The sequence below is a fragment of the Phragmites australis genome, chromosome 2 (genome assembly GCF_958298935.1).
Source record: "Phragmites australis chromosome 2, lpPhrAust1.1, whole genome shotgun sequence".
Classification (NCBI taxonomy): domain Eukaryota; kingdom Viridiplantae; phylum Streptophyta; class Magnoliopsida; order Poales; family Poaceae; genus Phragmites; species Phragmites australis.
Genome location: NC_084922.1, coordinates 20266804 through 20338892, shown reverse-complemented (window position 1 = coordinate 20338892; position 72089 = coordinate 20266804). Strand labels below are relative to the sequence as shown.

General features: G+C 42.8%; 1 protein-coding gene and 1 pseudogene across 3 annotated transcripts; both read left to right on the top strand.

The window, feature by feature from the left end:
- Positions 1-24172: 24172 nt before the first annotated feature.
- LOC133902508 (chaperone protein dnaJ 15) lies at positions 24173-40351 on the top strand. Of its 3 annotated transcripts, none has more exons than XM_062344124.1 (12): positions 24173-24353; positions 24447-24592; positions 26145-26268; positions 27940-28022; positions 28109-28220; positions 28344-28448; positions 28533-28583; positions 38334-38423; positions 38513-38621; positions 38694-38842; positions 38938-38991; positions 39857-40351. In XM_062344124.1, exons 2-12 carry the CDS (start codon positions 24462-24464, stop codon positions 40073-40075), a joined length of 1227 nt encoding a protein of 408 aa, XP_062200108.1. In that variant the 5' UTR covers positions 24173-24353; positions 24447-24461; the 3' UTR covers positions 40076-40351. The 3 variants fall into 3 exon arrangements, with proteins under 3 accessions (XP_062200108.1, XP_062200114.1, XP_062200121.1); XM_062344130.1 differs by having other exon boundaries at positions 24173-24358; XM_062344137.1 differs by having other exon boundaries at positions 24173-24363.
- A 1744-nt stretch (positions 40352-42095) lies between these two features.
- LOC133903541 (AP-3 complex subunit delta-like) lies at positions 42096-46012 on the top strand (annotated as a pseudogene).
- Positions 46013-72089: the final 26077 nt, after the last annotated feature.

Below are 72089 nucleotides of genomic sequence, written 5' to 3'. Positions count from 1 at the left end.
CCCAGCGTTTCGAAGACCAAAGGGCATCCGGACATAGCAGTATACTCTGAACGGGGTAATAAAGCTAGTCTTGTTTTCATCCTCCGTTGCCATCTACACCTGGTGGTATCCAGAGTAGGCGTCGAGGAAGCTTAGCATTTCGCAACCAGCTGGTCAATGAGGGGGAGAGGGTACAGATCCCAAGGGCATACTTTGTTTAATGACGTGAAATCGATGCACATACGCCATTTTCCGCTATGTTTTTTGACCAGGGCAGTGTTGGAAACCCAATCGGAGTGGATAACCTCCCAGATAACACCGGCTTTCAGCAGCTTCTGGACTTCTTCTTTTGCGGCTTCTTCCTACTCTGGGGAGAGCTTGCGAAGCCCCTAGAGTACGGGCCTTGCCTTCGGGTTGACCTGGAGCGAGTGCTCGATGATGCTGCGGTTGACTCCTGGGAGGTCCTGTGAGGACCATGCAAAGATGTCGAGGTTACTCCGTAAGACGGCCAGAAGTTGGGTTTCTTGCCTGGAGGTGAGGTCTGCCCCTATTTGGATGGTCCGGTTGGATTGGTCCTGGTGTATGGGGACTAGCTTTATGTCCCCTTCTGGCTGTGGCCTTGGGGGGCAACAGTGCCCGGGGTGCGCCAACTGAGGATCTTTCGAGCCTTCCCCTGTCATAGTGTGGATATGGCAACTGGGGAGCAGAGCGGGGTGCCCATAATCGATGCATCTAGCTAGGTCTTGGTCGCCGTGGATGGTTATTAGCCCCTAGGGTCCGGGTATTTTCACGCAGAGGTAATTGTGATGGGGTATAGCTCCGAATCTGTTAAGGGTCCCCCGTCCTAAGATGTCATAGTAGGCGTATGGTACGTCCATGACATTGAAGGTGATAACCTTGGATCATGATGCAGAGCCCTCGCCGAAGATGACCGGGAGTTCTATCTGTCCTAATGCGTTGAAGGGGTTTCCATTGAATCCCTGGAGGGGTCTGCTACTTGGTGAGAGTCGGCTTCGCGGAATTCAGAGCTGGTCGAAGGCATGCATGAACAGGAGGTCCGCCGAGATGTCGCCCTCTTTGGGACCCGGCGATAAGGACCTCCTCGAAACTCCTTTTTGTTGGGGGAGCCGGGGCGTGTGACGATCCAACCTACGAGTGTGGTCCCTCGGTGGTGGTATGAGAAGCTTCGCCAACTTGTGAGCGCCTCCGGCGGAGCTTTTCTTCCTCTGCCCGCGCATATTCCTCAAACTTGCTCATGAGGATTTCTACCGTGTGTATTGGTCGCCAGTTTAGTCGATCATACAGGGGGCCTTCAGCCAGGCCCTGGGTTGCAGCATCAATGACCGTAGAGTCTGATATGCCCCTAATCTGGGCTTTGGTTTGGGAGAACCTTCGGAAGTAGTCTCGGAGGGTTTCATCTGGCCCCTGCCTGATAGTGAACAGGCTGCCAGAGGTTACTAGTTTGATGAAGGTGCCCTGGAAGTTGCTGCGGAAAAGGTCTCGGAGTTGGGACCAGGTGTGAATGGTGCCGGGATCCAGCGCCCAGAACCAGCGTATGGCCACCCCTTCTAGGGCGAGGTGGAATCATTTAGCCATGGTGGCCGGCCCGCCCCTGCTGGCCTCTATAGCTAGGGCGTAGGATCGAGCGAACTCGTCGGGGTCTGAATTGCCTTTAAACTTAGGTAACTTCGGGGTTTGAAAACCCTCCGGGAAGGGTATGGCCTGCAGGTCGGCCCGCAGGGGAGAGTCGTGGTCCTGCAGGGGATCCTCACAACGCCAGCCCCAGGGCTCTGGGGATCGAATGAGTCGCGTCCTTGCACCGAGGGGCTCACCTGTTCGTAGAGCTTGGGTCAAAAACGTGCCAGCCATCCCGGGAGCGGTGGCGAAGGTCTGTAGCTCCTCCATCTGTGCCAGGAGTGCCACCAAGCGTGATTGCTGCTTGGGTAGAGCGGTGTTTCTAGTGGTAGCGCTGGTCGTAGCCCCTAGGGGCTTAGCTGGGGCCTCGCCTTGCCGCTGCTGGGTCCTCGGGGTAGAGAACCCTTCGGTGCCGTCCGCAACTGTAGTTGTGGTTGGGTCGGTGGTGGACATAAGGTCCCCGTTCCCCCGACTAGGGGCCAGTCGTTGGTGTCGGTCGTGTATAGCTAGCTGGACTGCCGTGAAGGCGTGACTGGGGGGTCGGCCACCGCCGATGCGGCCTTGGTGGTCTTTTTTTGGGTGGCATCCTACCTCACTTAGCACTTATGTGTTCGGCTCCCCACGGACGGTGCAATGTTGGGGTAAGAGTTCGTCTTGCCCCAGCAAATACGGCGAGAGTTTCTTCTAAGGAGGAGGCTCAAGCTTGGAGACGAAGTTTGAGAGGAAGGAATACCACGAGTATATTGATGGTAGAAAAATGGATCGATCAGGGAGGAGAATCATAGGTTTGTTGTGATTTGTGTTCTGTGTTCGTCCCCTGCCCAGAGGACCATGGCCTCCTATTTATAGGGCCATGTGTGGCTTGGCGTGCAAGTTATTATAATGTACAAATATCCAAGATCCGATCAAATTACTGAGCCTTATCCTGGAAGACTACCTTCTATCCTATCTGGAGATAAATATCCACCGTGGTAATTATCGTGGTGCCTGCCCCCTGAAGGGGGTGAGCTGGTTGCCAATTACGGCCCGACGCCGCATCGCCAGGGGTGTCAGGATAGGTACCATTGTGCTGGGGTGTCAGAGCGGTGTCCACTAGCCTAGGCATTAAATGTCGGTCACTTCCTCGCAAGCAAGGTACGACTGGTCCTTGCTTTTTGGTAGATCTTTCCTGAGGACTGATGTGTCACTCAGTAACCTCCGGGAAGCCAACCCGGGCAGCCCGAGGCCGAAGCCTCAGGGATCGGACCTTTGGAAGGCAGAGCTCCAAAAGGCTGAGGCTTCGGAAGGGGGAGGCTTTGGGAGACCGAAGCCTCGGAGACCGAACCTTCGGGAGGCTGAGCTCCGGAAGGCCGGGGCTTCAGAAGACGGGAACAGCCTAAACCTTTGGGAGGCTGAGCTAATTAAACCAAGGGGCCGTAGGGGGCTCTTAATAATGACCCCCAACACCGATCTTCTAAAAGGTAATGTGATAAGTCAATTTGGGGGAGTTTTCATTTGATGATCCAAAGGCTCCGACTAGAACAGATTGAGAACCCTTGCAACCAATCCATGGTTATCAACTGTGCCACAAGCAGTTGACCTTGCCATGAAGGCTTTACTGCAAGTGAATCAAGAACACAAGCAAGAATATGGTAGATGCAATCTGAATATTGCTAATTACCAATGAAGAACTCGAGTTGGGGTTCAACAAACCGATATTTGGCAAAATTGTCTAAAATAGAATAATCTAAGAAAAATCCAAGTCTAAACTATGATGCTACTGAATATATATAAGAGAGATATGAGGAGGTCGACCTAGGGTTGTGCAGGCGTGGGAAGGGCGCACACAACTAGGACTTGGACTCCGACACGCTTATAAGACCTGACAAGGCTCAAAATGATGATGCATAACCTTATTTCATTGACTCTAATTAATTCCTAAGGAATATAAGGGTGAGAATAGATCCATCGGAAAGGGCTTGTCATAAGCTTTCCAGCAAGTCTAAGAACACCTCAATTGGACTCCGTATGCAAAATTTATACCCATTTTATCGATGTGCTGTCCACAAACTTGAAACCAAATTTGAAGTCCGACTTGAGAATGACTTAAGTCCGAATAGACTTGGCCTTCGAGGGTTACATCTAGATGATGTTGTGGTGCTTCTTCTGGTGCTTCCCATATTCCTAAGCAACTAAACATCACAAGAACTTAATAGCATCACATTCTTTACCAATAGAGCTTGAACAGTGAGCAGTGAGGAACGAATTCACCTAGTGGTTTAATTGTCTCACACATGCTCTTGTAATTGGTCGTTGTATGAGTATTAGTATTGTAAATATCCGAAGGAGTGATGTTCTCATCTTCCTCCCCCTCTTGAATTGGAGTCGTCCTCGACTTAAGCTCATCTTCTTCTCCCTTGTATGGCTTCAAATCTAAAATGTCAAATGTGGGACTAACCCCAAAATTTACATGTAGATCCAATTTGAATGCATTATTTTTTATCTTCTCAATTATCTTAAATGGTCCATCAGCTCTAGGCATTAACTTTGATTTTCGTAAATCTGGAAGCCTATCCTTTTTCAAATACAGCCAAACTAAATCACCCGGTTCAAATTTTATTTTTTTCCTATCTTTACTTCCAGCAACCCTATACTTTTTATTCATATGTTCTATATTCTCTTTATTTGATTCATGCAACTTAAGAATAAATTTAACATGCTTCTTAGTATCCAAATTAAGTTTTTTAGAAGTGGGCAAAGGTAGTAAATCAATATGAGCACGGGGATAAAAACCATACACTACCTGAAACAGACTTACCTTGGTGGTGGAGTATACCGACTTATTCTAAGCAAATTCAATATGTAAACACTACTCCCACATCCTCAAGTTCTTCTTAAAATAGCATACAGTTGACGACCTCTATTTGTACATCAGTTTGTGGATGATACGTAGTAGAAAACATTAGCTTCATCCTCAATTTATTCCAAAGTGATCTCCAAAAGTGGCTCAAAAACTTCTCACCATGATCTGAGACCATAGTATTAGGCACTCCATGTAGGCGAACGATTTTCCTGAAAAACAAATCAGCTATATTTGTAGCATCATCGCTCTTGTGATAAGGTATAAAATGTGCTATTTTTTAAAATTGATCAACAACTACAAATATGCTATCCCTCCCCCTCTTTATTCTAGGCAACCCTAAAACAAAATCCATAGAAATATCCTCCCATATGACACTAGGAACAGGATGAGGCATGTGAAGACATGGATTTAAATAGAACTTAGCTATTTTACAAGTAGTGCGGCGGGACTTGTAGCGCTTGATGTCACGTCTCATATTTGGCCAAAAAGAAGTGGGCAACCAGCACAACTTCATTTTTATTTGATCCAAAATGTACCATCAAACCTCCTCTATGAGTCTGCTGCAACAACAAAAGATGAACAGAGCTAGCTGGAATGCATAGCTTGTAAGCACGATAGAGCAAACCATCCTTTAGCACATATTCATTTCATTTCCCCCTTTCTTTACAATGTTCAAGCACTTCTTTAAAATCCAAATCAATAGCATATAAGTCCTTACCTTTCTTATAATGCCTAGAAAGCATGGTATAAAGCCTAGAAAGCATGGTATAATACCTAGAAAGTATGGTATAACACCTAGAAAGCAATGTCCTCTAAACTAAAAATATTATGCTTAAGTTGAGATAACATGGTATAACGCCTAAAAAGCCCATCAACACTCACATTGTCCTTACCTTTCTTATACTTTATGGCATATGAAAACGACTCAATAAGTTTTACCCACTTTGCATGTCATTTATTCAACTTAGTTTGACTTCTAATGTGTTTTAGCGATTTATGATTAAAATGTATAACAAATCCATTGGGTCATAGATAATGTTGCCAAGTTTGAAGCACATGAACTAAAGAATACAATTCATTATCACAGGTAGAAATATGCAACTTAAAAGTCTTACCAAAATCTGAGAGTTGGAGCAATGGAGTATGGGTGAGCTTTTCTTTCAACAACCGGAATGCCTTTTCTTATGCAGGTCCTCATTTAAAAGCCATTCCTTTATTTGTCCCCCACAAGACCAGGAAAGCTTTTCACATGTGTGACAATCACAAGAGTTGGTCAGCTCTTTATGGCTTTGATCATTTACTTCACCCACCTCTATTCCCTGTGGAGTAACAATATAACTAAGAAAAGAGTCTCGATTCGTGTAAAAGGTGCATTTTTTGAGGTTACCAAACAAACGTGCATCTATCAGAGCCTTAAAAACAGCATGTAAATGATCAAAGTGTAGTTCATGTGACCTCTATAAATCAAGATATCATCAAAACAAACCACCACAAATTTTCTAATAAAAGCACATAAAACTTCAACAACCTAATGAAAATACTAGGTGCATTAGTTAACTCAAAAGGCATTACTTACCACTCAAACAAGCCAAACTTAGTTTTAAATGCAGTCTTGCATTCATCTCCAAGTTTCATTCTAATCTGGTGGTATTCACTTTGAAGCCAATTTTAGTGAAAATTATATAACCACTCAACTCTTCAAGCATGTCTTCTAGCCTAGGGATAGGATAATGATATTTTATGGTAATATTATTGATGGATCTATAATCAACACACATACACCAACTATCATCCTTCATAGGAACCAAAATAAAGGGAACAACACAAGGACTAAGGCTTTCTTGAATGTACCCATTGTCCAAAAGGTCTTGAATTTATCACTGAATTTCCTTAGTCTCCTCTGAATTGGTCCTATATGCAACTCAGTTTAGCAAAGTCGCTCCCAAAATCAAATCAATTTGATATGTGATCCCTCGAATAGCTGGTAATCTCGGGGGTATCTCGACTAGAAATATATCCATATACTCTTAGAAAAGGTTAGCAGTAGCAGGAGGCAAAGACCTAGATATATCCTCAATTGAAAATAAAGCATTCAAACTCCCATGATCATCCTAGCAAAAGTGAGCATGCTTGCATGGGTACTACAATGAAATCAGCACAATCATAGTATGAACCAATAGAAAAATGCACCCTAATTGTTTGTATTACCTTCACCTTATCGTTTTTGTTGAACCATTGAATGTGGTATGAATGAAATCTGAACTTACCAAGCTTCTTGATCAAATCTGAACTTACCAAGTTGTTGCAACTCCCTCCATCAATAATGATACGAACACGATAGTCCTTGACTATGAGAAACATCTGTAATAAATTAAGGCATTGTAGCTGTTCTACTTGCTCTATTTGAGTGTTTAGCACGTGTTGTACAATTAGGGTCCTATAATTCTCTATGGCAGCAACACCCAATACTTCCTCACTAGCGCTATCTATCTCATGTTCATCCTCATCAGCTTCATGGTTAGTTGCAAGAATATAATCATCGTCAATATCACTAGTACTTATATAACCCTCGTCTTCTATTGCAATGTATGCTCATAGACTTGGGCAATCCTTCATGACGTGGCACATTCCCTTGCAACGACGGCAAACAATACCAGACATACGGCCCATCGAAGCAACCGAAGAACTCTTGGCTGGAGCCTACACACTAGTAGGTTTGCTTACGTCGAATGCATTTGATGGTGTGGAGGTGCTGCTAAACGTACCCTACTCAAGGAGGGGGCAGCAGACCTTGTAGCAGAAGGTGGGGCTATTTTTTTACTTATCCCGATGATGATCTTGGTGTAATCGTGCTTCCAAAATTATTCCTTGGCCGCTGCTGTTGTCCCTACAATTCTTTTTCTTCCAAACATGTAAATTAGAACAGTCTAGGAATACTATCATATTCTTTGTAATCAACTATGTTCTAAATTTCGTATCTTAACCCTCCATAAAAATATGTCATAGCAGCCTTTTCATCATAAATAATATCACAACACAACATACTAATTTGTAGCTCCATAATATTCTTCTATGGGTCTATTTCTTTGGTTTAAGCACTGTAATTTCTTATGTAAGTCACATTTAGAAGAGGGTGGAACAAATTTATTACGCATATCAACCTTTAAAGCTTCCTATGTAGTATGTGCTAACCCATCATTGCATATCCTATTCCACGAGATGATGGCAAATCTTTAAATTCACTAGTGACTTGCCTCACTCTATGCACTTTAGGAACTAAGTGAGCATTAAATTTCTGTTTTACCATCATCTCCCAATTTAGATATATTTTAGCATCATAAACATCCCAAAAGATGGTATGATAAACTTAACTTTAGCAAATGGATCATCATTAACACATGCGTTATGTTCGTGAAAGTTATTACCTCTCATACCTTGATGGTTGAAATTCAATCGATTCTGTTGTTGTGAACTAAAGGCATCGTGGTTGCGCATCATCGACAACCTCAAGTTCATGGGCTACACCATGAGGATCCACACGCCTATTGTTCGGTGGCGAATTAGCCAACCTATCAAAATGTGTATTAAGCATTACAATACTATCGTTGAGTCATTGTAATGTAGTATTTGTTTTCGCAAGCTTCCTATCAATGTCATCATTAATAGCACGGCGGTGTTCATCCAATACATTAATGAGCTCTTCCCTCAAAACACACTCTTCGGCATCCGATGCTTCGCCTACCATGGTTAGTCGCAAATAGGAGACTATCAGCTACAAGGTGGTGGAAGGTGGAGGTGGAACCACACACTCTCAAGCGTGTCAAGACCGGTTTAAAGAACAAACTGATCTAATCTGTATTTTGATCCCAGTAATCAATCCCAACGCATAGTGACTTCATTAATGATAATGATTATACTTTTCATACCTTAATTGAATAAAGCATGTTACAAAAGTGACATTTGAGGGTCGAAGAACCAAATAACTTTAAACAAACTATAAATACTTTAATCCTTTATGACTCTTCCACAAGCATGATCGACGTAGAAAACATCTTAGAACAATCCATCCTCGACAAACTCCTTGATACCTTCTCCAACTGAGTGTTTGGTGATATCAAGAGTGAGCGCTTGTCATACCCAGCAAGTTGTGAAGGAAATAATATGCATATGAAGTCTTTAACAAGAATATCTAAATATGACTCTTCTGACAAGAATATCTAAATATGACTCTTCTGCAAAAAATAACATTTTAGTAAAAAATTTGAAAAGCAGTAGTATTTAAGTAAATAACTGCAATTGACCAACCACCTCAAGATTTCAACCATCTTGACTTCACCAACTTTCCAACACCTCAACCAAGGATCTCACCACCAAGGTAGAACACACCACAGTAATAGTTCCTATCAGTATGATTGACAACATATCAATTATGATTCCCACCATCACCGTTGACCAAGCTAACCAAGCCATCAAGTTCTAATCATGGTAGGTTTTCCATATCGCTCGTAACCGTAGGCACAACTGATTAACAAGTTTTACAATCTGCAGAGGTCGCACACTTTACCCACAAGATGTTTTATCCCATTTCACCGAGCATCCGTTGGCTAATGGAAAATTCTTACATACTTCCAAGGTGTGCACTAGGAATCTACTACAAAGCCGTTACAATGCCCCTCTCAACACGTGCATCCCTGCGAAGGTTTCACTACCACGTGAATACACCTCAACAAAGGAAACCTCTCTTACTCCAATAGAACATACTAGAATTACACTTTTCTGTTCCACACCCAACTGGTTTATACCATGCTGAGAGTATGCAAATTAATTGGCTAGGCCATCCCATACCAGGCTTGTGAAAAATCACCCCACGAGTCAGTCCTTAGATTTGAGCAAGACTATCACAATCCCAACCGTACATCTATCACATCTCAAATTCATAATCGCATGATTAAGTCTAATTATGTGTCATTAGCGTCATGATTAGTTTTGAGGCAATTTATTTTGGAACGCTAGTGCAATTCGTTTAAAGTCAATCGGGCGAGAGAAAGAATTTTAGGAGAAAAAAGAATGAAATTTGCAGTTAAAATGGACAATTCTCTAACATGTGGGCCCACCTGGCCGGCCCCACCACCTCTCCCTTCACTTGGGCAGTAGCCCACCTACTCCCCCTCTCTCTCCCTCACTCCAGTCCTATGCTCCCCACCAACCACAAGAGCAAGGAGCTCCCTCTCTCCCTCCCTCTCAAGCTCTCAATGTCCTTCTCCCCCAAAATCCAACCTCAAGAGAAGGAACCGAGGTATGCATGTGGTACTCACGCGATCACGAGCTCATGAGCTATCCACCCATCCAATTAATTTTCATTTTCCCGAAGGAGTTGAGTCGGTTTTGATGTCTTTTGGTGTTCTTGGTTGAAGCACAAGGAGCACCAGTGTTCTTCCTCTTTCCAAGCTTTTCCTCCTTCAACCGATAGTCTCCAAGCTTGGTAAAGTATCTTGGGTGAGTCTTCTAGGCTCCCATGGCATAAACACACATTTTGGTTAGATGAATCCTGAGTTTGAAGCTTCGGTTGCAAGGTTCTTGATTTCTTGAGCTTCGGAGCCAAAATGAGGATTTGAGTGAGTTTTGAGCTAGGAATCGTGTTGCTAGGTTGGTGAGTGAGTTCTAGACTCTATAAACTCTCTCAAACATGTTTCCCTTTGGTTTGGAAAAGCTCACAAATCAAATTGGCCGAGATTTATCCCTTGAAGCAGCCTCTCTGGACAACCCAGATAATCCAGATTGACCCGAATACTCCGGGTAAACCCCATTGAATTGTCCTTGGGAATTATAGCGATTTAGGGTGCAATTCAAGTGTAGAAACCTTCGTATAGTGTATATCCATATTTTGGTGGAATAGAGTTAGCATGCGAGTTGAATCGGTCGTGGAAAGAACTTTAGAACTCAACTTGGCCAGAACCCGAATAGTCCGGATCAACCCACAGTGTCCGACCCAGTTCGGAGTATCCGGACTCAACCCAGAGAGTCTGAGTAAATAGCTCAGAGCCTCACTCAGAGCCTCGCCTAGAGTGTCTGGCCCAATCTGGAGTATCCGGACTCAAACAGGAGGTTCCAGGTTATTTCAGAAATGGCTAACTGAGAGCCCTCACCCGGAGGTTCACTCGGAGGTTCCGGAACCTGGATACTCAGAGTTTAACCCGGAGTCTCCGACCTCCTGTTACTTTTTTAGCGTTGTTTATATCATAAGTTTCGTTATTCCTCCATATGTCTTACACATTTAGCTTGTTGTTATGCATATTGTAGCATATATTGAGCATTTCATTCATGCTCATCATTGCTCCCATTCTTCTTTAGTGAATGAAGAACCGGAGCGTGTCGTGACTATGGTTTAAGGCGACGTCAATCTGCTAGAGTTTTGCGAGCATTGCACGAGTAGCATAAGGCAAACACCTGAGCATCAAGGCAAGTATCTAAGCATAATTCTCCAATTAATTTGGATCATATGCGTCATATGAGGTAAATTGCGCTTTATGTATGTTATGCATGAGTTCGAGTTGATGTCGGGTTATGATTGGTAGAACCTATGTTGATGCACTAATTCTTCTATCTTGAATAATTATTGATCCGTATCCTTGTAGCATAGGTTTAATATGATGTTGTCTAACTTAAAATATTAATCATGATGCTTAGCAAGTGTTTATATCCTCGATAGAAGTTGAGCGGTGAAATATTACATCATTCGTGAGTATAGGCTTTAATTACTTGTACAAGGATCATAATGATGGGTTGATGGTATCGGTTGGATGAGTGGGGTGGATGAGGTGAGATGTGAGCTGTGTTAGAGGTGTTTGTCCTGCCTGGATGTGAGTTCCCCTGGGTAGGATAGGAGAGGGACCTAAACACCATAGAATGTTTGTATCATTTAAGCATCGATCGTTGTTGCAGTTGGCTTTAGCACTTTCTATGCTTACTACATGTCATATATAGGAATGATAAGCCGATTACCTTTGTAGCAGCTCTTTGGTGTATGGGTCGATTGTGTCGGGCACGAGGCCAGTTAGGGTATCTAGTTTGCTCCGGGAGTAGTTCTGGATGACCCCCGCACCTATTACCTCATGATCAAACGATCGTGACTTATTGGAAAATGTTGACATTAGTACCCCCTTGGATGGACCTGTGTGGTCATGAAAACGACGACATCTGAAGTCCTTTCTTGTCATTCTTAGAGATAAACTTCCGTGTTTACGAGATATCTTGGTTACCTGCGAGCAGTTACCATATATCTAAGGATTCTCTTTCCAAGGATAGAGATACGTCCTGAGAATATAGAAAACCCTAGGGCATTCGGATATAGTAGTTTTATACTATTCATCGTCAAGCCCCCCATCAATATATAAAATGAGGCTTCGACGGGCCAAAAGCTTTGTCAGCAAAAATAAATGTTTTGACTACATCATTGAGTAGAACTTGAGTCCTCGTATAGGATAGTACATCTAGATGGGATCTCAGAGTCATGGGGTCATCTATTCGGGATTTTGAACACCTTCAAGTACTCAGGCAAGCCCCTGAGAAGGTATTCCATCTGAATAGGAATTCCGATTCATCCATGAAATATCATCCCAATCTTTTGAAAGGATGGGGAGAAAAGACATATCGCTGACCGGGTTTGAATTCGTTGTAGTAGAGATTTTCCATGGTGGTGAAAAGAATCTTTACCTGGCACGAGATCATGATGACATTTGGGAACTGTGTGAGTACGGCGAAGTAGTGCATCGTTCTCCCTGGGAGACTATTCCAACTACCTTGTGTGCATCAAAAAATATTCTAGGCATTGAATGCAACGAGACATCAGCACAAGAGATCACAACTCCGAGTTGCATTCGAAACCATTATCGTGCTAGTCAAAGATTCGTCAAGCGCCTCTTTGTCTGTGCGAGCCCGCTAAATAGATATGATTTGACAACTGGTAGACACTTGGTTTACTATGAATCATTATGTGGCCAAACCCACCGTACGATGCCCGAATAGGAAGAGTCACGACCGCCCCATGACTCAGAGGCCTTTTAAACCCCTAGGTGGTGAGCTCTTGTTACCTCAGGTAAACCACCTTAGCCTCCAAACCTAGTCATGGAGTCTTGTCATCATCCAACTCGTGAGAACTTAGGGTTAGGGTTTCATCACCATCATGTCATCTGCCTTCGTCACCAAGGTCTCCCCCTCCAGCACCACCACCTTTCCCAGCTGAGTCCAACTCTATTGTGGATGTTTTTAACATCTTTTCCGATGACGAGATGGAAGAGAATGCGGCCACTGGCTCCGCCATCGTTGAGGTTGATCAACATGGTGAGGTCCCAACTACCGAGCAACAGTATCCTAGCCAAGAGGACGTGGATTGGGATCTCTTAGATGGAGAGATAGAGGAGGAGGAGGCAGCTAAGGAGAAGAAAGAGGAGGCTAAGGCTTCTACTTCATCCTCATCCCCAAGCGACGATGATGATGATGACAGCAACAGAGCAGCAACTACTACATCAGTTGATGTAGGGATCGGTGATGTCCTAAGAGGGGAAAGGTGAATTAGAACACTTAAAACTTATATGCTCCAAAACCATCACAAGATAAACCTATATCAATTTCTATCTAAATGTGCTCTGGGTTCATTTATTGTGCCTACTATACCGCTCAAAAGAGTTTGCAACCTATAGCCAATCCTAGTAAACTACTCTAGGAAGGTAAATAAGCAAAGGTGGATACAAGTATGTAAATGCAGAAATATAAAGATGGTGGAGAGAGCAAACTCAACGCAAGGGGATTTTATCCCGTGATATCGATGGTATAAATGGCACCCCTAGTCCATGTTGGAGCAGTCACCTAGCCTATTGCTCCCGGACGACACCCAGTCACGGCCCTTGATCCACTTAGGACTCAAGTAGGTTGGGCTGCCAAGCCACTAAGGCAAAGCCTCACCACAAGCCTCTCTTTCAGTCACTTGTCATCGTCTTCACTTCGGAGCTTGAGCCACCAAGGCAAGGTTCTCTTTGTCCTCGTACAAACGTCTTGTCACTACTCCACACCAAGTCGGAGAGTCAACAAGTTTGAGCTACAAAGGCTCACGGTGCCGACGAGTCACCAAGACTCTAAGGTGCCGACGTACCACTTGGTATAATGTAGGATCACTCTTTGATCCCCTCTCTAGGCAGTAACACCTAGCAACAACTCTCTCTAGGCCTATTAGCACTCATCACTCCCTTAATTTTGTGCTTAATTACCATGGATGATTACTTTTAGCACTTTGGTGGCTTGGATGTCTTCTCAAGTATATATGAGTTTCTTTGGACTCCAGCACACTCAAATAGCTGAGAGGGGGGCATTTATTGCTTCAATCTCGCGAACTATCCGTTGCTCCAATGGTAAAAAAAGATTGTGAACACCGGATGATCCAACGTCAACAACAGTACAAACACCGGACCATCCGGCGTGTACAACACCAAAAACTACCCGTTAACTAGTCATTGAAACCACACTCAAACTCATTGTGGATATCAGATGTTCCGACATTATCTTGAACTCCATCGTCAGACTATCCGCCGTGTAGATGTGACCAACTAAGCCATTTCTCACAGCATTGTCTGACGTGTAGATCTTCTGATTGCCAGACCATCCAACATGTACAACCACTCTAAATTTTGTGGTTGTAACATCTTCTAGAAAATGCTTCCATGTAGCCAACTCTTCATTTGCCAAACCATTCGGTATGTACAACCTTTGAACCATCTTCTGACAATGCTCCAACATGTACAAGACTCTGAGCGCCGGACCATCCGACATGTACAAAACTGCCAGGGAAAATGCTCTGGCGTGTACAAACGCCTCATCACCGGATCATCCAGCATGAACAATTTTCCTGGGACTTGTCCAATTCAATTTAATCTTTGTCCCGCTTTGGTTGCTTCTTCATGTATTGTATCTATGAGACCTACTAAAGAATATACTTGACAAAAATGTTAATCTCGTTGACTATATTATTATTAATCACCAAAATCACATACATGCCCTAAAAGAGCCATGTTCGCTACAGCTGCTCCAGTGGGAGGAACCTTAGGCGTAAGATCTTCTATTAGAGCCTTCTGACCTTCTCTTTCTTCCCCTTCCTGCACAGCGTCGAGCTAGGACTTAGAGCTTCTTTTAGATCTTCTTTTAGATATATAATCTTTCTAGAACATCTATAAAAAGAAACTTAAAATCTCGTTAATGAAATTTCTACTTTCTACTGCAATATTGTGTATGAATATGGGACTTCACAATTGTAGGATACTAAAAAGCATGCATCATCCTATCATGTTTAAGTTTTTAGATGTTTTCTTTCTATGATATTAGGAAATTCATAGCCATTTGTCGGGATGTACAATGTGAATTGCCATAGGTCTGACTTGAGTGAAAAGTGGCATAGCCTTCAGGACTCGATGACTCGATAAGGAACTTCACGATCCCCGCAAATGTGACTTTTAAAGAATCATCCCTTCTCGTCAGAAATCATTTTTAGGCACACACGACATGCATTTGTAGCTTTTAGCACCGAATTCCCATTAAGGCCCCGACTGTTTATCTAGGAAGGATTCCCAGATATATAGTCTATAATGTTGAGCACGCACGTGGGTATATTTACCTAAATAGCGGCTTATCTCATTGTAAATCATTGAGAGGTAATAATTTTCAGCAACATAACCTACGTGTTAATGATGATCCATTTGCTAAGGTTAAGTTTACCATACCATCTTTTGTAGGTGCTTATGATGCTAAAAAGTATTTAGATTGGGAGATGATGGTTGAACAGAAGTTTAATACTCATTTAGTTCCTGAAGTGTATAGAGTTAGATAAGCCACTAGTGAATTTAAAGAATTTGCAATTATCTAGTAGAATAGAGTATGCATCCATGGGTCAGTGTCTACCACATGGAATGCTTTAAATGTTGCTATACGTAACAAATTTGTTCCACCCTCTTTTAAACGTGATTTGGGTAAGAAATTGCATCGCTTAAACCAATGTGATAGATCAGTAAAAGAATATTATTATGAGCTACAAATTAGTATGTTGTGTTGTGATATTATTGAGGATGAAGAGGCTGCAATTGCATGCTTTTATGGAGGTTCAGGACATAGTTGATTACAAAGAATACAATAGTGTTCCTAGATTGTTCCAACTTGCATGTCTGGTAGAAAAAAATTTGCATGGACGATAATTGAGGCAAAGGAGCAATTTTGGAAGTACGACCATTTCAAAATCAACATCGGGACAAGTAAAAATAGCCCCACATTTAGCTACATGGTCTGCTGCCCCCTTCTCAAGTAGGGCGTGTTCACCAGTATCTTCAACATCGTCGCAGGCTCCTGAGGTAAGCAAATCCGTAAGTGTGCAGGGTCCAGCCAACAGCTCTTCTTCGGTTGCTTCTACATGCCGATCGACCGGGATTGTATGCCATCGATGCAAGGGAATGTTCCACGTCATGAAGGATTATCCAAGTCAGCGAGCATACATTGTAATATAAGACGGTGGATATGTAGGTGTCAGTAATGTTGAGGATGAATATGCTCTTGCAGCTAACTATGCAGATGATGAGGATGGTTGTGAGACGAATATCGACCATGAGGAATTGTTCGATACCACTGCCACGGAGGATTATCGGACCCTCATTGTGCAGTGAGTGTTAAGCACTCAAATGGAGCAAGCGGAACAGCTACAAGGTCACAATTTGTTCATATATTCCTCATGTTCAATTTATTATTAATGGAGGAAGCTGCAACAACTTGGTAAGTTCAGATATGATTAAGAAGCTTGCCTTACCGACAAGAAACCATCCTCACCCTTATCATATTCAATGGTTCAACAACAGTAGTAATGTGAAGGTAATGCAAACAGCTAGGGTGCATTTTTTCAATTGTTCATACCATGATTGTAATAATTTTGATGTAGTTCCCATGCAAGTATGCTCTTTTTTGTTAGAACGACCATGAGAGTTTGATACTGATGCAACATATTATGGTAGAAGTAATAAGTACACTTCTATACATAAATGAAAGAAAATAACTTTTGTACCTTTAACCCCTGCTGAAATTATGAAATGTGAACAAAAGATAACTGAAAATAAGATAAATGGGCTTGAGAATGAATCTGAAAATTAGCAAGTAGTAGAAAAGGTTTTTCCACCCAAAAAGGAGAAAGCAACAACTTCTAAGTCCGATGAAATTAGACTAAAAGGGTGTATTATGCTTGCTACTAAATCTGACCTTGCTGAATTTTGTGATAATAAGCTGTCATGCTATGATTTGATATACAAAGATGTTTTAGTTTCACTCGAGGATATATCTAGCTCTTTGTCTCCTACTGTTGCTAACCTTTTGCAGGAGTTTGTAGATGTATTTTCAGCTGAGGTACCCTAGGGATTACCACCTATTTGAGGGATTGAACGTCAAATTGATTTGATTCCAGGAGCAACTTTGCCAAACTGTGCTACGTATAGGACCACCTGGAAGAGACTAAGGAAATTTAGTAACAAGTACAAGACCTTTTGGACCATGGGTATGTACGAGAAAGTCTTTGTCCTTGTGTTATTCTCGTTCTTTTGGTTCCTAAGAAAGACGGTAGTTGACATATATGTGTTGATTGTAGAGCTATCAATAATATTACTATAAGATATCGTCATCATATCCCTAGGTTAGATGATATACTTGATGAGTTGAGTGGTTCTATAATTTTCACTAAAATTGACTTGCAAAGTGGATACCACCAGATTATAACGAAACTTGGTGATGAATGGAAGATTGCATTTAAAACTAAGTTCAGTTTGTATGAGTGGTTAGTAATGCCTTTTGCGTTAACTAATGTACCTAGTACTTTCATGCGATTGATGAACGAAGTTTTACGAATTTTCATTGGGAGATTTGTGGTGGTTTATATTGATGACATCTTGATTTACAGCAAGTTATATGAACTACACTTTGATCACTTACGTGTTATTTTAACTCTTTGAGAGATGCATGTTTGTTTGGTAACTTCGAAAAGTGCACCTTTTACACGGATCGAATCTTTTTTCTTAGCTATATTGTTACTCCACAGGGAATAAAGGTGGATGAAACAAAAATCAAAGCCATAAAAAGCTGGCCAATTGCTAAGACTGTTACACAAGTGAGAAACTTTCATGGTCTTGCGGGTTTCTATCGGCGATTTGTATGGGATTTCAGCACCATTGCTACTCTATTAAACGAGTTAACAAAGAAATGAGTAGTTTTCAAAGAGAACCTGCACAAAAACAAGCATTCAAGTTATTAAAAGAGAAGCTCACACATGCTTCATTGTTCCAACTCCCTAATTTTGGTAAGATCTTTGAACTAGAATATGATGCTAGTGGGATTGAAATTGGTGTGCTGATTCAAAAAGGTAAACTGTTGCTTATTTCAGCGAGAAATTAAGTGGGCCAAATCTGAATTATTCCACTTATGATAAAGAATTGTATTCTTTAGTTCATGTGCTTAAAATTTGATAACATTATCTATGGCCTAAAGAATTTGTTATGCATTCTAATTATGAATCGCTCAAACATATTAGAAGTCAAACTACACTGAATAAACGACATACTAAATGGGTAGAATTTATTGAGTCTTTTTCAAGTATTATAAAACATAAGAAAGGAAAGAACAATGTGATTGCTAATGCGCTTTCTAGTCATTATACTATCTTATCTCAACTTGATCATAAGATTTTTATTTAGAGACCATTAAAGAATTATATGCTGCTAATTTGGATTTTAAAAAAGTTCTTGAACATTGTAAAGAAGGTAAAACATGGAATAAACATGTAGTGAATGATGGATTGCACTATCAAGCTAACAAGCTAATGCATTCCAGCTAGCTCCGTTCATCTTTTGTTGTTGCAGGAGGCACATGGATGAGAATTGATGATACATTTTGGAGCAAGGAAGACTGAAGATGTGCTAGCCGCTCATTTCTTTTGGCCATAAATGAGACGTGACATCGAGCGGTACGTGCAACGTTGCACCTCTTGCAATAAAGCTAAGTCTCACTTAAATCCACATGGTCTTTACATGTCTCTTCCTGTTCCTAGTGCACCTTGGGATGATATTTTCATGTATTTTGTTTTAGGATTTTCTAGGACAAAGAGAGAGAGGGATAGCATATTTGTAATTATGGATCGTTTTTCAAAAATGACACAATTTATACCTTGCTAGAGCTCAGCCTCAAGTCCGAGTAGACTTAGCCTTCGAGGGGTGATGTCCAGGTTATGGTGCTTCTCCCACGTTCCTAAGCAATAAAACATCACAAGAATTTAATAGGAATCCATCTAAGGAAACATGAACAGCGAGAAACAAGTTCACCTAGTTGTCTAATTATCGTGCATGTGCTCTTGTACTTGGATCTTGTATGATTTGAGGATTATTGGTGGTATTGATCGTATTCGAATGAGCCATAGGCTCATCATCCTCTCTCTCTTGAATTGGAGTCATCCTCGATTCAAGCTCTTCTTCTCCCAAGTCGGGCTTCAGATCTGAAATGTTAAATGTGGGACCAACCCCAAAATCTACAGATAGGTCTAATTTATATGCATTATCATTGATTTTCTCAATTATCTTAAATGATCCATTAGCTCTAGACGTCAATTTCGACAAACCTATCCTTCCTCAAATGCAACCAAACTAAATCACTCAGTTCCAATTTTATTTCCTTCCTATCTTTGCTTACAGCAATCCTATACTTTTCAGTGGTTTCATGCAACTTAAGAATAAATTCAGCATGTTTCTTACCATCTAAATTAAGTCTTTCAAAAATAGGCAAATATAGTAAATCAATAGGAGTACGAGGATTAAATCCATACACTACCTGGAATAGACTTATCTTGATAGTGGAGTGTACCAACTTATTATAAGCAAATTCAATATGTGCTAAACACTCTTCCCACATCCTCAAATTCTTATTTAGAACTACTCGTAACATGGTCGATAATGTACGATTGACAACCTTTGTTTGACCATCGGTTTGGGGATGACATGTAGTAGAAAACAGCAGCTTCATCCTCAATTTATTCCAAAGTGATCTCCAAAAGTGATTCAAAAACTTTGTGTCACGATGCGAGATGATAGTATTTAGGCACTCCATGTAGTCAAACGGTTTTCCTGAAAAATAAATCAGTTATGTTTGTAGCATTATCGCTCTTATAGCAAGGTATAAATTATGCCATTTTAGTAAAATAATCCACAATTACAAATATGCTATCCCTCCCCCCTCTTTATTCTAGTCAATCTTAAAAGAAAAGTCATAAAAATATCCTCCTAAGATGCACTAGGAATAGAAAGAGACGTGCAAATATCATGTGGATTTAAGCAAATCTTAGCTTTATTGCAAGAGGTGCAATGTGACACGTAGCGCTCGGTATCATGTTTCATCTTTGGTTAAAAGAAATGAGCGGCCAGCACATTTTCAGTCTTCTTTGCTCCAAAATGTGCCATCAATCCTGCTCTATGCGTCTCCTGCAACAACAAAAGATGAACGGAGCTAACTGGAATGCATAACTTGTTAGCACGATAGAGCAATCTGTCATTCAGCACATGTTTATTCCATGCTTTGCCTTCTTTACAATGTTCAAGAACTTTTTTAAAATCCAAATTAGTAGCATATAATTCTTTAATGGTCTCTAAACCAAAAATCTTATGATCAAGGTGAGATAACATAGTATAATGCCTAGAAAGCACATCAGCAATTACATTATCCTTTTCTTTCTTATGTTTTATGACATATGGAAAAGACTCAATAAATTCTACCCATTTAGCATGTCGTTTATTCAATTTAGCTTGACGTCTAATATGTTTCAGTGATTCATGATCAGAATGTATAACTATTTCTTTGGACCATAAATAAATTTGCCAAGTTTAAAGCGTACGAACTAAAGCATACAATTCTTTATCATGGGTGGAATAATTCAGATTTGACCCACTTAATTTCTTGCTGAAATAAGCAACAGGTTTACCTTCTTGAATTAGCACACCTCCAATTCCAATCCCAAGCATCACATTCCAGTTCGGATGTCTTACCAAAATCAGGGAGTTAGAGCAATGGAGCATCGGTGAGCTTCTTTTTTAACAACTTGAATGCCTATTTTTGTGTAGGTCCACATTTGAAAACTACTCTTTTCTTTGTCAACTCGCTTAATGGAGCAACAACGGTGCTGAAATCTCGCACAAATCATCGATAGAAACCTGCAAGACCATGAAAGCTTCTCACTTGTGTAACAGGCTCAGGAGTTGGCTTGCTCTTTATGGATTCAATTTTTATTTCATCCACCTCTATTCCCTATGGAGTAACAACATAGCCATGAAAAGAGACTCGATCCGTGCAAAAAGTGCACTTTTCGAGGTTACCAAACAAACATGCATCTCTTAAAGCGTTTTAAACAGCACGTAAGTAATCAAAATGTAGTTCATGTGACTTGCTGTAAATCAAGATGTCATCAAAGTAAATCACCATAAATCTCGCAATGAAAGCATGTAAAATTTCGTTCATCAATCGCATAAAAGTACTAAGTGCATTAGTTAACCCAAAAGGCATTACTAACCACTCATACAAACCAAATATAGTTTTAAATGCAGTCTTCCATTCATCTCCAAGTTTCATTTTAATATGGTGGTATCCACTTCGCGAGTCAATTTTACTAAAAATTGTAGGGCCACTCAACTCATCAAGCATATCATCTAACTTAGGTATAGGGTAACGATATCTTATAGTAATATTATTGATGGCTCTACAATCAACACACATATGCTAACTACCGTCTTTCTTAGGAACCAAAAGAATAGGAACAATACAAGGTCAAAGACTTTCTCGTATATACCCGCGGTCCGAAAGGTCTTAGACTTATCGCTGATTTTACTTAGTTTCTTTCGGGTTGGTCCTATATTGGCAAAGTTGCTCCTAGAATCAAATCAATTTAATATTTAATCCCTCGAATAAGTGGTAATCCTGGGGTACCTCAGCTGGAAATACATCCACAAACTCTTGCAAAAGGTTGGTAACAGTAGGAGACAAAGAGCTAGATATATTCTCGAGTGAAACTAAAGCATCTTCACATATCAAAGCATAGCATGACAGCTCATTATCACAAATTTCAGCAAGATCAGATTTAGTAGCAAGTATAACACACTATTTTAGTCTAATTCCATCGGACTTAGAAGTTGTCGTTGCTTTCTCATTTTTGAGTGGAAAAACTTTTTCACTACTTGCTGTTTTTCAGATTCGTTCCCAAAATCTTTTCTCTTATTTTCAACTATCTCTTGTTCACATTTCACAAATTCAGCAGGGGTTAAAGGTAAAAAAGTTATTTTCTTTCCTTTATGCATAAGGGTGTACTTATTACTTCTACCATGATGTGTTGCATCAGTATCAAATTCCCGTGGTCGTCCTAGCAAAAGTGAACATACTTGCATGTGCATTACACTGAAATCAGTACAATCATGGTATAAACCAATAGAAAAATGCACCATAGCAGTTTGCATTACCTTCACCTTACCATTGTTATTGAACAATTGAATATGATAAGGGTGATGATGGTTTCTTATTGGCAAGGCAAGCTTCTTGATCATATCTGAACGTACCAAGTTGTTGCAGCTTCCTCCATCAATAATGACTCGAACACGATAATCCTTGATTATTAGGAACATCTGAAACAAATTATGGCGTTGTAGCTATTCTGTTCGCTCAATTTGAGTGCTTAACCCTCACTGTACAATGAGGGTCCAATAATCCTCCGTGATAGTGGCATTGAACACTTCCTCATGGTTGATATCAATCTCACGACTATCCTCATCACCTGCATGGTTAGTTGCAATAGTATATTCATCCTCAACATCACTAGCACCTACATATCCTCCATCTTATGTTACAATGTATACTTGCTGATTTGGGCAATCCTTCATAACGTGGCCCATTCTCTTGCATCGGTGGCATCCAATCCCGGTCGATCGGCCTGTAGAAGTAACTGAAGAAGAGCTCTTGGCTAGACCCTGCACACTTATGAATTTGCTTACCTCGTGAGTGTGCAGCGGTGTCGAAGGTACTGTTGTACGCGTCCTACTCGAGAAAGGGGCAGCAGACCATGTAGCTGAACATCGGGCTATTTTGACTTATCCTGGTATGGATTTTAAAGTGGTTATCGTCTCTGTAATTCTTTTTCTGCGAGACATGCAAGTTGAAACAATCTAGGAACATCATTGTATTCTTTATAATCAACTATGTCCTGAATTTCATGCCTTAGCCCTCCATAAAAACGTGTCATTACAGCAACTTCAATCTCAATAATATCACAACGCAACATACTAATTTGTAGCTCCTGATAATATTTTTCTACTAATCTATCACATTCGGTTAAGCACTACAATTTCTTACACAAACCACGTTTAAAAGAGGGTGGAACAAATTTGTTACCCATAGCAACCTTTAAAGCATTTCATGTATAAAACAAACGGTAAAACTGTATAAAATAGAATAATTTAAAAAACCCCGAGCCTAAACTATGAAGGCTACTGTGTATGTATAGGGAGACGTGAGGAGGTCGACCTAGGGTTGTGCAACTATAGAAAGAAGTGTACACAATCTAGGCTCCGACCCCGACATGATTACAAGACCCAACAGGGTCTAAAACGGTGACGCAACACCTTATTTTTTTTCCTCTGATTAAACTATAAGAAATATTTGGTCAAGCTCGTATCCACTGGAAATGGCTCGTCGTAAGTTTCCCAGAATGTCCAAAATTGCCTAAAACGAACTTCGTATGAGAGAGTTATGCCCGTTTTACTGACGTATTATCATGCGACTCGACCATGATCACGACTTCGATCATGATTACGATTAGAGCTTAGCCTCGAGTCCGAGTAGACTTGATCTTTGAAGGGTGATATCTAGATAAGGTTGCGGTGTTTCTCTCACGTTCTTAAGCAGTAAAACATATTTAGTAGGAATCTATTCAAATAAGAATGAATAGCGAGAAACGAATTCACATGGTGGTTTAATTGTTGTGCACATGCTTTTACAATTGGACTTTGTATAATTTGAAGATTATTGACGGTATTGATTGTATCCAAAAAGCCATAGGCTCATCAGAGAGACGGCTACTTGAAGATGGAGGGCAAAATGGTCCATATGAAAATGCGGAAATTGAAAAACGTATAAATGTAAACTGAAGAGGTAAGTAATTGCACGATCTAATTTCGATAGTTTTGTAATGACACTATTCTAATATCACGATTTATAATGATATATATCTATAAACTGTGATATTTATGATAATATATATATGTAATTTTTCATATTTTTTTTATTTCTCGTCCCTCAAAAAAGCTGCGTCTATGTCCTCTCTTTAGACCATCCTTAACCATATTTCCTTCATTTCGTTCCCTTTTCAATTCTCTTCTTCATTCCTATTCTTTTTATTTTCTCTCATTTTAATAACTTTCCTTCGAGGAAAATTACGAAGAAAGAAGAAAGAATTCCGTATTAAAAGGAATGATTCTGAAAATTATATCATGAAAAAATCATGAGAGAAACTGTTGAAACTTTGAAAGAAAAAAATCCCTTTTCTACTAAATTTTAGTCCCAAAGAGAAGCCGTTGGGCTAGCCTTATATCGGCTCGCTTGCTTGGAGGAGCCACCGAATCAAAGGTCGGGGCGCAGGACCTAAGAAAATCCGAAAATAAAAAGAATTTCAAAATCCCCCTTGCAAGTTGCGGCTCGTTGTCGTGCTCTCCCGAGGCCAAATCCATTCTCCCTCTCTGCCTCCCTCTGCCCCCCGTCGCCATCTCGCCCACCTCGGGAGGCGGCGAGATCTGGCCGCGCCCGCGCCGAGGTGAGGTGTGGTGAGATGAGATCTCATGTCGAATTCGGCACAGCCTGAGCGTTTTTGGTTCCTGATGACTTGGTGTGTTCCGTCCGTTTTTAGGTTTTTTGTTGCGGGATGGCGTCGTCGGGGAAGATGGAGGGGCCATCGGCGCCGGCGGTGCGGCGGGACCCGTACGAGGTGCTCAGCGTACCCAGGGACTCCTCCGACCAGGAGATCAAGTCCGCCTACCGCAAGCTCGCCCTCAAGTCCGTGCTCCCTCATCCTCTTCCATTTCGCATCTTGTTCCTCATGCTATGTTTTGAGTTACGCTAACAAAAAAAGGTGCTACTATTAGTTTACTATAATGCGGTAACTGGGCTCTGTCTGCCAGTACTATCCCGACTGTAGAGACGTGCAGATGGTTCGGTTTATGTTAAGATTATTTGTACTTTGAAATGGACTCTTGCTCTTGAGCAATGCATCAGCTCCGATTTGGTAATCATAGAGTAGGCGAATCAGCACGTGGGCTATGGTGCTTTTCAGTGCAGCAGGGGACAGATTCCATTGTCTTGCTTCACCGAACTCCTTTCATCCAGCCATTGGCAATGCTGAAATGGGATTTACGTCACTATGGAAATAATACTAGTGTGAGATACACTAAAATGATGATAATGTACTTCCCATCTGCTTCTTGGTAAGAAAGCAAAGAAAAACGTTGTAAACACAATGTTTTCATGTCAATGCAAATAACTGTGTTCAGCCTTCAGAAGTATGTGTTCTGTTGGATTTAATAATGCAAATATATTACATTGAATAAGATCTCTATTGTTCCAAACTCTCTTTAACCCTTTTATTTTGTTTGAGTTGAAACTTTCTGTGCTGTTTTCAGTCGCCAATTTGAGAGATGAGACAACAATCAGGGATAATATTACGCTCTCCTCTTTTTTTTATTAATAATAAATTACCTTGAAAAATGCTTGAAGTAGAAGTTATGCTTTTTTATATCATTTTTCAATCAACCACCTGAAAGAAATTGCAAACAAAAGCAGTTGTGCTATGCATTTGAAGAGCCAGAGCAATGGATTTCGGTACAAATTTCTTGTGTCTATCCAAGGTTCTAAAACTCGGTAACAGTAAGTCGGTAACAAATACTCGCTCGGTCACCTCACCTTGTAGCGATTAATTGTAATCAGCACTGTAACCTGTACTTCTAATTTGAAATTTGGATTTATTTATGTATATACAAATACAGTCAAGAATGGTAATCTTTCTAGAAACTACAAAGTGACTAGGAAAAGCTACTGGAATGGAGAGAAGTTACGGTGAATACTAAGGGGCTGGAGTGGGCACTAGTATCTAACCACCTTGTAGACACCCTGTTAACCGGGGTACCACCTGTACAAATACAGTAAACGCCCGGTTAGACTGGTTAACCATGTTAACTACTCATATTTTCATACTCATTGCCAATGAGGGGGCCTGTTAATACTCGGGTGAGTTGACTTGCTTTTACAACATTAATCCTATCAGATAAGAGCTAATTAATAATGTCCATGGAAACATTGTATATTTCGCATTGCCTGCAATATTTTAATGCTACTATCCTTTTGTGGCCATATGATTATTCTGCGAGTTATGAGATATCTCCATGACATGGCACCTTTATTGCATCATTCTAGATATTGTCATCCCATTATACCCAACTTGTTACCAATTACCATATTAGCTCTACTATTTTGCATAACTTTGCCTGCACCCTGCAATGTTGATGAAACCCAATTTTAGAATGGTCATCATAGTTCCTATTATTTTTGACAGGTATCACCCTGACAAGAATGCTAGCAACCCAGAAGCATCAGAGCTCTTCAAAGAAGTTGCATATTCATATAGCATCTTGTCAGACCCTGAGAAACGGAGGCAATATGATACTGCTGGTTTTGAGGTGCTGATCTCTTTTTGTTGATGCTACCAGACTGTACAAGCCATTTTTATCTTTGCATCTTTTGTTTTCACTCCAGTGCTTTTTTCACTCATTTTCTCACCTGTAAGTTTAATCAAAATACCTGTGTGGTTACCGTTCTTTTAACCCAATGTGTCGAAGTGATTACATTTATACTTTAGCCAACATTGTTTGTTAGATGTACTTTAGCATTTTATGGTATCTGAACCCTTTTATTTTTTTTATACAGTTGTAGTTTCGGCCATATTTTTGTTGGTTATTTTTTTGTACAAATTATGACAGTGCATTCTTTTTGGCTTCTGTTTAACTTCTAATTTTGTGGAATATTTGCTCATCTGTTTATTCATGCCTATCTTATTTTACTTGATGCAATGCTAGCACAGGAAGATGTGGATATTGTCTCAGATTATATTTATGTAGGTATTAGGTTAATAATATGAAATGTCGGCTGCACTTTGCGACTATTGAATGATCTTGCGTGTTTTGGTACAAAGTTATCATAAGGAGAAGGCATGTAAAGTTCCAGTTAAACCTTTTGCAGTAAGATACACAGAAACACATTTATTTTGAAGAATTCTTCTTTGAGGCAAGAAACATTCAATTATTCAGTATCCGCATGTACCGTGGAAAACTGCCTTATTTGCCAGTAGGATTCCTTGCATATGCTAATTTCTAAGACTTCCTTTCATGTGTCTAGATTTCAATATGAAACTGGGAAGAATTTGGGGGAAATTGAGGGAGAAGGGAGGGGGAGGTGCGGCGGCTGCCAAGGGCAAGGCGGCGCACAGCTGCTGGGAGGCCCGGGAGTTTTACCCCTTTTATCCCTTTCTTAATGATAACATGAGACCACAGCCTTGTATTTATGGCCGAGCTCCCTAACATGAGGTTTCTAGATTCTTCCCTCACTCAAGAGATAGACTTCCTTATTTAGGGATAACCTTCCTAACCGAACCTCCTAACTTGACGGCTAAGTAACTAAACAAAGAAGCTACCGACTGGGCTGGCCTTCCGGATGGTGCGGAGATGGAGACAAGGTGAGGGATGAGAGATGATAAACAAAGGCTGAAAATCAACGGAGAGTGGAGGGAGGAGAGTAAAGAGGCGGCAGGTAGGTCATGAGAGGCCATATTCTTGTGGGGAAAAAAATTGAAGTGTCAGGATGGTCTTTTTGATGTGGGAATACTGAGTTGCTTGAATATCACATGTTTGTCTCTTCAGAGACATCCAATAAAATATCACACATTTTTTATAGTTGCCAACTGGTCATAATAAATTTTTTACTGTATCGCTAATTTAATCTGTTTCCTAATTGTCTCCTGAAAAGGTGTCTCATGTTGCCAGGCCCCACAACAACCTTGCACAGCACAGCACGATAGTCAATTGGCACTATGGCAGCTTGGTCCCAGCTACCTGACCAAATCCCCCTTTTGTTCCCTTAAACTAGTAACTCAGGGAATTATAATTAAATTGAATTAAATTTTGGTATCTTGATTCTTGATACTGGATAGCACACATTGACATTGGCACTTATTATTGTGATGACATGTAGATGTAATAATATGTTATTGCTAAATTCTATGAATTCAGCAGTGGCATGGATCTTTTATTGAATATGAGAATAGGCTTATGTATGAGATCCCTTTTTTGTGTCAGGCATTAGAAAATGAAGGAATGGATATGGAGATTGATTTGTCCAATCTTGGAACTGTGAACACAATGTTTGCAGCACTTTTTAGGTAATCATAGAATCAGATAATTACTTTGTAAATTAATTGAATATTCACAATTGTCTACTGTGTTTCGTATAAATTTAAAATTTTAGCAAGCTTGGCGTTCCTATCAAGACCACAATATCTCCTACTGTTCTTGAAGAAGCTATGAATGGAACAGTTACAGTGAGACCACTCCCAGTTGGAACATCTGCCATCGGAAAGGTCCTGATTCTGCCATTCTTGTGGCAATATATAATGGGATGGTTCTCTTGTCAACTTGTAGGTCCTGATTGTTTTGGCAATATATCGGAAAGGTCCTGATTCTGCTATCTTGTCAACTTGTAGGTTGACAAGCAATGTGCTCATTTTTTTGGTGTAACAATAAGTGAAGAACAAGCTCACTCAGGGATAGTAGTCAGAGTCACCTCACCTGCACAAAGTAAATTTAAGGTATGAGGTGACTCACTGCTATGGAACTAGAGGCCTGCCGAAAATATTCATCAATTTTCTGATTTGTTCAATATATGTGTACAGCTTCTGTACTTTGAACAAGAAGTTACTGGTGGTTATGGACTTGCTCTGCAGGTAATTTCTACTTTGTACAATTAGATTGTTGATGTGCTTTGTAAATTGTCATTACTTTTCGATATGATGCAGGACGTCATAGATCACTCCAATGGTTTAATGTCATAATCCTTATTTTATATTTGTAGCTTAACAATCTTCAGCTTTATGACTTAATATCATTACCAGTCTCATTTGATCACTCTAGCAAAAACCGGGTGATAGAAATCTTGGTTATACCTTTGAAGAACTTAAATCAGGGACATTACTATCATCACCAATGTAATTTTTATACATACAATGTGTTTAAGAATGTGCTAGAAAACCTGTCATATTCAACAAAACTAATACAATCATTAAATTACCACCAGGCACTATTGCAAATATAGTGGTATGATCCTTGTTTTAGATCCTTAAATAATGTAATCATTTTTCAATTGACATGGAGAAAATTAACTATAAGAGGAAAAGTTGTGCAACATTTCACACTTGAAAAGCTCTGATTAATTGTAGATGTGGTAAAAAAGACTTACTTCCATGTTTTGGAAGTCTGGGATTTTGTATCTGGACATCAAATCCTCTTGGTTAATGTCGACACAACTGGTCATATTGAGTAACAAGAGTTCCCACTTTGTTCTATTTGATCCTTTAGTTTATTAGATCCATCTCAGGGTTTATAACTTAGACACCAAATTTACATGACACTTGCAGAGATGGGGCCAAAAACTATTTGATCTGCAGCACTAAGAATACTAATGATAAGGAACTCCTTTTTTGTAGTGCTGCTCCTAATTTTGCATTGATATTTTAGGATCATGGTAAAGTTATGTGTATGTATAATGGTGATGATGGGTAGTATAAAACTACAGTATTCGGATCCCCTAAGGTTTCCTATATCCTCGGGGCAAATCTCTATGCTTGGGAAGAGAATCCCTAGATGTATGGAAACTGTCCTTAGGTACTCGGGATATCTCATAAACAAAGAAGTTTCTCTCTAAGAATGATAAGGAATGACTCTAGAGGACGTACGATGACCCCATTATATATACGGATCTAGGGAACCCTACGGATTGAGTCCTCAATCCTTCTGTGCTGCCAATCTATATCAGCAACCTTCCAAAATTACGCACAAGGAGCCTCTTGACTAGGTTTAGATCTATCTAGGCTAGTTAAGAATCCCCTTGTAGGAGATCAATACAAGACAAACAAGATGTAGGGCTATTATCCTAACGTAGGTCTGGACCTGTTTAAAACTCAGTGTGTGCCATGTGATTCAACTGCAGGAAATATCCCCTACCTCATTCACAAGTTCGTAAGATCGGCAGTTTACGAATCATCGACAGCTGACATCGTCTGTGGGGAATATGACCAAAGACATCGAATATGCGACACTCAACATGCTGTCTACTTTACCCAAGTTTGCATTGAGGGCCGGTTTCTCGGATGAGGGGTTCACGGCAATTTTACCCTCTCGACCGACAACGGACCGGCGATCGATTGGGTGGACCTCGACAATGACCTTACTGGCGACGGCTCCAGCAACGTGGTAAATCGTTTTATGGATTAGTGCGCCAAAGATTATGGTATCTTGTTTGAACTGCTCGATTGCCAAATCCATGATGGATCTGGACTCCAAAGATTACGGTATCAGTGCACCAAAGATCACGCAAGCGACGTTTGCCGCAAGTCGGGATCCTCCCCCGTGGCCTCCGATGACAAATCCATGATGGATCTGGACTCCTACACTGGAGATTACCCCTGAGAAGTCTTCGTCATCGAAGATGGGGATGTTAGTCTATCCAATCATGATGGTAACGATCCTGCAAACACACGGGACCCCGCTGCTCCGGTTGCGGGGAATGCCAGCTAGCCTCCGCTGATGACAACTACTCTGATCCCAAATCCCAACGGGATCCGAGATCTCGTGTCCCCTAATCATTAATAGGGAACTCAATGCTTCAGAGTTGCAATGACTCAGAAGCTTCTCCTTCTACAAGAGGCCCTCCAACAACCCTCTATTACAAATTTGGCTACCCTTGGCGGCAAAGACTGGATAAACTCGATGACCGATCTGGCAAGAGAGGCTATCCTCCAGAACGAGAACTCTCATCAAGCCATGAATAGCTCTAATCGCGGGAAGTCTCACGTTGATCCTTTCTGTGAAGACTCAAATCAGGAAAGACGTAATAAGACAATCGAGCGCCTAGCCACTACAGGACCTTGCTGGTTAGAACCATCCCATCAGCGATTTGCGCGAATTCATTGAGCAGCGAAGATGCTTGAGGAGCCCTGAGGAGCCGTCGACTTCTCCTCAGCGGCCTAACCGGAGGTTATCCCGGCTCCGTTTGAGTAGAAGCCGTGGCCAATCTCCAACCCCGATGGGCGACACACCTGTGGCTACCCAGACCGACAAAGGTGTCGCCATCAATGGAAGCCAGTCTTTCTCTTCGGATCTACGAAGGGTGAACTAGCTGGTTCGATTCCAACCTGGGTCAATCTAAAAGTACAACGGGAACACTAATCCTGTCAAGTTTCTTCATATTTACACTACGGCCATCCAAGCGGCTGGTGGGGACGTAAAGGTTATGGCAAACTACCTCCCAACGGCTCTTGAAAGGTCGACCAGGACCTGGCTAACCAATCTATCGCCAGTGACGATCTACTTATGGGAGCAGCTCTGCGATTTGTTCTGAGCCAACTTTCAAGGTACCTACGTTTGCCCTGGCACGAAAAACAACCTCTTCCGTGTCATAACCTTGTGCGAGTTCGTCTGCTGCTTCAGTAACACCCAGAATACCATCCTAAAGATAAACGACTATGATGTTTACCCGAGGGGTCAGAAGCTGACGATGCGTTGAGGACATCGTCAGGAAGGAGGCCGAGACGGTTAAGGACCTCATGAGGATCGTTGACAAGGCAGCTAATGCCGAGGAGGCGCTCCTGGTCGTCAAGGAGAGGGATCAAGGCATCAAGCACCCTCAACCCGGACTAGATGACGACGCGGCAAAGAGCAGGCGCAAAAAGAACTCAAACAAAGTAAAGTCATGAAAACTAAAATTGGCGAAGTTTTAGCAGATCTTCTTGATACCTATCCCGACAAGCGTCCCAGCTCATCCCGAGGCGGCTGTGAAGTCTCACGGCAAAGTCAAAATCGTTCCTTTGGACCCAGCGGAACCATCCAAGACCGTTTGGATCGGTTGTAACCTGGATCCCAAATAGGAACTCGCGCCCGTCACATTTCTTTGGGCAAATACCGACGTGTTTGTATAGCAGTCGTCTGATATGCCTAGCATCCCTAGGGAGGTGATCTAACACAAACTGGCTATCCAACCTGACGCCAAGCCGATCAAGTAGAAGCTTCGGCAGTTCATGCCCAATCGGAAGGAAGCAATCAAGGAGGAAATCGAAAGGCTCACTAAGGCAGGGTTCATAAAGAAGTGGAACATCCTGAGTGACTCGCTAACCTTGTCATGGTTAAAAAATCAAACGCCAAATGGCGCATGTGCGTGGATTTCACCAATCTCAACAAAGCATGCCTCAAGGACGCCTTCCCTCTACCTCGAATAGATCAGATAGTCGATTTTACCTTCAAATGCGACTATCTAAGCCTTCTCGATGCCTGCTTTGGATATCACCATATTAGTATGCATCTTGAGGATGAGAAGACCTCCTTTATAACTCCTTTTAGAGTATTCTGTTACGTAAAGATGCCATTCAGATTGAAGAACGCTGGCGCCACCTATCAGCGCGGTATGCAAATCACCCTTCACGACCAGATTGGCCGAAATGTCGAAGTCTGTTGATCTTGTCGTCAAGACTATAAAGATTATGTTCGATGTGGTCAGTTTTGAGACGGCGTACAATGCCATCTTAGGACGACCAACTCTAGCCAAGTTTATGACTGTTGTGTACTATGCTTACCAGTGCGTGAAGATTCTAGGGCCTACGTGAGTTATTACCGTTTAGGGCTGCCCCAAAACAGGCCAACGCTACGACAAGCGGAGTCTCGATATGGCGGCTCATCATTAACCCTAACTAGGAGACTAAGAACTCGAGGCTTAAGGAGGCTGTGAAGTCCTATGGTGAAGTTAAAATCGCTCCTTTGGACCTAGCGGCGTCATCCAAGAATGTTTGGATCGGCTCTAACCTAGATCCTAAATAGGAACTTGCGCTCATCACATTCCTCCGGGCAAATACCGACGTGTTTGCATGGCAACCGTCCGATATGCCTAGCATCCCTAGGGGGTGATCCATTACAAACTGGCTATCCAGCTCGACGCCAAGTTGGTCAGGCAGAAGCTCCGGCGGTTCGCACCCGACCGAAAGGAAGCAATCAAGGAGGAAATCGAAAGGCTTACTAAGGCAGGGTTCATCAGAGAAGTGGAACATCCTGAGTGGCTCACTAAGCCTATCATGGTTAAAAAATATAACAGTAAATGGCACATGTGCATGGATTTCACCAATCTCAACAAAGCATGCCCTAAGGACGCTTTCCCTCTACCTTGAATAGATTAGATAGTTGATTCCACCTCCGAATGCGGCTATCTAAGCCTTCTCGTGCCTATTCTGGATATCACCGTATCAATATGCATCCCAGGATAAGGAGAAAACCTCCTTTGTAACTCCTTTTGAAGTATTCTATTACGTAAAGATGCTCTTTGGATTGAAGAACTCCGGCACCACCTATTAGTGCAGTATGCAAATAACCCTTCACGACCAGATTGGTCGAAATGTCGAAGTCTATGTTGATGATCTTGTCGTCAAGACTAAAAAGAAGGAAGATCTTATCTCCGACCTGTAAGAGATGTTCTACAATCTACTCAAATACTGGATCATGCTTAATCTAGAAAAGTGTGCGTTTGGAGTCGATGCAGGAGAGTTACTTGGGTACCCTGGTATCATATTGGGGAATCGAGGTCAACCCCGATAAGATCAGGGCCATCGAAGAAATGCAACCCTCAGGTCAGTACGAAAAGTTCAAAAACTACCTGGGTGCATGGTAGCCCTTAGTCATTTCATATCCTGACTCGGAGACCAGGGCTCCTTTAGATTACTACGCCAACACGACAAATTCGAATGGTTTGAATAGGTTGATGAGGCATTCAAAAATTTAAAGATGTACCTCCCCCCCCCTTGTGTTAGTCGCTCCCAACCCAAATGAACTAGCGGCGAGACCACGTGCCGTGAGCGGAGTATTAGTGGTGGAACAGCAAGTACCCGACAAGCGAGGGAAGAGCTAACGATCGGTATACTATGCCTACGAAGTACTCCATGGTCCTAAGGAGTACTACCCGTAAGTACAGAAGCTACTATATAAGGTATTGATGGTTTCTCGCAAGCTAAGGCACTATTTTCAGGCCCATAAGGTCACCATACCATCAATATTTTCATTCGAAGAAATCCTTCACAACAAAGATGCCATTGGACGAATCGCTAAGTGGGTTGTTGAGCTTGGGTAATTTGATGTTTGCTTCATATCTCGGACAATGATCAAATCGCAAGTGCTTGCTGACTTCGTCGCCGAATGGTAACTTGATCAACCTTAGGAAAACCGTAGTGCGTGTCCGGCGTATGGACTCTTCTTCGACGGGTCGCTTACGCTCCAAGGCTCGGGGGCTGGAATTATACTCATCTCTCCCACATGAGATGCTTCAATATGCTTTGCAGCTAGACTTTCCAACCACAAACAACGTAACCGAGTATGAGGGTCTGCTCGCTAGTCTTCGAGTAGCTTCTGCGCATGGTATCCGTCACTTTCTCATGAAAGAGTATTCACAGTTAGTGATGAAGCAAGTTAGCAAGGAGTATCAAACATCGGACAAGACTCGAGGTGAGGAAGTTGGAAAAGAAATTCATCGAACTCAAGGTCAAGTACATCCTTAGGAAGGATAATTGCTTCGCTGATAATCTTGCTTGACCAGCCTCCCCACGATCTCCAGGACAAACTGGGGTCTTCATATAAAGACTCTTGAAGCCATGTGTGAATTTCACAGACAGCACAGCCGAATGAGTGGTGGTCTACGAGACCTATAACCAACATAAGGGCTTGTTAGGAATCGATTCTCCAAAAGAGTCATGAGCGAACTCGTGGCTTCGCTCGAGTACGAAAGTTCATGGATGGATCTAATCTGCAAGTTTCTTCAAGATCAAGTTGTGTCGGAAGATGATGCACTATCTGAGCAAATATCCCGTTTATTCAGGATGTATACCTTGGTGGATGGTGTTCTCAACAGAAGAGGCGTCCACGGAGTACTCATGATGTGCATCTCTCAGAAGCACGGTAGAGAATTACTCAAAGAAATCCATAGAGGCGTGTGCGAACAACTCTTCAAACAAGGTTTCTACTGGCTTACAACTCTTCATGACACGAGCGAGATGGTAAAAACGTGTGCCAACTGTCAATTTCACAGCAGGTGCGTACACCAGCCCGTCCAAGCCCTACAATGATCCCCTTGTCGGGGCCATTCACAACTTGGGGGCTGGATATTCTGGGACCCTTCCTAGTTTCTTCAGGGGCTTCAAGTTTCTCTTCATCGCAATTGGTACCTTTACCAAGTGGATTGAAGCTGAGCCAGTCGGCAAGATCATCTCAGCAACAATCAAGAAGTTCATCATGAAAAGCGTCGTGACAAGATTTGGTGTCTGAGTAGGATCATCAACGACAACGGAACTCAGTTTTTAAGTGCGGCTTTCATCGATTACAACAACACAAAGGTTTGCTTTGCATCAGTGGTTGATCTATAGAGCAATGGACAAGTTGAGTGAGCCAATGGTCTACTGCTACAAGGAATCAACACCCGTGTCTTCAACCGTTTATCCGCATACGCTAAAGTCTAGGTGTCTGAATTGCCTAATGTACTCTTGTTCTCTAGACAACATCCAGCAGAGCGACGAGTGAAACGTATTTCTTCCTAGTTTGTGGGGCTGAAGCTGAGCTACCCTGTGAACTAAAGATCAAGCCTCCCCGTATCGAGTTGTATGCCAATAAGGATGGAAATCTCGAGAAGACAGGAGGACCTCAACATTCTCAAAGAAAAAAGGATTGTGTTGATACGATCGGTACGGTACCAATAAGCTCTCTGGCGCTACTACAACCAGAACTTCCAAAAAAGAACCTTACAACCTGGAGATTTGGTTCCATGACTCGTTTAGAGCCAGAGGAATAGCATTAAGCCAACTCTGAAGTGGGAGGGTCCTTAGACGATGGTTGAATCTAATCGTCCTAGGTCGTATAGGTTAGTAATGGAAAGTAGAAGTCTTTAAAAACTCTTAGAATATGGATCAACTTCGTAAGTCCTATGTGTAAGTACTTATGATATATTTTGTAATAGTAGTTGTCATTACTTGAGAAGTTGAATGAATCTTTTTTTTCACCCTTACTCTTCGACATTGCAACTCAATGCCTGATAACAAGATAAGTCACTAGTTAGGTATGTATATCTACATGCGCGCTTGAGGTTTCTTAGCGAGGGGTAGTATGATTTTTTATTTTTTATTTTATGACCTAGATCGTCTATCTGGGAACACTTCGGAGATAACCAATCAGGGGCTTAATGGGTACTCTGTACTAAAGGTTGCAAATACATGTTGTGCACGCTTCAAAATAGTTTCTAGCGAGAAGGGATTATGCTTTAAAGTAACAACTGTGGGGATCGTGAAGTTCCTTATCGAGTCCTCGAGTGCTTGAAGGATAAGATGCATTTCACTCAAGTTGGATCTAGGGCAATCCACAATGTACATCCCAACAAATGACTACAAATGGCTACAAGCGCGATAAGCTGACGCATGCTTTCTATATCCTATACTCATGAAGTCCCACATTCTTACACAGGCATTTCAGTAGAAAGTAGAGATTTCATTAACAAAGTTTCGAGTTCTTTTTTACATATATGCTAGCAAAGCTATACATCCAAAAGAAGGTCCAAAAGAAGCCCTAAGTCCTAGCTCGACGCCGTGCAGGGAGAGGAAGAAAGAGAAGATCAGAAGGCTCTAATAGAAGAGTCTACGCCTAAGGTTCCTCCCCCAGGAATAACTGATGTAGTAGTTGGTTGCTCCGTTGTCGCTGTCGCTGCCGTTGTTGTCATTGTTTGGGGATGAGGATGAAGTGGAACCCTTAGCCTCCTCCCACGCTTCTTCCTCAAAGAGATCCCAGTCCACTTCTTTCTGGCTTGGGGATGAGTGCTCGGTGATCGGATGCTTGCCGTTTGTTCAACCTCGGCGAAGGTGGTGGTGCTGCAGGGGGAGACCTTAGTGATGAGGGTAGAGGATCTGTTGGTGATGGAACCCTAACCCTAAGTTCTTAGGAGTTGGAAGATTATGAGGACTCCGTGACTAGGTTTGGAGGCTAAGATGGGTTACCTGGGGTAATAAATGCTCACCACCTGTGGGTTAAAAAGGTCTCCAGGCCGTTGAGCGGCCGTGACTATCTTTAGGCGTCGTATGGTGGGTTTTGGCCTCATAATGGTTCGCGGTAAACCAAGCGTCTGCTAGAAGTCAAATCACGTCCACTCAGCGAGCTTGCGCAGATAAAGAGGCACTTGACGACGCTCCGACTAGCATGGTAACAATTCCGAGTATTACTCGGGGCCGCGACCTCCAGCGCCAACGTCTTGTTGCATTAAATGCTCAGGATATCTTTCGACGCACGCAGGAGCAGTTGGAACAGTACCCCACGAAGAACGACACACTACTCTACTGTACGCGCATAGTTTCCTAACGTCATCATGATCTTTTGCCATGGAAAGATTCTTTTCACCACCACGCAAAATCTCCACTACGACGGATCCAAACCCTGTCAGCGATAAGTTTTTTCTCCTTATCTTTTCAAAAGGTTTGGGATGATATTTCTTAGATGACTCAGAATTCCTATTGGGATAGAACACTTTCACGTAGCTTGTCTGAGCACTGAAAGGTATTCGGAATCTCGACTAGTTGACCCAACGACTCTGAGATCCTGGTTAGATGTACCATTCTATCTGGGAACCTGAGTTACAGCTCGAAGATATAGTCAGACAAAACGTTTATCTTTGTTGACTAAGCTTTTGATATGTTGAAACCTCTTTTTACATACTGATGGGGGGGGGGGGGGCGCTTGATGATGGGTAGTATGAAACTACCGTATCCGGATCCTCTAGGATTTCCTATATCCTCGGGGCATATCTCTATGTCTCGGAAGAGAATCCCTAAACGTATAAAAACTGCTCACAGGTACCTGGGATATTTCGTAAACAGAAAAGTTTATCTCTAAGAATGATAAACGAAGGACTCCAAAGGTCGTACGACGACAACCCTATATATGCGGAGCTAAAGAACCTTACGGAGGACAAGTCTATTCAAACCTACAGAAGCTTTGAGTCTTCAAACCTTCTATGCTACCGATCTACATCAACAACCCTCCACAACTACGCACTAGGAGCCCCTCGACTAGGTTTAAATTTATCTAGGCTAGCCAAGAATCCTCTTATAAACAGTCTCAGAGATCAATACAAGATAAACATGATGTAGGGTTATTATTCTAAAGGATGTTTGAACCTGTATAAAACTCTGTATTTGCCATGTGATTCGACTGCAGAATGTATCTTCTACCTCATTCACAAGTTCGTAAGATCAGCTGTTTACGAATCGTTGACAAATGGAATAATTGATGTTTGTTCGACTTAGTCTGCAACTCTGCATTTTTTGTATGCTCGGGTTACATTTCAGATGAGAATTTAGAGATGAACATTCAGATGTCCAGCAAATTTTATCCCCAGTTGTGCCTTTGCCTTCCAGGAAGATAGTCAGAAGACTGGCAAGGCGACATCTGCAGGCATGTATTTCTTGCATTTTCAGGTGTACCGTATGGACTCAACAGTGAATGCGGTATGTATATTCTAGAGATAATTCCCTGCATGCCTTTAGTTGTCACGCACATTGTAACTGATGTGAAGATTTGTTTCTTACAACTACAGTTGGCAATGGCCAAAGATCCTGAGTCTGCCTTCTTTAAAAGATTGGAAGGTCTCCAACCCTGCGAAGTGTCGGCTCTCAAACCTGGAACTCATATATTTGCTGTTTATGGTCTGCCTTCTTACTGTCTCTTTGTATCGATGACATTCCTTTCCACTGAGCCATTCTAATTGATATGTGCAGGTGATAATTTTTTCAAGCCTGCTAGCTATACAATTGAAGCAATGTGTGCAAAGAGTTATGGAGACACAACACAGAGGCTGAAGGAAATAGAGTCTAAAATTCTGGCAAAGAGAAATGATTTGCGTCAATTTGAAACCGAGTACAGAAAAGTCAGTCACTATCTACTCATTATGTAACAACTATATAGTATTATGTGTGTTTCTCCATCCGGAGAAAGCATTGACTGAGGAATATGACTTTGTAGGCTTTGGCTCGGTTTCAAGAAGTTACCAACAGATATACACAGGAAAAAGAAGCGGTAAGCACATATTATCCCCCCTCAAGATATGTACTTTCTCAAACTGATATGTATATTTTGATGACAAGAAAGAGGTGTTTTCAAGTCATGTGCTGCTAAAGGCACATCTTAAATATAGCCTGGGTGTTTTCAACAGTCATGTATTTGTTTTATTTTGGATATTTCCAGTCTGGCTATGCAAGTTTAGCAATTTGAGTGTTGTCAAAAAGAACTCTGATTTGATAGCGTACTTTTCTCATTTTGTTATTGCGATACTTGCAAGTGGCTTGATCCCAATCTGTGTTCAAATCCAGCAAAAATGCAGATAATATTTTATTTCCAGCACTGTGTTGGTTTATACAACAACAACAACAAAGCCTTTCAGTCCCAAACAAGTTGGGGTAGGCTAGAGATGAAACCCATAAGATCTTGCAAGTCTAGTCATGGCTCTGGCACGTGGATAGCTAACTTCCACGCACCCCTGTCCATGGCTAGTTCTTTGGTGATACTGTGTTGGTTTATACAAAATGTTTATTTCCACTCATTTTCACATAAGTGGTAAGTTAAAGTGAGGCTTGCAGGGTGGATCAGGCAAGCTCACACATGATTGAATAGGATGGCATGAGTTTAAAGTGCTATTATTGAGAGTCAGCTTGTTAGATAATGTTTGATGCGCAGCTACTCAGAACTTGGATTAACTTAGTTATATCATAGCCATTTATCAGTATATACGTCAATATGTACCTAAATAAGAAGTTTGTCTGACTGATATTTAATATGAACGTTTATCAAAACATATTGCTGAAGTGTGGAAAATAATGTGTACTTTCTTGCTTTTAATACGAAATTTGTTTGAACGTATTGATAAGAGTTGCTTTCTCCACAGGTTGATGATATGTTGAGGGAAAGAGATAATATCCATTCTTCATTCACGACTGAGCGAACTACTATAAATTCTGTTGGAGCTGGTAGTAGCAGCAGTAGATATCAAACTGAGCAGAGCATTCCTGAGAGTCCGGAGAATGGTAGCGTAGATGGCAGAGATAAATCTGGTAAAAAGAAGTGGTTTAATCTAAACCTTAATAGATCTGATAAGAAAGCCTGAGGGATCTTTGATCAGAGACGGCATGTGTGCTTTTCACTTTGCTGTACATCTCAGAAATACTATTGTATTCATGCCTTATGAGCTGTTTAGTTACCAATTCTTGGGAGTTTTGTAGCATAGCAGTTTTGGGTACAGCATTTTAAAGTCATGTATTACCTTGTGTTACTTCGAACTTGCTTCCTCTATTATCCCATGTCTCTCCAGTTCTTTTGCGAAGTTTGCATTGGTGTTGGACGTCTGAATTTGTGAATCCACTTGCGAAATTTGCGTTGTTAATTTATTATATCATTTTAATTGTAGTTACCCCGTTGTGCATTTATTTTTGCCAGATGCTACAGCTTGATATCTGCGTCAATATCTGGAAGTAATCTGGGAAAACGAAATAACTGTTATTACCTTCATTTTCTTATATCTTTCAGATGTTATTTTAGTTTTCGGCACATAAAATAAGATTGTAATAATTTTTTATACAGTATATGTTTATCCTTTTCGATTTCTTTAATATTTAAAATGACATATAAGTCACTAATCTGTCATACTTATTGAATTAAAACTCTATTTTTCAATAAACAATTAATATAGGTATTCTAGTAAAATACTATCTTAAAAATCAATAAAATGGCATCTATTTTTATTTTAAACTGAAAATAAATATTTAAATTATTTTATTTTATTTTATAACTTTAAATCATGTGTAGATCTTGAAACTAAAGCTCTTTCAACTAAGATTTTGTATTATACACACAATGCACATCAACAGGATCTTATATGATGTGCACAATCCACTCCCCACAAGTTACAAGGCTAAGATCACAAACGAAGAATATAAGATCTTAATCAGTTTACATAAGAATTTTTGGAGCTAGAGATAATAAGCTTAAAAAATTGCTCTACCAAACAAACCTTGACTCTATATTTCTAGATCTAATTGTTCAGCATGGAAAATTTAATTCCCTTTTTCAGACCTGTAACTGTAATCAGAAATTACTTGGACGGCTGGTCCTTCACACCCAGCATTCACTTTAAACTTGTAGGTGGTTGTTTAGAGTTAGGTGGATGCACCTGCACAATTAAAACAATCCAACACTGGCAGCATCTTACCTTTCATCTTCATGACGTTGAGATGCAGTTTAACACCTGCTTACAAGCTCACTTCACTGTACTGCTGATTGTAATTATGTTCAAGATGACCATCGACGAAGTCCATTCTACCTCCCTGAACGATCACTTTTGTCCCCTATATGCAAGTTCTCGAACTATTTTTCTCTTCATCCATTTAACCTCCTATTTTTTCTAATCTGATCATTCAACTCCATGATGTCGGTTTTGAAAGCTCTTTTGCCACAGGCTGCGGTATTTTTCACCTGTGTTTTGCAATGATGATAGTACTCATCACTCGACTTGCAATTATTATCTTCTTCCTGAGCTACTCTCTTCAGTTACAAAAACCTATAGGTTTTCCAAAAAGAATATTGTTGCAACCAATGGTATACTCGTCTTCTTCAATGACAGTGGCGATGAGCTAGACTTGAGTGCGTCTCCAACCTTCTAGTTAAAAGAAGGAAGCGGAGGTAGGTTGTGGTGAGGACACCGCACACCTCAAGCAGCAATAACACCCAGCGTTGGCAGCAAATGCGAGGATGTGAACTGCATAATTTGAATATCAACTTTGAGAGATAAGTACCATAAATTGAATTTCAAATTCGAAAAGTTTAATGTTATAGGTGAAATATTAACATAAATTAAAGAGAAAATTTCACAAAACACCAGATTTACAAGCATATATAACACAAAGCACTAGTTTTTTTTCTTCTTTTTTCATATAACACTAGATACATGAAACTTATAACACAAAACATCAGATTTTAACTCTTCATAACGATATGAGTGCAGATGAGGTGACAACCACGTCGGTTAGACTCACTTGTCATTGAAACACGTGCTTCATGTCCACAACAACAGATGAGTAGAAAAAGCTGCACTAGACACACACATGGGAAGAGGATACGATGGTCGTGCCATGGGATCGAGACGAAGTGTGTTCACTGATAGGTGGGTCCAACTAACATGGTTGCCATCTCATCTATCCGTCTATCGTTGTTGATGTTAAAACTTGGTACTTTGTGTTATATATATCATATATGTAGTGCTATGTGAAAGAAAAACAAAAACCCATGTCTTTGTGTTACTCTTGCCTTTAAATTTGGTACTTTGTGAAATTTGCGCTACATAAAAAAGACGTAACAATGATAATTCTAGGAATCACCTTGAAAATCTAAGATTTATGCACGTAAAAATGTTACTAGAATGCTAGAATTTGATTCTTGATGTAATATTTTGATCTGATCTACATTTGTTAATTTCGTTATTATGAAATGAAAATGCCAGCGCTGACATGTGGACCTGGCCCGTCACCATCCATCGCAGACCCACTATGCAGTAGCTCGAGCCCTCTAGCTTGGCCACGCCGGCACCTCCCCTGAATCCAAGTAAGGAAATTTAAATTTATGCCATTATACATATCACGATTTTTAAATATACTATTACAAATACGATATTTAGAAACATGCCATCACTAGTTTCTTGGAATTGGATCCATGTTAGTCATAAATCAAATTTCACGACATTCGTAATGCAACGTATCTAATTTCAAGATATTTATAATAATATATTTTCAAATATTAAATTTATAATGATATATTTCAAAACAGTAATATGTATAATAACATATATTTAAATTTTCCAAAGAAGTTACCCCAAAACCACACGGAGCCAGCCGCTCGTCCTTACCTCACCGCCGATGGCCTCAGTCCTGCCGGCGCCATCGCTGGTGGACACCAGCTTCCAACTCTCCCTTGACGACCTCGTCAAGTCCCTCAGCGCCGACCCGTAGGCCGCCGGCGAGCCGCTGCCGTCGCCCGCGCGCTCTCCGAGATCCACCGCGAGATCCGCGCCCCCGACGCCGCCACCAAGGCCGTCGCGCTGCAGAAGCTCACCTACATTTCCTCCCTCCACTTCGCCCCCGTCGCCTCCCACCCTCTTGCCTTCCCCGCCATCGAGCTCCTCGCCTCGCCGCACCTCCCGCACAAGCGCCTCGCCTACCTAGCCGCCTCGCTCTCGCTCCACCCCGCCTCTCCTTGCTCCCGCTCGCCACGCACCAGCTCCACAAGGACCTCTCCCTCTCGGCCTCCGCTGCCGCCTCCCGCCGACTTGTCTCCGCGCTCGCGCTCCAGCTCCTCGCCTCCCCTGCCGCTGCCGCCGCGCCCGACCTCGCCGTCCACCTCGCGCACGACCTCGTGTCACACTTCTCCCGTGCAGCCCCCGCGCCATCGCTGCCGCCGCGCGCGTCATAGGCGCCTCGCCGTCCGCGGCCGTGCCGGTCCTCCTCAAGCCGCTGGCGCGTGTCTCGCGTCCCCCGCCCGCGGGCGTCGACGGCGGCTGCGGCAGCGTTCTGTGACCTATCGGCGCCGCCGGCTGACGCGCCCTCTTTCCTGCCGCTGGCGCCCGACCTCTTCAACCTGCTCACCACGTCCCGCTCCAACTGGGCGCTCATCAAGGTGCTCAAAGTGTTTGCACGATTGGCTCCTCTGGAGTCACGCCTAGCTGCTCGAATTGTTGACCCTGTCTGCCAGCTCCTCACTCGCTCTGCAGCCATGTCACTGACATTTGAGTGCATCCGTACGGTGCTAACTGCGTTGCCAGCGCATGATGCTGCTGTGCGCCTCGCCATTGGGGAAGCCAAGGAGTTCCTAGTTGCTGAAGATGATCCCAACCTTCGGTACCTTGGGCTCCTGGCACTTGGTATGCTTGGCCCAGCATATGCATCAACGGTGAATGATTGCCAGGATGTTATTTCACAGTCACTGGGTGATGCTGATTCGAACATCCGCCAGGAGGCATTGCACCTTATGATGGGAATGGTTGGTGACAACAACATCATGGACATTGCCAGGATGCTGGTCAGTCATGCTGCCAAGTCAGACCCAAAGTATGCAAATCTCATTCTTGGAGCTGTGCTGGCAGCATGTGGGCGTAACGTGTATGAGCTGGTGGTGGACTTTGATTGGTATGCCTCGCTCCTTGCGGATATGGCTAGGGGCCTGCATTGTGCCCCCAGGGGAATGAGATTGGTCGGCAGCTTGTTGATGTGGGACTGAGGGTGCATGATGCACGGCCAGAGCTTGTCCGTTCAGCTCGAACTCTTCTGATTGACCCTGCTTTGCTTGGGAACCACTTCCTCTGCCCTGTTCTTTCTGCTGCAGCATGGATTTCTGGTGAGTATGTGAACTTCACGAAGGATCCTGTTGAGCTTGTCGAGGCACTCTTGCAACCAAGGACCAGCCTCCTGCCAATGTCAGTGAGAGCAGTCTACATCCATGCAGGATTTAAAACGATCACGTTCTGTTTCAGTGTGTATGTCGAGAGATTGGATGATTCAAGGAGGGCAGTGGATGCAGTATTTGATGATTTAGCTGTTGATCAAACTGTTAGCAGGGAAAGCAAGGTTGCACTTGGGTCTGGTGAAGAGCAAGATATCAGGCCAACCACGGTGATAAAGGATCCTTTTTCACATGAATCAATACTTTACATGATTAACTTGATTCGAACAACAGTTGGCCCACATGTTGAGTGCAATGAAGTAGAAGTCCAGGAGAGAGCACACAATCTGATCGGTTTTCTCCATTTGGTAAGAGAGATTCAAGAGTTGAAGGAAAGAAAGGTTGCTGATGATGAGAAGCATAGCCGGGTAAAGGAGCTTGTCAAGACTATGCAGACAGTATTCTGTCAAGAATTAGGTCCCGTTTCTGCGAATGCACAAATGAATGTAGCCCCTCCAGATGGTCTTGTCCTGAATGAAAATCTTGTTGAACTCGCTGACATTGTGAGTGAAGATGATACTACCCCCTCAACTTCAATCTTCTTCTATCCATAAATCCTCATGATCTTCTATCCATAAATCTTCTTCTATCCTCGCAGCCGCCATTCTGTCGGGACCAGAGATAAACCTGCAGTGTCAATTGGTTCGTCTTCTCTTTCTGAGCATCGCAAAAGGCATGGGCTCTTTTATCTGCCAACAGGGAAAGCTGAGGATGAGCCAAATGATTATCCTCATGCCAATGATCCTCTGCCATTTTCTAGCAATGAAACTGTTATTGATGATAAGTCGAAGATTGTCAAACTTTGATTTGCTGGGAAAAAATCCAAGGCCACAAAGTCCAGACCAAAAGTAGTTAAATTGGATGCGAGGATTTCATCAGTTCTATGACTGCTAGTGTGAATGTTCCGAAAGAGGACCCTTTGTCTAGAGCTGTACGTGGTGTGCTCTTGGGTAGAGATGCCAAGCCATCAACTTCACGGCCATCAACTTCACAAAAGGCTTCAGGTATAAACTCTGAAGGAATATCAAACAAAATGGGCACTAATGAATCTAGTTCTCAATGGATAGGGAACATTGCTGCTGATGTAGGAAGCCATCCTAATTCAAGTTTTAGAACAAGTAAGCAACAAAATCATGATAAGGAGAAAGGTAAAAGTCCTCATGAAAGTGATGAAAAAGAATCAAGAAAGAACAGAAGATCTGGTAGAAGTGGGCATCGTCAAGGAAGACATAAGCACTGAGAAAGGCCTAGTACTCAGCCTGATATTGTACCCCAAGCTCCAGTAATCCAAGATTTTCTTCTGTAGCTTCTGAGAAGCTTTCTCGTTTGGTACATTTCTGTTTCCAAATACATGTTGACTTTTTGTTCCTTCACATTTTGTGCATTTTCCATTTTCTCTTTTGACCGGCGGGTGCTGTTAGTTTATTGATCAGTTACTGTTGTTCTTATTATCACTGTTGTATCATGTATATCTTCTTGGGCATGCACTTGATGTTCTTTCATAGCTCCATTGAAATATATTAGTTCATACTGTACAAAGACAGCTGCAGTATTTTCTTATCTATTAATGAATACTTCTTCATTTCTTCTACGTCCCTCCTATCTACCTCTCAAAATTGTGAAAACCATGCAAACTAATTTGAAAAATACAAACATTTTTCAAAGAACATCAAGTGTGAACATCCAATACTCACAATTACTAGGGTGTATCAATGCACATCAATAGATCCTTTTTCAAATTTTGACTGTCAGTGGGCATGTGGGGGGACATTTTGTGCACAATCTAATTTGAAAAATACAAACATTTTCTGCAGCTGCTAAGTATGATGTGTTGAAACTAAATAGAGGAAATGCTTTAGTTGGTGACTTAAAATTTTGTGCAAGATGTTTTATACGAGATTTGAATGATTGCATGCTAGAAACATGTCAAGCATTGCTCCGAGTTTTATTTGCATGTTAAAGCTGTTGAATTCAAAGCAAAAAAGTGTTGCAAGATTTGTAAAAAGAACATAGGGGACATACATTTTTAAAATTGCATTGTTCCGAGGTAACATGATAAAATATAAAAGCAGTGCCTCGTAATCTGAACTTATTATACAATGATTTAGGTTCTACAAAAAAAAATTTAGCATTTTTTTTTTCAGAGTTACCATATTAGTTGTTGGCTTATTACTGCAGAATCCAGAAGTTTTTTATGGATTTTTTTTTTTGAAAGTTTAGAGTTTAGACGCAACCTTTTTGTTTTGGAAATGCTATGGGCAAGCCACTCGCCTCGCCTTGCTCCGCAAGGTCAGGCATTTGGTAGCGCCTAGAACCTCGTTTTGCTCGGCAAACTCGCCCGGTCGGGCAAGCTTTTTCTTGCCCATATAGGAGAGTCATATTGGCTCTCTGCTGTGCAAGGTTCGCTGGCCCTCACGTAATCTTTCGTGAGCTCTTCCACTCCTCCAAGCTCCACTGGTGGTGCTAGCTACTTGCATGCTAGTAGCCAAATCGAGCACATTGCTTCTCAAAATGAACCCGTAGCTATTTAAATTGGTCTTTCCCCACTGAATCGACCTTCTTCTCTGCTGAATTGCTCTTCTCCACCGAATTGACCAACCTTCTCCCCCATCCGAATCGAGCTTGTTGCCATCCGAATCGAGCTCACCATCATCCGAATTGAGCTCACCACCATCCAAATTGAGCCACAACCATCCGAATCAAGCTCACAACCATCCAAATCAAGCTCGTCGCAGCTCAGAACCCCCCTCCCCCAGATTTAGCTCTTCCATGGATAGTTTTGCAGCTTGGAAGAAGAGAGGAAGAGAGAGGAAGAGGGAGAAATGAGGAGGCAAGGGAACCAATAAGGAAAGCTTGCCATGCTTGGCTAGGCGAGGGGAGGTGAGCTAGGTGATGGAACCAAACACACCCTATATTTCAATAGTGTTTTAGTCTCCTCCCTCACTCGATTTTTCTTGGCTCCCTTGTCCACCTTACTTCCTCTTTGGATTTTTTTGGGGGGACGGGGTTTGTTTGTTCGGCCTTGGCAAGGCTCTTTAACCCCGGACTTAGAGGGATGGTTGTGGCAGTAGGCCAGCCCAACGGTAGTTCGTGGGCAAGGTGGCGGGGTCGCGTTGGCCAGTGTGGTGGAGGATGTCCGGTGGGCAAGAAAGGAGGTCGGAGGAAGAAAATGGTAGGCCCGATCCAACGACAAAAAACATCGAGTGTCTGGGTGCCCTATACATGATCTTTTTTTTTTGTTCGGAAACATATGATGAAATGTCTGACATGATACTTGATGTTGCTTCAATTCTATTAAGCCCTCTTTTTAATATAAAAAGAATCTAATTCATGCTGTACTGGTGTGGGTGTTTTTATTGGCCATATGTTGTGCGTAGGTCAGCGCATTAGTGAGCATGGAATACATTTTCTTAAATAATGGAAGAACAGATCTTGGACTCTGAATCTTAGAATGCACTCAGCCAAGCAAGGAATACATTAGAGAGGTATCTTAAAGGTTTCGTGAAACATACAATTCAGAAGTTTGTAATTGATTCAGTGTTTTTAGCCACCTTCAAAATGTATCTACAATGTACATGGTTTCATCAACTTTAGCCAAGCGCGCTCTCTCTCTCTCTCTCTCTCTCTCTCTCTCTCTCTCTCTCTCTCTCTCTCTCTCTCTCTCTCCATATTCCATGGTTTGTGTTTTCTTTGTTGTAAATGGAGAACAAAATGTTTTCTCGTATTGCATGCGCATAGTTTTCTATGGCAATATTTGTGGTTTCACATTGTATTTCAAATTTTCATTAGTTTTTATTGAAGTACGCTTGGCGCTTCAGGAGGCGATGCTAGAGAAGAATAAACTAGCGGTGTGCTACACGAAGCCAAGTCGGGTAAATTACTAGTGGTATTTTAGCAAGCGGGGTAATTTCAGTGATACGTTTGGAAACCACTTCCAAATCCAATGATATATTAACAACTTTTCTTATTTTAAACTATTAGTATCTTAGCCATCCACTACAAACACAATCTATTTATAATCAAATATCACAGCTAGTTTGTCACTCAAACCAACTGGACTATATTCCAATCAATTCTAGGTTGGAATCGGCTGTAATATATCTATTGTCACAGTCGGTTTTAGAGAACTATTTGGGCTAGAACTAAAAAATGGAATCCCAAGTGGGGACCTAGACCGTGTGGTCTTATCCTTGTTTGGTCCTTATCCACTCGTTCTCTCCACCCATTCTCTCTTGGCACATCTTTTCTCTCTCATCTCCATTGCCCCAACACGCTCCTGCTTGGCGCCTTGTGGGGGTTGGCTTACAGCTCCCTGGATGCTTAAGGAGGAGGAAGCCTCCTGTTGGGATAGCTCAATATCCCAGGAATACGCCCATGTAAAGATTCGACTCGATCTATGTAATGGCATAAATTGTAAATCTTGTTCCCCACCAATGGCGAGAGGGGGATTTACCCCTCTCCCTACTCATATATATAAGACCTAAGGGGGTCATGAGCTCTCAAGCTCATTCTAGCACCATTATTCTATTTCTCTCATGTTAGGAAGTTTTCCCCAACAATTGACACCGATCATGGTGACCGAATGCATGACCACATGTTGAACCTTTGAGTGCAACCCATCTTCGGGTCCGGTCCACCTTTAGGCCTTCGGGCACAACCTATCTTTAGGTGTAGCCCACCTTTGGGTCCAGCCTACCTTTGGGTGCAGCTAGCCCACCTTCAGGTCTAGCCCACATTCAAGTTCAGCCCACCTTCAGGTGAAGCCCACATTTGGACGGTGAAGAGGTAGTCACCTTTGGGGCTGGCCAACCTTCGGCCCAGCAAAGGGACAACCCACTTTCGGGGCCAGCCAACCTTCACCCCAGCGAACGGGCAGCCCATCTTCGCTAGCGAAGGTGCGACCTCCATGGTCTGCGCGCCTTCGAGCTATAGCCCCGTTTGGGTCAAAGTGGCGAGACCACTTTCAGGATGAGGTGGCACAGGTGCAGCCTTCATGGGCCGAACATCTTCAAGATCTGTGATGCACCCGAAGATGGTTAAGTACTTTTACTCGCTGCACGGTTTTAGCCTTGAATCATTGCGATGTGCTAGCAAGAGTTGTCTGTAATCACGTCGAAGCATTAACCCTAGATACATGCATGGTACAAACTCGGTGAAGGGTTGATATATTCAAGCATGTCATAATTGTGATGTGTTATACTCATTTCATGCACATACATCTTGCAAGCGTGCCACAACATTTACATTAAATATGTGAGTTTTCGCTGTACGAGTGCTTACATTGTATAAGCGAGTCGAAACATTTACCGTTCGCATGCATACGTGGCATAAGCACTCTAGAACATTTACCCTTCGCATGCATATGTGGCATTAGTACTTAAGAGTTTTTATCTTTTCACATGCGTATGTTGCATAAGTGCTTCGGAATATTTACTCTTCATGTGCATACATTGCATCAAAATGTTTACCCTTCGTGTGCATACATTGCATAAGTGCTCTGGAATATTTACTATTTGCGTGCATACATTGCATAAGCGCTCTGGAGGCCTCTGTTTATGGACATGCCACGATGAAGATTGGGCAAACCTAAGGGCCCTAGAGGCCTCTTTCTAAGGACATGCTGTGATGAAGACTGGACGAGCCTAAGGGCTCCGGAGGCCTCTGTCTAAGGACATGCCACGATGAAGAATGAATGAGCCTAAGGGCCCCAGAAGCCTCTGTCTAAGGACACGCCACAATGAAACCAGTCGAAGCCTAAGGGCTTCCTACCCAACAGTCTAAGGACCCCAAAGACCGACATCTAAGGACTCACATACGAGAACACACCAAGGAATTCATTGCATGAATGTGCACAAAGAATGAGCACATAAAAGCATTTTCCTCGTATATGTATGTGTATTGCAAGACGAAGTTGCATCAAAGCATTGACTCTTTGCGTAATTGATACGCGTTTGCCCGATCTTCCGGAAGGTAATATGATAAGTCGATTGGTGGAGCTTTGATGTTGATGATCCAAAGGCTCCGAACAGAACAGATCGAGAACCCTCGCAACTACTACACCACTACTCTGTGGTTATCAACCGTGCCAAGACGCGGTTGACCTCGCCAAGAAGGCTTTTTCTGCAAGCAAATCGAGAACACAAGCAAGAACAGGTAGAAGCAATCTGAATATTGCTAATTACCAATGAAGTACTCGAGTTGGGGTTCAACAAACCCATAAACGGCGAAACTGTCTAAAACAGAATAATCTAAGCTAAACCCAAACCTAAACTATGACAGCTACTATGTATATATAGGAGGGATGTGAGGAGAAGGGGTTAAAGGTAGAAAAGTTATTTTCTTTCCTTTATGCATGAGGGTGTACTTATTACTTCTTCCATGATGTGTTGCATCAGTAACAAACTCCTATGATCATCCTAACAAATGCGAGCATGCTTGCATGGGCACTACATCGAAATAAGCACAATCATGGTATGAATTAATAGGAAAATGCACTCTAGCTGTTTACAGTACCTTCACCTTACTGTTGTTGTTGAACCACTGAATGTGACAAGCCAAGCTTCTTGATCAAATCTGAACTTACCAAGTTATTATAGGTCCCTCCATCAATAATAACATGATCACGTCAATCCTTGACTACGAGGAACATCTGAAATAAATTGTGGCATTGTATTTTTTCCGTTTGCTCTATTTGAGTGCTTAGTATTCGCTGCATAATGAGGATCCTATAATTCTCTATGGCAGCGACACCCAATACTTCCTCGCTATCGCTATCCATCTCATGTTCGTCCTCATCACCTGTATGGTTAGTTGCAAGAGCATAATCATCCTCAACATCACTAGCACTTACATAACTACCATCTTCAGTTACAATGTACGCTCACTGACTTGGACAATCCTTCATAACATGGCCCATTCCTATAAATCGGTAGCAAACAATCCCAATTGTATGGCCCATAGAATCAACTGAAGAAGAACTATTGGCTGGAGCCTGCACACTAGTATTTATGCTTACCTCAAATACATGTGATGGTGTTAGAGGTGCTGTTGAACGCACCCTACTATTTTAACTTGTACCGACGTTGATCTTGGTGTAGTCGTGCTTCCAAAATTATTCCTTGGCCTCTGCTATCATCCCTACAATTATTTTTCTACCAAACATGCAAGTTGGAGCAATCTAGGAACACTATCATATTCTTTGTAATCAACTATGTCCTGAATTTCATGTTATAACCCTCCATAAAAACGTACCATATGAGCCTCTTTGTCCTCAATAATATCACAACGTAACATAGTAATTTGTAGCTCCTGATATTATTGCTCTATAGATCTATTGCCTTGGTTTAAGTGCTGTAATTTCTTACATAAATCACGTTTAAAAGATGGTGGAACAAATCTATTTTGTATAGCAACCTTTAAAGCATCTCATGTAGTAGACGCTAACCTATCGTTGCATACCCTGTTTCACCAGACGATTGCAAAGTCTTTAAATTCACTAGTGACTTGCCTAACTCTATGCACTTCAGGAACTAAATGAGTATTAAATTCCTGTTCTACCATCACCTCCCAATCTAAATACATTTTAGCATCATAAACACCCACAAAGGATGGTATGCTAAACTTAACTTTAGAAAATGGGTCATCATTAACATGTATGTTTTGTTGCCGAAAGTTATTACCTCTGATACCATGATGGTTGAAGTTAAGTCGGTTCCTTTGGCATGCATTACTGGCGTCGCGTTCTTGCCTCAAAATTTCATCATCCACGATGGACTCCTCATGTTCACCAAACTCAACTTGTGACACCTCATTCCGAGATCCACTTGCACCATTCAGATGGCCATTGGCGCCATGAACACCTTGTCGTACTGGGGATGCTCTGGAATGCACGGCTCCATCCTGCTCAGTAATAAAAACCTAGTGCTTCATCCACATGATGTAGTCGGGTCTCATGTCTCCAAAGTATTTATTGCATCTCATTCGTCTCCTCGGTTTGAATAATCATACTCTCAACCAGATCATTGATCTTCTATTCATAAATCCTCATGAACTCCCGCATTTCCTGCTCAAATGTTTTACCTACCATGGTTAGTAGCAAATAGGAGACAACAAAAATATATTATCTCTATCAACTACTAGGTGGTGGAGGTGGAATCACACACATTCTCAAGTGTCAAACCACGCTCTTGCAAGTGTTCTTACCAATAACAACAGATGGCACAACCGGTGGCTGGTTCATGATACTTTATCGGGTGCGAGTGAGGCGGTTGCAAGGGAAACCTGTTTTGATCAAGAGAAAGGTGGAGCTCGTACATGCAATATTTCGTAGCAAGGAATAGCAATAATGAATTCAGATTAGCAAAGCTGAATAAAAGTCTAAGGCACTTGTCACAGTTGCTGGCCCAAACGCGTTCCTAGAACTAGCTCAAGCAAACAAAAAATAGGATACAAGTTCAATAGAACAAATTCGCAATGCAAATAGAAATTTTCTTATGTACTCCTTTTTTAGTATTCTTTGCTTCTTGCTCTTTTTGTGTGAATATGACACAAGCTAAAATCTCTTCTACTAACTTTTCTAGGTCCAGTAAGGTGAGAGACACGAACTTTTTTCAGAGGGCAGGGACACAAACTCTCTCTCTCTCTCTGAACTTTGGCATGCTTCTGTTTTGGCTATGAAAAATCTACTCGGACTTTGCCTGGCAGGGCACAGTATGATGAGTGCGTGGGGTGCCGAAAGTAACCAGAAACCGATGGGTTCGGTTAGGTTGTGGGGGCGAATCCGAGTGGGAGATCGAACCCGAGTAGGTTGTCAAATCCGAGTAGGAGGTCTGTGAGAACCCGACCAAATTGTATTTGGATTAATCATTAGTGTGATTAAATAAGATGAGAGCTAGCACACACCCATCTCTTGATAGGACACATGCTAACTCACATGTCATCACAATAATCGTAACCACTAATGATTAACCTAAATCCAATCCTGGTAATCCCGATATGTGTGTTTTGATAATTCACAGGAGAGCTATTATCCACACATATCTCTACCAATATGTACATGTTAACGTCACGATTAAATAAGGATTCATCTGATTACAAGTTGACAAATTAAATAAATGACAAGGTATTATCTAGCATAAATATACATAAATCATACCGAAATAAACATCTAAAAGAAAATGAAGACTAGTGGTGCCATTTGCCCACAAAGCAACTAACTGGGGTTAGTAGTAGTATAGTGACTACTCATCATCACATCGCTCTCGATGGAGTACAAGTAGCGGCATCTAACTTCACCTGCAAAACAATTAACAAAGCATGGTGAGTACAAAGGTACTCGTAAGACTTACATATATGGGTATATATATCCCCGACTCCAAGGATAATGCATTTGGATGAATTAGCAAGGAATAGGCCACAAGGTTAAATTGAATTATGTGAAAGGCAATTGAACTTACAACTTAAATATGTTAGCACCTACATATCCTAACTCTTGGACTAGCCTAGCCTAACCATAAGAATATAAACATAACTGACATATGAACATACTCTCCTCGACATAAAGCTTCACTAGATGCTTCCTAACACACCACATACAACCACCATCGGAGCTCTACAACTAATGCGGATGGACATAAGTATGCTCATGACCAGTAGCATGGAAATTCAAATTAATTTTGCACTCTGCAGGAGAGTACATATTTACCCATATGATACGAGACCACCCTCCATACAACTCGTCGGTTGCAAGCGATGATTCACGTGACAACCGTTCACGTACCCACCCTAAACTTCGTTCCCAAGATCGAGTACGCGGAGGCCATCTATGTTTACTCCCGAAGCAACCTCAGGTGCCTCTACAAGCCCTCTCACTCACACCATGGGTGCATGAGTCAAGTGACTTACGATACTTGGCTCATCCTTACCCTATTCAGACATGTGGTAGTATGGAAAGGTGCTTAAGCCAACAACACTAATGATCGGTGCTTAAATGATGAAAGCGGTCTATGGCATATGGATTCCTCTTCCAACTTACCCCTTGCACCACCCACATCTCGTCTCATTCTCACCAGCTTTTCATCCCAACATCATTATCATCATGAAACTAATTAAGCCTATAGCTAGCAAATGATGGAATGTTTCATTGCTCGACTTCTACTAGTGACATATACATTGCTAAGCATTTCAGATAATTTTAAGTTAGACATTAACATGATTCTCCCCCGGTTACAAGGATTGAGATCGACAATAACAATATACGGATAAATGCAACAAGATAGGTTCTACCCGATTCCCGACATGAACTAGCTAAACATGCATATAAGATACATAGAAATATCTAATAGATTGACCAACAATTCACCAAAATATGAGGTAAATATGATAGATGCTTGCCTTGGTGCTCAGCTTCAAATCAAGATCAACCACAAAAATCTTCTGAAGAAAACCCACCATTCTCCGTTCGTCGATCACTAAAAGAATGAAAATGCACCGCAATAAGCATGATGAAATGCTATAAGGTATGCTTTATGATGCATGAAAACATTATTCCTAGTTAGCACATATTATAAGAAGACTAGACAAATTGGTTTCACTAATTTTTGATTTGTAATGAATTAATGAAGCTTTAACATGATTAATTTATCTTGGAAACTTAATTATTTATTTAATGACTAGATATTTTTAATAGGCTGAGGACATTATTATGAAACCAACAAAATTGGATTCATAACTTTTGGAGCTATAAATAATTTATTATGAATTTTACAAATTTTAGCAAAATAGTAAACTGTACTAAGACGGGTCTGTCTGAGTTGACTGCGGTTAGACCTCCCTGTCTGAGTTGACCATGGTCAGATTGCCAATATGGGAGGTCAGACTATTGGGAGTCGCAGTTAGACCATGGGGTAGGGTGGTCAAACTCCTGGGAAGCACGTCGGTTTGATACTCGATGGTCAGACCGGCCTGAGGGGTGGTTCGACTCCTGGAACGACGGTCAGACCACTATGCTCGGCCGGTAGCACTTGGCAAGTTCGTTGGTGATAATCTAGTGACACCTTCAGCTAAGGTTGGCACCTAAATGCTCTATGTAACTAGGGAGATCCATTTTAGGTGGTTTGAGCGACATTCATAGGGGCAAAAACTTGGGCCCCTTGGATTGACGTCCATGGCTAAGGGGAGCTCGGTCCCACCGCTATGGGGTGTGGGGGAACTCGAGGAAAACAAGGGAAAAGGTTTGGGGAGCTTCACCTTGGTGTGGGGTAGCTTTCTTAAGGGTTGGCTGGCTCGGGGGAAGCTCTGATTTGGAGATTGACTCCTTGACGAACTGACCCTTGGGGTGGAAGAAAGGCTTGGAGATGAGCTCGGGGACAATGTGGCGGACTCGTGGGTGACCTTCTCCTTTGATCTTTGGCTTTCATTGAGCTCGAGGTGGAGGAATAGTGAGGGAGCTCCTCTCCTCTCTCTCTCTCTCTCTCTATCTCTCTCTCTCAGGTGGGGAAGGAAATAAACGAGGGAGTGAGTTGGGGGGGGGGGAGTTAGTCGATGGCTTTAAGTGACACCTCTGAGCTCTAGCGGTCTGATCGTGTGCAAGGTCCATATGCTGAAAGTCTCATTTCTTTTCCCCGTTTCTTCCTATTCTTTACCTCATCCTTCCTAAATGGCCTTGGGCTTCCTAACCATTTCTAAACAATTCCAACTCATAATCATATGGTGAGAACTTGCATTGATTAACGATGTAATATTTTTCCAAAACATTTTTGGCCACTTAAAACAAAAGCCAAAAACATGAATTATGATGTCGTGATGCATATGCATGCTTGATGACTAGGTTAGGTTTTTTGGGGTGTGACAAGGTCGGACCTGAGTAGGTGGTCAAATCCAAGTAGGGGGTCAAATCCAAGTAGGTGGTGGAAGCGGCTGGTGACACAATCTTAACTATAGCAGACAAAACCCTAATTGCAATCGGTGCAACCTAGGGCAAGCCGAGAGGCACGAGGACTATATCATCAAAGACTCAATGCTAGAAACTAGAACATGAAGACTAAACCAGCAACAAAGATATCGACGATGGACTCGAACTTAACAATGCAAAAACTAAAAACAAAATTGTGTAACGGCTCAAAATGGTTTAGACAACGGAAGAACTAAGATCTAAATATTTTTGTGGGACAATTTTCTAGACTCTAGATGATGAAACCACAATTAAACACAGGGAATAAATGAGATTACCTAACAAGCAACCAAAGATCTGATACCACTTGATGGAAGTATGGTCCAATCTTCCAAAAGATAATGTGATATATCGATTTGTGGAGTTTTGACATTGATGATCCAAAGGCTCCGACCAGAATAGATCGAGAATCCTCGCAACCACTATAGCACTGCTCCATGGTTATCAACCGTGCTGAACGCGGTTAACCTCGCCAAGAAGGCTTCCCCTACAACCAAATTGAGAACACAAGGAAGAACACGGTAGATGCAATTTAAATATTGCTAATTACCAATGACAAACTTAAGTTGGGGTTTCACAAACTAATATTCAGAAAAACTATCTAAAATAGAATAATCTAAGCAAAACCTGAGTCTAAACTATGATGGCTACTGCATATATATAAGGGAGACATAAAGAGATTGGCCTAGAATTGTGCGGCCATGGGGAGGGGCGTACACAACCTGGACTTGGACTCTGACACGCTTACAAGGCCTAAAACGATGATACAACACATTATTTCATTGACTCGAATTAATATCTAAGGAATCTAAGGGGGATACCAAATCCATTAGAAAGCGCTCATCGTAAGCTTTCCAGTAAGTCCAAGAAAACCTCAATTGGACTCCATATATGAAAGTTATGCTCATTTTATTGACGTGTTGTCCGCAGTCTCTGAACCGAATTTGGAGTCTGACTTGAGGTTGACTTTGAGTCCAATTAGACTTGGCCATCGAGAGGTAACTTCTAGATGATGCTGTGGTGCTTCTCCCATAAAACATCACAAGACATTATATTATTAGCATCCCATCCTTTACTAAGATAACATGTACAACGAGGAACGAGTTCACTTGGGGTGTGTTTGGTTGCCTGCATGGGTTTTCTGAGCTGCAACGTATATCCCAGAGGAGTAAAAGTAGACTGAGTGGATGCAGTAACTTTGAAAAGAAGAGTTTTTGGTTGTCTGCGACAACACTCTTCCGAGCCACCACCGTGGTCTGCTAACGGTGGCCCGTGCATCCAGCCATGCCTCTCCACCACATGGCGACGCCCGTCTGCCCTCTGGCAACATCTCACCATCCGATGGTGCCTTCCTCCTCACCTTCCAGCATCGCGCCCCTATGGTGGTGCTCTTTACTCATCAACGAAGACCCCAAGTGCACCGTGCCCATACTTGGCCGACTGAGAAACATAGGAGCCCGCCCCCAAGGCGGTGGCCAACCACACGATGCGACAACTCGAGGGCAACACTGGTCCACAAGATGGCTAACAGCCACGCTTCATGCCCCCTCTAGCAGCATCCCTCAAGGCGGCGTGCGTTGTAGTCGGTGGTAGCGACTAGCTGTGCAATGCACTGACCCAATGGCCGCAACCCCAAGCAGCTGTGGTGTACTGCCCAAGAGGTGGAAAGCCCGACCGGTCACCCCACAGTGCAAATGTCATCCGTTTGGCTCTCGGCGGTGGTCGGCCTGACTAAGCCGTGCCTACGCTCGTCCTCCGACAAAAATCCCATCTGCGACGGTGACCTCAACCTTTTGCCATCCAAGGTAGCGGCCAACCGTACCGTGTGCTCTCCTCGGCGGTGGCTGGCTCATGAAGCTTCGACAATGGCCTATCACATCAGAGCCTCATGCGGGCAAAGGCAGCGGTGGCTACGCAACTAAAGAGCAGGGCGAGGTGAGACGGGATTGTTCCAAACCCTAACCACCCACACAACTGTCTTTATATGCCCGAGCTGGCCTGATGGCCTTGTGGGCCATACCGGCCATATATGTCCCAGATAGGACATTTAGGCTGTACCGGATAGGTGGGCCATGTTGACCAGGCGGGCCATGATGGCTAGATGGCTTGTGCCAGCTTGCATCACAGCAAGCTGTGCCTAGCCAAGTGGGTCAGCTCAAGCTCTTAGCTAAGCCGACGGCTCAGCTCAAAGAGCCACTAGGCTGGCTTAGTTGGTTGGTCGGCTCGGCCGTGGGCTGAATAGTGCCTTCAAAGGCCTACATAGGCCGAAATATAGGAAGACATTGCAATTTTTAATAAACCCCTCATGTTTTATTACAATTATGCAGTGCTTTTAAAATATAATGTCAATTATATTGTATTCTTGCATTTTAGTCCACATTTTAGTCACTTGGACTTCAAATATTTGCAAGACTTAATGTATTCTTGTATTGTAATCATATTACCTCGTGCTCAATATATTGCAGTTTTAATCCATGCAATCTCTTATTGCATATTATTATTGGAATAATTTTTTTGTTATTATTTATTTGAGCATTAGCATAAATAATTCATAGAAATTACTAAAATGCTTATAAATTGATGACTACCTTTTATAATGTTGGCATAACACAAGGTAATGGAGACTATGACTTTGGCTGTGATGTAGCATCGTCCATCTTAATTGGGCGAAGTCCATGTCTATAGTAGCGAGTTATCTCGCTCAATACTGCGAGGTCTACATCATATTGTAGGCTACTTTCATTGTGTCTATTCCATATTTTAGCACATAGTTTATATGTTGGTTGTAACTACTATCACCTATTCCATAAAGAATGGCGCCTAACATACTAGCAGCAATTTATCGCCTGTTCTATAATGAAGGTCAACATCATTATTCATTTCTAACATATTTTGAAAAGCATTTTAACCAATTAAAATATTTGCCATTAATTTACTCTCTTAGTAAATTAATGCATTGTCATTTCATGTGGAACATGGCTGATATTTCCAAAAAGGAATTTCTAGAACTTGCTCTGGATGGTAGTACTTATTTAACCTGGACTCAAGACATCAAAATCAATTTGACTACTCGGAAATATATTGCCACTATAACTTCACCACTAGAGAATGATGATTCTATTGGGGGAATGGTACTGCGTGGGCCCCCATTCATTGATTTCGGCCACATCAATCAATCCAAAAGGTAAAGTAGTGAGACCAACATCAAGACAGAGATGTTCTCTCTTATGCTCTACAGAGGTTAGGCTTCGGGGGTACAACGAAGCCTAGGGGGCAAAGCCCGAACATATAGACCGAAGGCTGGAAGCAGTAGCGAAGCCCAAGGGAAGAAGTCCGAAGGTGAAGACTAAAGGATGAAGAGACATGATGAGACCCGAAGGACAAAGGGTACAACGAAGTCTTGAGACCGGAGGGATGTAGTGCAAGGATCTTTGTGTCACACCCGGTTTTAACGGACAAAACCAAGTACGGCTTATGTGTGTCCAGAAAGTTTAACACACATAAGGATGTTATAGGTGAAGTAACAAAAGTAATACTTTAACTTATAATCGTGCATTTCTTACAATAAAGACTTCACCTAAATAACTTCAATAGCTAAATGATAGCATCTAAACAATGGCAGCGGGACAAAAGCATTAGCGACCAAGCACTCCATAGGCACCGACCGGAAGACACGCCTAGAACACCAAGTCATCATCTTGGAAATCTTCAAAGTCTTCCACTGAGTAGCATATGTATTGTGGGAGATAGCAAGGGTGAGCATATAGAGTACTCAGCAAGTGTGGGAAAATAATGATATATAGGCTTACAACAAGAATAGGCTAACACATGGTATATTTGCATAAATGCGACTAATAAAAACATATTTGGACTCAAAAACATCAAGTAGTTATTAAGTGAATGTGACCCATACAGTCCAACACCCAGCATACAAAGCTCCCCACCTTGCACACCATAACCGTCTAGTACTCCCATTACTATAACCAAAACCATGACCAAACCCATATCCATAACCAACTAATCATGTGATGATCCAAGTCTCCCATAACTGTGGGCACGACTGTTACAGTTTTACACTATGCAGAGGTTGTCTAGCTTTCCCCACGAGTCAGTGAATTCCATGTTGCCGTGTTTGCAAGACACTTAACACACGCTAGTGGTGTGCCGTGAAGAAATCAGTAAATGATATTTTCCACTAACCAGAGAGACTAATCCAGTATACGTCTGCCCACTAGGTTTCACCGCCAGGATTTACGCGAGTTCAACTCCTACCCAAAAGTCCCCTTTTCTGCCGACACAACACACACTAGATAGGCTCTAACTAGCATGTCACGCATTACCCATATCAGCCTCGTGGTTGGTACGTTACTTCTTGGGTTGTTGCTCCACCAAAAGGTCCCTACTTAGGTTACTTGGGCAAACACTAATCCAACATCATAACCATGACAACCATCAAAACCACTTTGCTCAAGGCCTAAGGTTCCATGTTGCTAGACCATTAAAACTTTAACCACCATCGTTACATATGTTCATTAATCAAGATTATGACACTTCCTAGTATCCCAAAAGCATGGCTAAGCAATATACCCACCAAAGATAGCAAACCATAAACCATCTAGGTTCCAAAGAATGATATGGGAAAATCTAGAAAAAACCATAACAGAAGTGACTACCCATCATATTAATAGACATTGCATGCAATTTGTAAAACAAAACATTTAAAAACATAGGTACAAGATGATCAAGGACACTTACCTTCTCCTTGCTACTGCTCAGTGTATTCTTACTCCTGGTCTTGATGTTCCTCAAATTGATTTGGAGCGTTGTCGACAATGATGATGCGGCACTGGAGGAGCTTGACGATGATGAAGGGTGGCAGAGGGGTCAGATCTTTGTCGGAGAAGGGTCTCTGGCGACCAAACAACATCAGGGAGCAGCGGAGAAGCTTCAACAGCGGTAGATACTTTAGAAGGTGGCTTCGGTTGGGGTTCAGCGGCACCGGAGAGGTGGAACAACGAATGCAACCGAGCGGCAGCGACTATGGAGACGGTGAGCTTCGAATCTATGCGAATTCACGGGTAACTCGGTGACTTCTGGATTGGATCTGATCGGGGAGAGGTGGGCTACCTATATAGAGGTTTAGGAGGTCTCGGGGAAGCTTAGGACTCGAGATACATGACAGAATCGGACTCAAACGGCGTGGGGGCGATGGAGTCCCCTTCGGAGATGACGGTCCTGACGAGCGGGTCCCACCTATCAGCGACTCCAATGAAAACGTCAACTGGGCAGGCGTCTTCACGGGAGCGTGGGCACGATGCGCGGCTGACGGGCTGGCTCGGCGCGAGGGCACGGCCCAACAAAGTGGCAGGGCGGGGAAAATAGGCTGGTGCAGGTGGGCTGGCGCGGGACATCGGGTCGAAATGGAGGGGAGGCGGCCCAAGAGGAGGTTTAACTTTTTTCTTTTTTTTTGATTTTTCTAAATTCATTTGAAGTTTGAATTTGAAGCAAATTCATCTCAAACATTTTCTACACCACACAAAGAAAAACCCTACATGCCTAAGGACAACATGGATGCACATATTCACATATTTCCTATGTCCATTTGGATTTTCTTTTAGAAAATAGATTTAGCGTTTTGAATATTAGTTTAACTCAAAATAAATCTAGCAAACTTTTATGAGTTGGCAAAAAATGAAAATTAGAGTGTTGTAGACCTAGCCCTCTTGGAATGAATCTCGCCCTCGAGATTCGGATAGATTGGAGAAAAGATGAGGAAACTCTTTCCCATGTTACTTCATCTTTCGAGTGGTGACTCCATTGTACTTTATACATTGGTATTATTTTGGTTCTGGTCACTCTTTCTAATCTCTCAAGAATCTGCATGGGATACTCTGTATAGGAGAGATCCTCTTGAATATCCAATTCTTCCATCGGTAACTATTCTTCCGGCACTTGAAGACACTTCTTCAACTGAGAAACATGGAAGACATCGTGTACATCTGACAGTTGAGGTGATAACTCCAATTGATAAGCTACTTCTCCTCTTTTGTCCAATATTTTAAAAGGTCCAATAAATCTTGGTGACAACTTTCCCTTGACCTTGAATCTTCGAAGATCTCTGAGGGGTGAAATCTTGAGATAAATAAAATCTCCAATTTCAAACATTAATTCTCTTCGTCTATTATCTGTTTAACTTTTCTGTGTCGATTGGGCAATCCTCAGATTTTCTTGAATTATCCGAACTTGCTTTTCTGCATTTCGTAGAACCTCTAGACCAAATACTTGACTTTCTCCGGTCTCATTCCAGAATAGTAGTGTTCTACACTTTCTTCCATATAGTGCTTCAAACAGAGACATTTGAAGACTGGCCTGACAACTATTGTTGTATGAGAACTCTGCATACGACAGACTCTTATCCCAACTTTTACCATACTTTAGAGCACAAGCTCTTAACATATCCTCCAATATCTGATTAACTCTCTTAGTTTGACCATCTGTTTGAGGGTGATAGGCAGAACTGAAATTCAGCTTTGTATCCATAGACTCATGCAACTTTTGCCAAAACTTGGATGTAAACTGTGTACCTCTATCCGAGACAATATTCTTTGGCACTTCGTGCAAACACACTATTTTTGACATATACAACTCCGCTAGTCTAGCTCTACTATATGTAGTCTTAACTGGGATAAAATGGACGACTTTAGTCAATCGATCAACTATAACCCATATTGAATTATATCCTCCTTGCGTACGGGGTAAACCGACGATAAAAACCATACCAATTTCCTCCCATTTCTATTCAGGTATCTTCAAGAGTTGTAGTAATCCTGCTGGTCTCTGATGTTTTGCATTGACCTTCTAGCAAGTATCACATATGGCTACGTATTCTGCAACATCTCTCTTCATTCCATACCACCAGTAGCGATCCTTGAGATCTTGATACATCTTACATAAAGAAAAGAAAGACAGATGAGCCTCTTGGTAACAGCTTCTTCTTTAAAGCGCCAAAAACTCGAGTTCCTTTTGGATTTCCTGTACTTCTAGGGTGAATAGAATATGCTAAATCATGAGCTTCTCTCAGAATTAACCCTTTAATATCCTTCTAGTTAGGCACAAATTCTCTTTTTAACCATACAGTACCTTGACTATCCTCTGTAAAGTCTGAAGCTTTATCATCCTTGATAAGATGCCTAATTTCCATGAGCTTCTCGTCCTCCAGTTGACCCTTACGAATATCTTGTTCAAGAATGCAATCTACTTCCACGGTGGTTGTTTCCATATCCACCACAAATCCAAAGTGGAGCTTCTCAAACTCTTTCCATAACCCAGGTTGACTATCTTGAACCATCACCGAGTTACAGTAACTCTTCTAGTTCAAAGCATCGGCTACTACATTAGCCTTTCCTGGATGGTAGTGAATTCCCACACCGTAGTCCTTGATTAACTCTAGCCATTTGCGCTGACGAAGGTTTAAATCTAGTAGGGTGAATATGTACTTTAAACTCTTATGATCCGTATATATCTCACACTGTTTTCCAATGAGATAGTGTCCCCAAATCTTCAATGAATGAACCACAACTGCTAACTCCAGGTCATGCGCAGGGTAGTGCTCCTCATGCTTCCTTAACTGCCTTGACGCATAGGCTACGACTTGTCCTTCTTGCATGAGAACACATCCAAGTCCTTGTCGCAAAGCATCACAGTAGATATCGAAGTTCTTGCTAATGTCTGGTAGAACTAGCACTGGGGCTGTAGTCAATCTATTCTTCAACTCTTCAAAACTTGCTTGACAAGCTAGGCTCCACTTAAAAACCACATTTTCTGAAGCAAAGAGGTAAGAGGCTAAGCTATCTTAGAGAACCCTTCTATAAAGCGGCGATAAGATCCTGCTAATCCAAAGAAACTCCTGATCTCTGACACATTGGTAGGTGGTAACCAATTCAACACATCCTTCACTTTACTTGGATCTACTGCTACACCTCCAGCCGTTATGATATGTTCGAGGAAAGCAACTTGATCTAACCAAAAATCACACTGACTAAGCTTGGCATACAACTGGTGCTCTCTGAGTGTCTGTAGCACCATTCTCAAATGCTCTTCATGTTCTTCCTCACTCTTAGAGAAAACCAAAATGTCATCAATGAATACTACCACAAATTTATCCAAATAGTCAATAAATACTTTGTTCATAAGGTTCGTGAAATAGGTTGGTGCATTGGTCAATCGAAAAGACATGATGGTATACTCATATAATCCATATCAAGTACTGAAGGCAATCATGGGCACATCTGATGATCACATCTTTAATTGATAGTATGCAGACCTTAGATCAATCTTGGAGAATACTCGGGCTCCTCTCATCTGATCAAACAAATCCTCAATCTGGGGTAACGAATACTTGTTATTAATGGTCACATCATTTAGTGCTCTATAATCTACACACATTAGTCGGGTACCATCTTTCTTATCTATGAAAAGAACTGGGGCTCCCCAAGGTGACGCACTTGGTCTGATAAAACCTTTATCTAACTGCTCTTGAATTTGCTTCTTTACCTCAGCTAGGTCATTAGCGCACATTCTACCGGGTACCAATTCTATAACAAATTCAATATCTCGATCTGGTGGCATACCTGGCAACTCATCGAGGAAGACATCTGGAAACTTGCAAACCACTCTGATCTGATCAATAGGTGCATCTTCCAGTAGGTTGAGAGAACAATCCTCTGCTACTGGTTTGCTAGCTATGAACTCGACTTTGGTTCCATCTCCATTTGTTAGGTGAATTGCCCTTCTAGCACACTCTATTACTCCATCGTACTTGGCTAACCAATCCATTCCAAGAATAACATCTATGCCCTTAGATTCCAAGACTAAGATTTGCTGAAAAGTCTACTCCCTTATTTTAAGTTTCATCCTAGGACACATATACTTTGCCCTCAATCCTCCTCCAGGAGAGGTACTAAGCATATTATTCTTCATCATAACCATAGGTAAACCATGCTTTGCAACATACTAAGTAGTTAAGAAAGAATGCGAAGCTCCAAAATCAAACAAAATAGATGCAGGTCGAGAATTGATGGGGAACATACTGTACACTACATCCTGAGCATCACGAGCTTCTTCTGCTATGACATGGTTGACTTTCCCATGAACGTAATTTTGTTGTCCACGGTTGTTCTAACCAGGGTTCTGACTCCCACTGCGTGACTGAGCTGGGGCTGGAGTTGACCTTGGTGTGTTACTAGTTTTGGCTTGATCCTACATCTTCTTAAGGAATTTATTCACATAGTACCCTTCCTCTCCATAGTAGAAACATCCTTTGTTTGGGCCAGGGGTAGCTGGGCTGTTCTTAACTTGAGGAGTAGCTGGCGGAGTTGAACGGGGTGTCTAATAATTGGAGCGCTGAACAGGGACTTGCGACTGAGTTCAGTACAGAATGTTGGAACGGATAATAAGGCCTTGTGAAAACATTTGAGTTGCCACACGGGAACGTGTGTTGTTTCCTTGTCCTTGGAAAAACATCTTCCTTCTCTTCTCATCCAGCGATGTAGCTTGTGTTCAATCACCATTGCTTGGAAATTGGGGAACTCTTGAGGAAGTAGGGCATACTCTATGGCATCATTCAGACCTTCCAGAAAAGGTTCCTGCTTCTTCTCATATGTATCCACTTCATTAGGAGCATACCTAGACAACTGAGTAAATTTGGTCACATACTCTCTTACAGTCATTGGTCCTTGTTTCAGGCTCATAAATTCCTTTTTCTTCAGACGGACATCTCCTGACGACATGTGATGAGTGCGGAAACTGGATTTGAACTCCATCCAAGTGATAGCTGCTGGATTTTCATGTGCGCAGTATGCTTCTCACCAATCTAGGGCTTGACTAGCGAGTTGATGCGAGGCATAGAGAACCATCTCTCTATCATTGCACTGAGCAACCTGTAGCTTCCTTTCTATATCTTTCATCCAATTATCTGCATCCATAGGTTCCACTGCATGACTAAAGACTGGGGGTTGAGTTCTTTTGAATTCTCCAAGTATTGATGGTTGATGTGGTTGAGGAACATGATTTGGTTGTTGCTGCTGCATCTGCACCATGGTTTGGGCTAAAGCTTGCAAGATCAGAGTCTGCATAGCCATATGTTGTTCCAAAGTCATTGGAGGGAGCAGGGGCGGATTCTGGTTGCTGTTGTTCTCCTCGTGGGTATTTATACTCCTCCTTGTGTTAACCATTTGATTAGGGTTGGAAAGAGGGACAGGAGTAGATAAGGGAGACAAGAAATAATTTAACTAAGGAAACCCATCTATATTATATTATATAAATAATAAAGATACGTCTGTGGACAAGGTGCCAAAGCATTCCACAGCTCACATCGACACTCAAACAAAAGATCCAAATCACACACTTAGCACCATAATAATTCTCACACTACCAATATTATTATCCTTAATGATTACATCGACGCTCGACTCTAACGACGCTAAGACCATCTACGAAAAGACTATACTATTGGGACTCCTCTCTAGTGTGGGATCCTAAGGGGGAGGAATCAACTAATCCATCTTCATCTATGGCGGGGGTGTTGAGACGGATCCTCTTGCGTGGGGCTGAGTGGATAGACATGTCTTCTTCTTCATCTTCAGGAGGTCTCGGGGAAGCTTAGGACTCGAGATACGCGGCAGAATCGACTCGGATGGCGTGGCGGCGGCGGCGGAGTCCTCTTCGGAGACAACGATCCTGACGAGCGGGTCCCACCTATCAGCGATTCCAACGAAAATGTCAACCGGGCAGGGGTCTTCACGGGAGCGTGGGTGCGGCACGCTACTGACAGGCTGACTCGGCGTGAGGGCACGACCCAGCAGAGCGGCGGGGCGAGGAAAACGGGCTGGTGCAGGTGGGCTGGCGCAGGATGTCGAGCCGAAAAGAATGGGTGGCGGCCCAAGAGGAGGTTTAACTTTTTTCTTTTTGTTTTGATTTTTCTAAATTCATTTGAAGTTTGAATTTGAAGAAAATTCAAACTTCAAACAAGGACTACACCACATAAAGAAAAACCCTACGTACCTAAGGACAGCATGGATGCATGTATTCATATATTTCCTATATCCATTTGGATTTTTTTTAGAAAATAGATTTAGAATTTTGAAAATTAGTTTAACTCAAAATAAATCTAGCAAACTTTTATGAATTGGCAAAAAATGAAAATTAGTGTGTTACACTTCGGCGGTAAAGCAAAGGCTCATCTGGGAGGGAGCCAACAGGTTAGCCCGAACTTGACTAGGAGATAGCTGGATGGGGACCACTAGGAGCCCCAACAGAAGGCTCCATGCGGGTCCCTTTAGGACACATGTCAGGATTAGGTTGCATAGGGTATCGTAGGTGGAAAAATGACTATAATACCTCAGGAATATTCTAGGGTATTCCTTAGCATTGAAAGGAATATTCTTGTGGATAAGGAGTGCAATTCACGATGATGGGAGTGGTTGCGGTATGTCCATAAATACCCCCACTTACCTGGTGTAATCAAGAGAGAGGAACTATTATTACACTTACAATTATGAGTACTATTCACTATGTTGCTATCATGATCCTAACATTTGGCGCCATCCATGGGGATCAAACCCATGATGCAATGGTGATCTCATGCCACGACGACTAGGAAAGAAAAAGCACAAGGATCTGTGAGTGACGTGGGAGGCTCGAAGGCACCCTCATAGCAAGGAGCCGTGGAGACTAAGGGGGCCAGGGCTTCGACCGAGGCCTCTAGAGTTGAGATACTAAGGGTTAGAATGTAATGAAGGTGGATAGGAGGTCCTGGCCGACCTCTCTAGGCACTAAGGAGGATTGGACAATTGCGCCGGATGTCCCGGAGCATCACTAGGTTTCCGTGCATGCCCCATGGGACCATGGATTATGAACTTAGGAAGGCAACACTGCGTAGTACATGAATTAGGTGGAGGAGCCCAACAAGCAAATCCAAGAGTTGCGTGAGGAACTCAAGTCCCTCCGTCAGTCCATCTCCTCCCAGCAGGGCCCTTCATGGGGACTTAACGATAGCAGGGATTTGGAGCTAACTTATCACCAAGGGTCAGAGGAACCCCATCGGTCACATATGGTAGATCAAGGTTCTCCACCATCTGCGAGCTTGCAGATATGATCATGGCCCTAGGGTCCAACATGCCTCGGTTGCACCTATACAATGGTGAGACTAATACGAAGGAGTTTGTGATGAGTTTTGAGGCTGGGATAAAGTCCATGAGGGGAGACGAGGCCACTGTGGCTAAGGCTTTCATATTAGCCATTAAGGGAATCACGCTCTCTTGGTACACCTCTCTCCCAGCAAAGATGATCTTCTCTAGGGAGCAGCTTCGGGAGGTGCTTTTCTCGCACTTCCAGGGCAACTACGTAACCCCGCTCACCATAGGAGATCTGTTTGTAGTAAAACAGAAGGAGGGTGAGAGCTTGAAGGAATTCACCTAGTGTTTCTTGCTAGTGAAATGCCAGGCAAATGGCCTTAGTGATGACACAGTGATTGTTGGTGCAAGAGTTCGTCTTACCCCATCAAGTACGGCGAGAGTTTCTTTTAAGGAGGAGACACAAGCTTGGAGACGAAGTTTGAGAGAAAAAAACACCACAAATGTATTGATAGTAGAAAAATGGATCGATCTGGGGGGGGGGGGGGCGAGTATCATAGCGTGGTTTAGCGCTTGGCACCTTTGTGTACTGTGTGTTACCTTGAGCGTTCTCCTTGTGACCTCTCCTTCCCAGACGACCACTACCCCCTATTTATAGGGTGGTACGTAGCTTAGTGTACAAGTCATCACGATGTACAAATATCTAGGACCTGACTGAATTACTGGACCTTATCCCGGATAATTACTTTTTACCCTACATAGAGTATAAATATCTACCATAGTAACTATTGTGGTGCCTCCACCCTGACCCAATTGCGGCCCGGCGCTGCGCTGTCATGGGTGTCAGGATAACCTCCATTGTACTGTGGTGTCAGAGCGGCATCCACTAACCTAGGTATGTAATGCCGATCACTTCCTTGTAAACAAAGGATGACTGGCATTCCCCTTCTAGTCGATCTTTCTTGAGGCATGATGACTCACCCTGTAGCCTTTGGGAAGGCTGCCCGAGCCCCAGAGATGGGGGCTCTGGGGGACATGGCTCCCTGGGCATGGGCTAGCTGAGGCATGGGGCCGTCGGGGGTCCTTAACAATGACACCCAATAGTAGCCCTCGCGAGGGTGGCCAGCGGAGCGGTCAGGGCCGCGGTTCTTTTGGAGAAGGGCCTCCGGCGGTCCCTGGCTTTACCGTTGATGGTCATGGTCCCTAGTATCGCTTGGCTTGTCTTAGAGGTTTTGATCCACTTGATCTGGACTGTCTGTTTAATGACGTTGGTGATAAGGTGGACGTCCTATCAGGCGGATGTGGGACACGTGGTGTCTTGTGGTTGGAGGGTCGGGGGGGGGGGTAGTTCCGCTCCCCATGATCGTGGCCTGGCACGCGAATGGACAGGGCATGCGCTCACTTTTCAATGGGAGGTAATCTCTCCCTTACCTTTATAAGGAGAGGGATTACCCTGAGCAGCCTTGTCGCTTGCGCCTCGTTCTCGTTTGCCCTTTGCCTCCAGTTGTTCTTGCTTTACACGTGCGTCTATTGGTTGCTGTTCTTCTTTCTTTCTTGCTGTCCAGCACCCTTTGCCATCCTCCTGCGATCCATATGGCTACCTTGAGTGTCCCAGGAGGAGCTGTAACTCAGGCGGCAAGCGAAGCCGCCGGTGCAGCCACGGCGGTCGAGGAGGTGCTCCGCCACTACTACGTGGACCTTCCACAGATCCCTGCCAGTGCCATCGCTCGCCTGGCCACCTTTGAGTGGGCCATGCGGGCGGAGGGGTGTGAATGGAGGGCGGATTTCTTTGCGGCCCTCTACATCGCCAGTTGCCAGCCGAAGATGATCAAGGGCGATGGAACGAAGAGGCCCCTCTACTTTGGCAGTTTTAACTTCTAGATACGGTCGTGGAATCGTGATGCCTTCCTGGCGAAGGCTATTAATGGTCGGTGGTATATCGGCAGGTTGCAGCGATGGTTTTACTATGACGTAGGCTTCGCATCCCCCCTTTGCTCCACAAACCGGGATATCGCGTATGTCCCGGAGCCGAAGACGGGGATCACGGATGACCAGTTTGCTTCACGACTAGCCCTTCTTTGGAGGGTGGCTGAGAAGATGAGCATGTGAGACCTCGTGGAGGATTTCACCATGTTGCGCATTCGGCCCCTTCAGATGGGCTGGGACAGAGCCTTCGAGCAAGGTGTGGAGAGTGGCCAAATGTGTACTTCGGCCCCCCCTGTCAGCTCTGGTTTATCCTCTTTGTTTGTCTAGTTTTCAACCTGTGGATGTGAGCCTCCCTTTTCCTTCAGAGGGCTGCCTTCCGCTGGAGCGTGCAGCGGAGATCGTGGAGGTGATCCTAGGCCCACCTACTCGTGCAGAGTGGGAGCAGCGGGTGGCTGTGACACAGGGTTGGGAGTGGTACAACCGCATCTACTTTTATCTTGGAGTGGAGGCTCCGGCGTTGTGGGATCCGTCGGAGCCTATGGCTGTTGGGAAATGAGCGTGCGTAGCTCCTGCGATCCACGTGAGGCCACTCCAGGCCAGACGGCCTTCTGTCTTCGAAGGTTCGCATACCGGCTCAATGGCTAAGTCATTCAAGGTGCCGCTGGTCCGTAGGAAGTGCTAGAAGCAGGTCGGGAGTACGGGGGATCTGTTCGGAGGTGAGGGTCAGCTCGGTGGTGGTGACTAGGGGAAGGACCTGGCCTCTCCGGATATTGCCGACCATGGCTAGAGCCGGAGAGGAGGCGTGGCCTCCATGGAATACGATTTTGGGTTTGCTGGTTCGAAAGTCGAGGACGCTATGGGCTCTTTTATAAGAGGTTTTGAGGGACTTGGTGAGGCGTTGTTGCTTCGTTAGCTACATCCTGTTTTGGTTGTGTACTAGGATCTTGATTGGTGTTTCTTGGTACTTTGCAGCGACCATCGAGGTGGATGTGTCTTCGACTTCTCCCCTAGAGGCTTCGGAGCCTCGACAGGGGTTAGGGACTCCTCCGGATGTTCACCTGAAGGCCGCCTCGGGGGACACAGCCTCGTTTCCACAGAGCCCTGAGCCGGCTGGTGACATGCCCGAGTGGCCGGTGCTGATGGCACTGTGCCCTCCGTTGGGGCTCCCTTCTTGGCAGCCAAGGGAGGGGGCCTAGCCTCGGGGTTTTGACTTTGTATGATTTCACGCTGCGCCCGGAGGCGTCAAGGACCTTCGTTGCGGCCTCCTCCCTTCTTCGGAGTGACGGGGTCGAGCGATCGTTGGCCCAGCGTCCTTTGGGGGAAGTGGAGACACGTCTGGTAGCGGCAGCCCAGCATGTTGGTAGTTTGAGTCGTGATTTGCCAAGTCTGGTATCGGGTTCTGTGTAGCTCATTCGGTCCTTTTTCTTCTTCTGCTGTGTCTCGTAGCAAGTAATTTTAACGAGGGCACTGGGAGATGGGGGGTGCCAGGCCTTGGCTGCGGCTCGTGACAAGGTTGAAGGCCTTCGTCAGGACTTGGAGGAGGCCTGGAAGCAAGTGGAGTCTTTGGAGGGTCACCTTTAGGGAGAGACGGTGCTCCGCGAGCGTGAGGAGGGTCTCCAGCGGGAGGA

What these genes read in the sequence shown, in the direction of transcription:
- LOC133902508 (XM_062344124.1), top strand. Translation starts at nt 24,462, where the DNA reads ATGGCGTCGTCGGGGAAGATGGAGGGGCCATCGGCGCCGGCGGTGCGG. An exon ending in ATGATACTGCTGGTTTTGAG is followed by an intron (nt 26,269 to 27,939) that starts GTGCTGATCTCT and finishes TTTTTGTGTCAG; the next exon opens with GCATTAGAAAATGAAGGAAT. An exon ending in ATACACAGGAAAAAGAAGCG is followed by an intron (nt 38,992 to 39,856) that starts GTAAGCACATAT and finishes CTTTCTCCACAG; the next exon opens with GTTGATGATATGTTGAGGGA.